At 41.7% G+C, this 72,089-nt stretch overlaps 2 protein-coding genes across 2 annotated transcripts; both read left to right on the top strand.

The window, feature by feature from the left end:
- The first annotated feature begins 2,121 nt into the window (after nucleotides 1–2,121).
- Nucleotides 2,122–12,277, top strand: ndnf (neuron-derived neurotrophic factor). Its single transcript, XM_028587582.1, has 4 exons — nucleotides 2,122–2,545; nucleotides 8,271–8,465; nucleotides 8,898–9,022; nucleotides 10,140–12,277. Exons 2-4 carry the CDS (start codon nucleotides 8,272–8,274, stop codon nucleotides 11,534–11,536), a joined length of 1,716 nt encoding a protein of 571 aa, XP_028443383.1. The 5' UTR covers nucleotides 2,122–2,545; nucleotide 8,271; the 3' UTR covers nucleotides 11,537–12,277.
- A 12,226-nt stretch (nucleotides 12,278–24,503) lies between these two features.
- prdm5 (PR domain containing 5) lies at nucleotides 24,504–64,066 on the top strand. Its single transcript, XM_028588549.1, has 16 exons — nucleotides 24,504–24,804; nucleotides 25,588–25,671; nucleotides 26,333–26,455; nucleotides 28,375–28,543; nucleotides 28,968–29,145; nucleotides 30,172–30,264; nucleotides 30,402–30,523; nucleotides 31,278–31,357; nucleotides 35,029–35,113; nucleotides 35,758–35,915; nucleotides 36,435–36,528; nucleotides 40,314–40,474; nucleotides 43,794–43,887; nucleotides 52,707–52,792; nucleotides 59,205–59,309; nucleotides 62,250–64,066. Exons 1-16 carry the CDS (start codon nucleotides 24,706–24,708, stop codon nucleotides 62,412–62,414), a joined length of 1,896 nt encoding a protein of 631 aa, XP_028444350.1. The 5' UTR covers nucleotides 24,504–24,705; the 3' UTR covers nucleotides 62,415–64,066.
- Nucleotides 64,067–72,089: the final 8,023 nt, after the last annotated feature.

The raw sequence follows: 72,089 nt of genomic DNA, 5'->3' as shown, positions 1-72,089 counted from the left end.
AGTGAAAACTTGCAAATTAGATTTTGTGTGAAAGGTTTGAATTTTACTGTAATAGAATACTTTCAATTCTCCAAAGATAACAAAAATATAGCTTTATGTAAAATGTGATGTTTGTCTACTATCAAAATGCCATTGAGCAAGGCCTATAACTCCAAGGTGTCGATAGAAAAAGAAAAGAGCAGGCTCAGTTGACGTTCGAAATGTACGCTTTGTGTGACATTTCTTCAGTAAATCTCTTAAAATTACATTTTTCTCGTCTCTGCAGAGAAGCCGAAATAGTTCAGAGGGATTAACATTACAGGAGCGTTATTCCCTTCCTCCCTCCATCTCTACTAAACTGTCCCTGGTGTGGATACATTTTCAAGAACCTGGCATGTAGCTGGGTCAGTGTGTGTGTGTGTGTGTGTGTGTGTGTGTGTGTGTGTGTGTGTGTGTGTGTGTGTGTGTGTGTGTCTGGGTTATTGTGAGTATACATGTCCCCAGAGTGGATTTGTTTTCACAGCTTGGTGGTGTGGCTAATAGCAGATTCAATTTGGCATCTATTTTAATACCAAGGATGTGAAAGTCACAGCGGCACTAATCATGATCCCAGGCATCAATAACCCCAACACACACACACACACACACACACACACACACACACACACACACACACGCGCGCGCGCACGCACATGCACCTGTGTGTAGGTTACATTTTCAAATACATCAGTAATCCCTGTCTCTATGTTATAGAGAAAACAAAAATTAAAAGGTCTATGTTATAAACTGATGTGTAATCTAACTGATGCTGAAAAGGTGTAGTTCTGTTTCCAAACTCCTTGAAACAACAGTATTCTGTGCAGTCATTTGAGCCTTAAGTGTCACATTTCTGAGTTAAACCCGTATGCAGAAATATAAAAGTAAAATCTCCCTTTCTTCCTGTCACCGAACACTACACACTGTGTTCTCCGTGGCCGTGCTGCCGCAGACGCTAGATGACGCTGTTGTACCAACCCTTTGCGCAGCTTCTCTCTCCCAGGGGCCTGCTGTCCAAAAACATCTCCTATTACTGATAATGAATGGCCAATCTCAGGCCTGTAAACGTATAGAGTTTATTTCTAAATTATTATAAATGTTTGCTACCTCTAACTTTTCATCTGTGCTCAATTGAACTTGCAGGATTTAGTTGTATGTCATTTCTCCTGCAGGAAGCTGCAACCTGCAGCCGTCCGTGCGTAAACATCTGCAGCTTCATGACATGAAAGACGGTCCTCGTGGGGAGGAAAACAGCAGGAAACGGCAGCATCCTCTAAATCTAGATTGCCTGCTCGTCAGACATACATGGACCCCCCATCAAGCCATAAATGTGGGGCAATTTAGTTCCGAGGCAGACCAATGGCTGTTATCTTGGATAAATATTTGCTTCCCTGGGCTTTAACCCAGGAAAAAGACAACAGCACTTTAAAAAGTCTCACTGGGAATTTCCCCAGCTGATCAGCGTTAGTGAAGGCCTGTTAGTGTGTGTGTGTGTGTGTGTGTGTGTCACAATTCCACTTCACTTGGCGAAAGGTTGTGTCGCCATTATTAAAGTTGCTGTACAGAGGAACAGCAGTATGACGGTGTTGCGCACGCTCAGGTATCAGGGCCCATGATAAAACTTGCCAGCACACTACAGCCCCGAGGCTTGCGTGACTTCTACAAGGCGCTACTGCCCAAAGTAATAATTTCCATGGAGCATCAGAGTAAACAGCTAGGAAATAAAAAAAATGTAAGAGGTTGGAAACCCCGCTGCCTTTAGATGTATGCTCTGGTGACATGACTGTATTGTTTTTTTATTTATTTATTTTTTATCAGCAACACTGTGCTCCTATTGTGATTTAAAGTCAAGTTATTTGACTTTGAGATTATAAACTATGAAGAATTCATGTGCTGTGTGTGTGCCAGATTTGTTCTTGTGCAGTGTGTGGTTAGAGTCTGAGGGCCAGCTAGTGAATCTGTCTGCTCCCTGTTTGTGTGTGTGTGTGTGTGTGTGTGTGTGTGTGTGTGTGTGTGTGTGTGTGTGTGTGTGTGTGTGTGTGTGTGTGAGTATGTGTGAGTGGGCTGGTTCTGTGTCTTGGAGTCTTCCTGCAGAGAGCGCAGGGAAGAAGTTCGCACCAGTTTTGCTTCCAATCCAGTGGAGGTTTCAATAGCAGCAGCGCGGCAGGGGAGGGACGCACTGCCAGCACTCAGGATACCCACTCACACACACTCTCACACACACACACACTCACACACACACACACACATACACTCCTGCCCACTAGAGACCAGTTAAATCCGCAAGAAAACTGCAAACACGCACCAGAGCAGTCGCCTAATCCGATTGATAGGCACCAACAATAGAAGTGCAAACTGAGGGAACTACTGGACACTGCAGAGGACAACTTGTGTTTTGATTTTGATTTTAAATCGCTTTAGTTGTAAAGCACTTTTTTTCTTTTTCTTTTTAATCTTGGTGATATCAGAGTGGCTTTGAGAGCAAGAAGCGCCATCCGAAAGATAACTTGGCCGTTTCATATTCTGAAAGGTAAGAAAGATTGTGTCTTTTACGCATGCTTTTGCGTCTTCGGCTTCTCGGGGAAATTATTAAATGAGGAAAAAAAACGTCCTCTTCTTTTCTTCAACTTTTCTATGGTTAGAATGTGCATGAAAGCTCTATATAAATTCAGAGCCGGACTCCCCGAGTAAAGTGGTGCCTTTGAAACGCCTGCCAGAGAGAGAAAGAGAGGGGAAGAGGTTTTGCGGTTTACAACTCCGGGAAGTTAAAAGTTTCAAACACATTTCAATCAAGCCCGAGCTTGCATGCTTTTTTAATTTTAGCTTATTTTGGTTTGGGCTGTGTATCAGAGCGCACGACACGGTGCTGACGACTGTCAAACTGATGAACTTTAGAGAAATCCTCTTGCTTTAATGCCTCCCAATGGTTCCCATGCTCCCAGGGGTGACACAGACAGCACAGCACCCAATAAGGCGATTTATCAATACGCACAGTAGTTCTAACAGCCTGCGCGCTTTTCTCTCTCCGCAAAGTGTAAAAAAAACACTGCACAATGCAATACGGATACACATTTATTGTAGATGTTTCATCGTATCGCCCTTGGGTGCTTTTACGCACCTGTAAGAGCCCCCACGGATATGAGTGGTGCGCCTAATGAGGAGCATTTTTCATATAATTGTAATTGAAATATATTCCCAACGCCTTCGGTGGTTTCTGAAGGCAGATTAATGACAGTTTAGCTCTAGTTGAGAAATGTTTTTCCTCATCCGGTCCATGTGAGAGCCGTGTTTTTCCTCCCAGTCGGTGTCTAATGAGAGACATACCCGGAGAGGGGATTTGAATAACTGTATTTAGTAGCAGGGTGAAGCCACACTGCCTCCCTTCTACTTTCTCAGGAGAATGAATCATGAACAACAACAAAAAAGTCTTAAAATGGGAAGGTCTGCGTCGCATACCGTAACTAAACCGTGATTTGCATATGAAAACTCTCCGGCTGAAAGAATTCCGCCAGTGTTGCTGTAGCCGTTTGCGTCCAGAGAAGTGACGGGCTGCGGTGTGTGTATGCCTATATACAGTCTCTGACTGTCAACATCCAAAGAGTCACTGGTGGTAGATTAAGCACGCAAGTTTTTTTATTTCCTTTTTAAATTATTCATCATATCCACACTCCCCTACTCCCAGTCCCCGGGCACATTCATTTCGCAAAGCCCCTCATTATGCTCCCTCAGATGGACACAAGCAAGAGGCAGGGCGGCTCACACATAGCTGCTGAACAGGCTTTCTGTGCTTCCCCAAGCACAACATAACGGATCATGATTGACTCATTTCCCACGACGCAGCCAGGGCCGTGCATGCGTGTGTGTGTGTGTGTGTGTGTGTGTGTGTGTGTGTGTGTGTGTGTGTATGTGTATGTGCCCTGGATGATGGGCAGTGGGTGGATGACTTTCCCATGGGGCATTTTCTCTTATAATCTTTAATCACCCTTGCAGCCACAATGCCAGCACATCAGTCAGAGCCACCACCACCAACACTCCCCCACCCCTCAATTCTATCTGAATGCTTTTTGAGGCAGAAAGCGGGCCCTGCGACCTGACCCTCTCATAGAGACATTCCAGGATGCAGTGCTAAATGCAAGCTCCAGAGATGGACTATAAAGAAGCAGGAGGGGAGGGGAGTGCGAGAAGGAAAGGAAAGGAAAGGAAAGGAAACTGGGCTCCTCTTTTCCATCATGCTATTATTGTGCCAGCTTTCGTGGTTGTGATGATGTGGATAGTTCAGAAACTCAAACTGTGAGTGATGTTGTGGATGGCGAGGAGACGGGTCCCGAGTGATGACTTAGACTTATACACAGAGTGGAGCGGAGGAATGTGATGGTTTGATCACACAAACACACACACACACACACACAGATACAGTACAAATCTACATTCTTGGATTGGAGCCTTTACCACAGTCTCTACCAATCCATTAATGAGCTGTTTAGCTGTCCAAAAGCACCAGACCTGCTTTGATTTGGCCTTCCTATAGCACAAGTCCAGGTCCTGTGTGGTTCCATCCATGGCTCCTAACCCCCTCCCCCCCCACACACACACACACACACCCACTATACTCCTCTCACTGCAATCCCCACATTGGCCCTGAAATGACAGCAGTGATGGAGCTCGCTACCGAGGACTCCACTCCATAAATCTGCCCTCAGATTTCCTTAACGAAAACACATAGAGGTTTCAGGTCCTGCGAGCCCTGCCAGGCGTCTTGTTGGGTGGAATCCGAAATGTCTCTTTATTTGTGTTGAAATTAAACTGTCTTTTATTCCCTCCCGTTCTGTTAATGAGCTCCATGTGGCAGCAGGCAGGAGGCTTATCCGTCTTGACAAGGAGCTGGAGGAAAGGAGAGAGAGAGAGAGAGAGAGAGAGAGAGAGAGACCGGTTAAACAAAGTGAGGGGAGAAAGGGGAGGTCAGGGGGAGTTTGGTGCACACATGCACGAGCATGTATGCATACACACACACACACACACACACACACATGACGGGGCTGGGATGCATGCATGTGTTCTGCTCCACTTTCATACATGAAAATAGTGTGCTTATAATCAGTGTGAGTTGATCAGGTGGAGGAAAGTTGTGGCTGAATTGTTGCATGTTTCAGTTTTTTGTTGTTGCTTTAATCACGAGTAGATTGTGAATGATTTTGCAGCTGACTGATGTCCCTGAAAATATTGGGCCCATCTGGAAGATGTAAAGACCAAGTGTGAACATTTTGTTTTGGCTTTGTACAAAATTTGCTTGTAATGACCCTAAATAAGAGTAGGGTCAAAGTGCTTATAAAAGTAATTTTAAATGAAGGGATACCATTCCTCAGATCACACAGGAAAGAAGAGGGAGGGGGCCATTTTCATGTTCTTTCTGTGTGAGAATTGAAACTGTAAATGTGTCAAAGACGGCCACGGGAAAAAAGATCATCACCATTTCCTCTATTGGTGAAAGCATTGCAATCTGTATATTTGTCCTTTTAATCCTATTACACAGATTCCACAGCTTGCCAATTAGAATATGCAGGATGTTTTCCACCCACAATGCTTAGCAAATTCCACCCAAAGTGAAACAAAAAAACTATAAATGTATAAAAAAAAACACATAAAAAAGCAACAGCAAAACAAAGTTGACACGATTGCGGCTGACCTTGCCTTAAAATTATCCCTTCCTCTAATTGTGATCATACATTCTTCCCCGTTCTAATTAAACATTAGACTTTATCTGTTCCAGATGCAGCAGATTTTTTTGGGGGATGTGTTATTTTGGTAAGGGAACTCTGTGGCATGAGAAGGTTGCAGGCCTGCATGTAAAAGCAGATCCAGCACAGCCTGTGTGTGACGTTGTTGACTCTGCGCTGGTCCATGCAACCGCAGTGACCCAACCCCGCTGCTCTAATATTCAGATGTCATCTCTCGGCAATACATACTGTGAATACAGATGGAGCGGTTCAGCGCATGTGGGAGAAGTAAAAGGTTCAGTCATAGGGTTTAATTCAGAAGTGTCACATGTGGGGAACACATTGAAGGAACACATCAAATGTGCCAACGACAGTGGTGATAAAACCCTCACTGTATGCGTGATAGCAGACATTATGTGTAATGACATCAGTGTGGGGACAGAGGGTGCCGGGGATGAGGCCCTCGCTGTGTCTGTGTGGTGTTTGGGGATGTTGGAATGAAAGACAGCTCTGAGCAGCTCTGTATGTACCACCTCAGCGCTGTCTTGAGTATTAATAGACATGTCTTTGTTCCAAGTGACACACTTCTGAAGTGGAATGAGACAAGCTGAGGTGATAAGGATCTCCACTCTCTGTGTGAGTCAAACCTCAAAGTACCACTTAGGCGGCTTTCCTTTTGCTCTCTCAAGTTTGGCGCTCCGACTGGAGGCTGGGCTCAGACAACGGCAGACACGGAGACACTGACAGGAGCTGTCAAAGGGCTTTTTACCCCTGCTTGTGTTTTTAAGATAATTCAGAAATGAAGCCATGTTTGTAGTGTGGAGGCTCGTCCAGGCCTCAGGTTTTAGGCTACTTTTTCGGCCTCTTGTTTAGGGAGGAAATGAGCGAGGAGAAAAGACGGCTGTACTGTATGCATTTACAAGTGTGAAAGAGAAAAGAGATTATTTGTCGATGAAAAGACTGTGATCAAGGGGAAGAGACAGACAAGGGAGGGTGAGCTGAGAAAGGGGGAGGGAGTGAGAGGGGTCATTAAAAGGACACCATCTCGCTTGCAGTAAATGGCAGTAAAGTATCTGGCTAATCTGCCATCATTACGCTGATTAAATCACCAGGGATTTGGCATTCCCATCAGCTGCAATCAATGAGGCAAAATCAATAGACAGGGGATACGTGAGAGGCTCTCAGCCACGGTCAGCTGCACCCTGTGCTGAGCCACCGCTCCATCTGTGGACTGCACCAATAAATATTGTTATATTAGCATCGATAAAAGTTAAATGGCATGGATTTAGGGATTTATATATTAAGCGCTTTATGAAATAGCGCGGTCCCCTGAAGTTTCTAGCCATGTCTTTTCCTTCACACGTCTGTATTTAAATCTAATCCCCCTTCCTCTCTGTGGCCATGAGCACTCATTCACTCTCCCTTTACTTTCACTCTCATAGCTTCACTCGATGTTCGTGCTGTCATCCAGTTTTAATGTGAAATGTTAATTAAGGTTAAATCTCAGACGAAAATAAGGCAAGAAAACACATTTTTACATCAAATTAAATATGTTGTGGAACCATATTAAAGCAGAACCCTATAAAAGACACCGTTATGTCTGTTGCCAAAGCTCAGTGTTGCCAAATAGAACTCACTAAGAACAGTTTTTCTGTTTTAAGCTAATGCCAGAATGAAAGGGAGGAAAAAGGAAGCAAAAAAAGCCATTTAGAACTTCCATGGTAAAAATAGCCATTTTGGTAACTGATATGAGCCACCATTATTGATTGATAATGTGCAGTAAAGAAATAGTTAGACATTTTGATAAATACGCTTATTTTGATATAAGATATGAAAAGCGGATACCACTCTCTTGTCTGTATGCTAAATATTAGCTTATCCTAACATAGCTTAAGGAATGCCAATGGGCTAACAGCTAGCCTGGCTCTGTCCAAAAGTAACAAAATCCACCTACCAGTTTTTTTTCCCTGTATCAATAAGTTATGTTTGGTTTTACTGTAAAGGAATAGTTTTACATTTTTGGAAGTGCACTTGTTAGTTTTCTTGCCAGGAGTTAGATGAGAAGACTGATACCACTGTTGAATTTGCACTTTAAATATTAAGCTTGTTACAGGAGTAGATTAGCTTAGCCTAGCATAATGGAAGACTGGAAGCAAGAGGAAACAGCTAACCGTGCTCTGTCCAAAGGTTTAAAAAACAACTGCTACCAGCACCTCTAAAACTCACAAATGAACACGTTATAGCTCTTTGTTTAATTCATACAAAAGGTAAATGTAGAAATGACAGTGTTTTTCTCAATTCTTTTAACCTTCATACAGAGCCAGGTTTGCTGTTTCCCCGTGTTTCAAGGCTTTATGCTAAGCTAAACTAGCTACTGCTTGCTGTAGCTTAATATTTACTGTACAGACAGTAAATATAATTTACTCATCTAACTCGCAGCAAGAAAACAAATACGTCGCTATGATACAACACCATGCTTCTGTTTCCAGAATGTTGCGTATCCTGTAAATGAAACAGAAATATTTTGTTTCTGTCTTTCAGAATGAGGCAGTGTAAAGGTTGGAGTGTGATGCTGCTGGCTCTGTTGGGACTGGGAGCCTTGGCCCAGAAGCTGCCCACGAGAGACGAAGGGCTCTTCCAGATGCAGATCAGAGACAAGTCGCTGTTCCATGACTCCTCGGTCATCCCGGATGGAGCGGAGATCAGTGGCTACCTGTTCAGGGACACACCCAAAAGGTAAGAGCTGCTCAGACAAACCACGACTGAATGAAATAGATAACCCAGGTGATTAAAACTGTCAACGTGTTGTTATGAGAGCAAAAAAAAAAGGAGCCAATTCCCCCTTCCGCTGCTGACTGATCCATAACAATCAGAGGAATACATTAAACTTGCTGATGGCCACTTACTGTAAATAAATAGGAAACATCAGATGTTGCTCTGTAACATGATCTATTATGTAGATGCAAAAACTAAATAATAAATGAGAAAGTCGTGTTCGTGTAATTGAGTGTCTGTCCGCTCAGACCGAGACAGACAAAGGTCAGTGGTACAGTAATATCGCTGCGTACTATAGTTTCCAACTGTCTGCGTATGCATCTACCCACCACATTATTTTGGATAACGTAATGTGATGTCAGTATCGGCCCCTTTAACCTGCTATTTTCACAGGTACTACTTTGTGGTGGAAGAAGACAACACACCCCTGTCTGTGACCGTGACACCTTGTGATGCTCCTCTGGAGTGGAAACTCATTCTGCAGGAGCTGCCAGAAGAGGCCAGTGGAGAGGGATCAGGTATAATTGACATCAGGCAGCAGTGGAAGAGGTTAATGACATGTTATGTGGAAATATCACTATCCTCCACACACAATTAACCTACGCAGTGATGTTAGGCCTTGTGTTTTGGTGGGTTTTAATTAAGTCACAGTCGTAGTGTCTAGTCCAACCACTTATGATGTCTGTCTGACTCGACCCAAGCTGATGTCTATAATTTCAAAGAAGGGCTCCACTCTAGTCAACGTACTAAATCAAAGCCATTGCATCCCTTTACTTAGTCTTCTTAAGGTAAATTCTGCCGCACTCTGTCTGTCTGTCTGTCTTCCTTCCTTTTTCCTTTCCTTCTCTCTGTCTTTTTTTTTTTTCTCTCTCTCACATTAAAACTTTCTCCATCTGGAGGGTGTCCTTTCAACACGTTGAGATCTTGCCAGATGACCAAAGCGGCGGTTTAAAGCGTAGATGTGTGATGTGAGCATATATTTGAATATCAATACATGAGCACCTGCGTGTGTGTCTGTGCTCTTGTCATGTCAAAGTCCTACTAAATGATTTATTGGGTTGTTGAAGACATGCACTTTGCCTCAAGAGAAAAGAATTCATCTCTAAGTAGAAAAATAATGTCAAACTTGGACCCAACACACGCAGTGCCATTAGTAGAAGTCTGACTCCACAAGATGTGTTAGGCCAATGGTTGAACCAGTGAACTTCTTTCCGTCTTTGCAGCTCTTTTTTGTTGTTGCTAAATGTCTCTAGTGGGAGTAGATCTTTGAGCATTAATTTTTAGTACACCACTGAGCACACTCTCTGGTTGACAAACAAAATATTATGCTTGCTACAAGGCGCCTCTTTGTAGCACAGCTTCTCCGGAAAGGCCCAGTGAATGCTGGCCTGTGATCTCTACGGGATATTTGGAGTGAAAACATGGCTGCCATGTGAGGGGCTAATCGTCTGCGAGGTTTGCTGCAGAGCTTCATCGTGACCTCACAGCATCAACATATGAAACATTTTTTAGCATGGGTGGAAATAATTTTTCATCACAGCCAAAAAAGACGGAAGAAAATATTGTTAAGGTCATGGCTACAGATTGGATACAGTGTCAAACAAAGAGCTCATCTTGTGCCTGTTTGTTTTCCAGGAGAGCCTGAACCTCTGGACCAGCAGAAACAGCAGGTGACCGTCGACGACGGGACGGAGCTCTTCACCTACAAGGGCAATGATGTGGAGGCCTATGTGGCCACCAGCACGCCCTCTGGCCTCTACCAGCTGGAACTGTTGTCCACAGAGAAAGACAGCAACTTCAAGGTGTACGCCACCACAACTCCAGAGTCTGACCAGCCCTACCCGGAACTGCCCTATGACCCGCGTGTGGATGTGACCGCACTGGGCCGTACCACTGTCACCCTGGCCTGGAAGCCAACACCAACGGGCTTTCTGATGGGCCAGCCTGTTCAGTATTGCGTAGTTATCAACAAGGAGCACAATTTCAAGAGCATGTGTGCTGCTGAAGCTAAGATGAGCGTTGATGATGCCTTCATGCTGGCTCCGAAGCCTGGCAGAGACTTTAGCCTGTTTGACTTTGCCCACTTTGGCTTTGTGCCCTCTGACAATGGTTTTGGCAAGGACCGAGGCCTCACAAGTAACAAGATCTCACGGGCGTACACAGCCAAGCCCAAAGCATCAGACATTCAAAAGGTGTGTATAGGCAATAAAAACATTTTCACTGTATCAGACCTGAAACCAGACACGCAGTATTACTTTGACGTGTTCGCTGTGAATTCTGCAAGCAACACCAGCACGGCATACGTGGGAACATTTGCCCGCACAAAAGAGGAAGCTCGCCAGAAGACAGTGGAGCTGAAGGACGGCAAAGTATCGGATGTTTTCATCAAGAGAAAGGGCAGCAAGTTCCTGCGCTTTGCTCCTGTGTCTTCCCATCAGAGGGTCACTCTGTTTGTGCACACGTGTCTGGACGCTGTGCAGGTACAAGTGAGGCGCGACGGAAAGTTGCTGCTCTCCCAGAACGTGGAGGGGGTACGGCAGTTCCAGCTGCGGGGAAAGCCAAAAGCCAAGTACCTGATCCGTTTGCGGGGCAGCAGGAAAGGGGCCTCCACTTTGAAAATGCTAGCCACCACACGACCCAGCAGCAAGCAGCCCTTCCCGTCGCTTCCGGAGGATACGCGCATCAAGGCCTTTGACAAGTTGCGCACCTGCTCCTCCGCCACTGTGGCCTGGCTGGGCACGCAGGACCGCAACAAATACTGCATTTACCGCAAGGAGGTGGCTGACAATTATGGCGAGGAGCAGCGACGCCGGGAGCAGAACCAATGCGCCGGGCCAGAGACCCGCAGGAAGTCAGAAAAGGTCCTGTGCAAGTACTTCCACAGCCCGAACCTGCAGAAAGCTGTGACTACAGAGACCATCACAGGTCTGGAGCCAGGCAAGACCTACCTGCTGGACGTTTACGTTGTGGGACACAGTGGTCACTCAGTGAAATACCAGAGCAAACTGGTGAAAACAAGGAAATACTGCTAAATGACTCTGCAAAGAATAAATCTATTATAAATATATATATTAAATAAGTTTATTTAACTCTAAGTGATATTCTACTAAGGAGTGTATACAGACTGACTACTCACACAGCGGATGGGCCTGTGGCAGTGACTGAACTGTTTGTAGAGAGAGAGAGAGATATCAACCTGTATATTTATGTTTACATTTCATTGCGGCACCTCTGGGTGGCCCATAGCGTGAGGTGCTCTGATACGAAGCTTGTCGTCTTGACATGATGTTGCCACTGGGGAGGCAGAACTTCAAAGAAGATCATATTTCATCTTGTATGTTTCTTTGTTGCTGCATGACATTTGCTTTTGTCCGTCATATTTGTGCATTACTTCAGTTTCGCATCACGTTGACCGGAGGAGATACAGTAGCTGCCCGCATTGTATAGATCTCTCACTGCATATTCACTACATGTTTTAGGAGGAATTTAAATTATTTTATACTTTTGGTCTCTCTTTTTGATTGTCTGTTTTTATTGATGACAATAATAACTGTTATGAGGAAATTCCAGTTTTATGAGGAAGTTGTCGTAGTTCAGACATTCCCTTATGTATCTCAGTCAGTGTTTGCTCTAGAGCCCATCTTGTAAATGTGTTCTGTGCTGGAGATCTGTGTTATTATCACTGTATCGCTGTGTGTGTCACATGTACAGAGTTGTCCTGCCAATATTCATGTACATAAACACTAAATATAGAACAAGTAATCCCTCTGTCACCCTGGGTGTCATGTTCTTTTGCCAAGCAGTTAACATCACAGTCATGGCTCCGAGTTGAAAGAGCACACTGCGCATTGTGTTAAGACGCAGACATCTAAATCAGGGTTTCATAAGCACAACTTGATACCCGGAGTGATTCCAAATGATGACTTGATCCCAAAAATGATTTGTGACAAGAAAAGACAGACAGAGGGGGACATATTTGCTGGAAATAACTTTCAAGACACAAGTGGTGTCCAAGCTCCACTAAAAATACATGAGCTTGTTTGCAATCCAATCAGCGTCTCGTTGACGGACATTCTCATAGATACAGTAATAAATCAGTGCATCTTAGCATATAAGTGCATTTGTTTCTCTCTGTGGAGAACTATTCCTATGTTTTGTGTTGAGGAATTTTTGAAAAAAAAAAGTCTACCTAGAACTGCTCTCACAAGAAAGTCGGAGCAGAAATGTACGGTGAAAGTTTGTTTTAGCCCAGGCCCTGTTTCACATGGTCCCCTTGTAGTCTTTGTGGTTTTTTTGTATAAAAACTTACACTTTATATGCTTCTCTCTACACTCATTTTCTGGCCACACAGGATGTTGTCGATTAGGAAATTTGCATTTCATACGTGAAATTATGTAAGATTTCAATGGGTGGAAGAACAGTTGATTTATTGATATAATCGGTGTCAAATATAACAAATCATTTTGTTTATCTTTTTTTATACGTTAAAGTGGCACTATGTAACTTTTGAGAGAAGGGATATAATATATAATCCCTTTAATTCATAAAATGAAAGCAATAAACGCACCTTTGCTCACTTGATTACTGCTACATAATTACTTGGTCTGGTTATGACTAGCAGCTTGGCTAATGTTAGCTAACGTTAGCAAACTTTATGCAAGCAAACTTTCAACAGATTTCGATGTGTAACTGACATTATTGGGTCAGCTTGCTGACTTTGTAATATTTCATTACGTGTGCTACTGCCACGCTATGCTAGCATGTCAAAGAGAAACATTTCAATAAACACAGTGGGTTTACTTCTTGTTGAGTATTTTAAGTAAGTAGTATTTTATGTTAACTTAGGAGTAATAAAGTCAGTAAACCAATTTAGTTATATCAGCTACACAGCAATATCCATCTTAAGTTTGCTAACATTAGCAACCATAAGCTACTGTTCATACCAGACCGAGTAAGACTAGCAGTAAAATCCATGAGTGTAATAAAGTGATCAATGGTGTGTTTTATTGCTTAAAGGTCCAATGTGTAGGAATTTCTCCCATCTAGCGTTGAGATCATATATTACAATCAACTCTCTCGCACCACGCAGTTCAAAGTAGGTATTACAGCTATGGTAGCTTTCACGCTTCAAAAAGCCGGTCTCTTGCTCTTTTCAATATCCTTTTTTCTTTTTCTGGGCGAAGAAGAAGACTCCTGTTCCTGAAATTTGGATTTTGAATACGTGTGGTCCTCCATGTTTCCTTCTTCAAACTTGCCGGGCCGGGAAGCTACGATACCCATTAGCAGCATTAGCAGCACCTGTGAGTTTATCATGTGACAGAGAAAATGCAAAAGGTGGAGCAGTATGTCCTGTATGTCCCTTACCGGCTAACGTATTTCAAGATGGCGCATGAATATGGAACGTTTACCCCAGGTCATGCGAATGCAAATGTAAAATTTCAAGCCATAAGGAATACTTGGAATTGATGGTGGAGGTAAATATTCATGAAAAGGACAAGTTTGTGAACGGGCAACACAGATTTTGATAATAAACAACTAAAAATGTTACACACTGGACCTTTAAGAATTGAGCTTTTCATTTGTATGAGGACAAATGAATGATTTCTTCTTCTAAAAGTTACCTAGTCTTGCTTTAAAGCAAAAAGCTACAATAATTCACTAATCAAAATAGCACATTTTAGCACGTTTTCTTTTTCAAAAAAAGAAATGAACTAACTGGCGATACTAAACAGGCCACCATCTCTAAAGCAATCTTACTGTTCCCCTACCCTCATTTAAGGGCATACACTTAAAAAAACTCAAAATTTGGGAGAATCGGGTGACTTGCAATACTATTTAACCATTAGACACAGTTAACCACAAATAAGCAAAGAGAAAAGCCAGACACACATCAGTGAACATATCTACACGTTCCAATTAACAGTAGTCTCAGGTGAATGGAAATGCTTTCTCTGTTGTGGCCAAGAAAAGCAGCTGTTGCTCTTGAATTGCCGTGTTTCCATCCTGACCCTGATTCTGGGTAGCTGCACTCCAATTCATCGCCACAACTCACTGTCAATCATGCACTCCTGGTCAGAGGAAATGCAGGGAGGCTCCACCTGGCTTCCATTAACCTGCCGTTGCCCTGGTATAATGTGGAGGAGCTTCCAGAGAGCTGTGGGAGTGTCATGGATATCCGTGTAAACCGCCACTAATATTGTTGGCCAGCCCTGCTCAAATGTTATCCTGGATGTGTGAATAAGATCTGCTGTGTGAAGTCCTTGGCGTCTTCAATGAATCTCTTGCTCTCTGGTCAACTCAAGAGGTCCAAGATGGAAAAAATGCACAGACACTTCTATTTTGCCAGCATGCTTGAGGAGATCTCCTCACAAACACTCATGCAAACATACATATACAGAGAAACCTCTATCCGAGAGCTAACCATCTGCAGGGCTGTCCATGTTTATCTTCTGCGTGGTAATGAGCGCAGGGCTTTGATGTATGACTTTTGTATACACATGTGTACATGGAGCAGGGTAAGGACTGGAGAAAGACATGTAGTGCCCGGGTAAGTGGTGGAGTAATCACAGCAGCGCACGAAAGACCTGGTTCTGATTCCTGGTTTGGATAGTTCCACTTGTCACCAGACTGGATTCAGATGGCTCTGAGCTGTCAAGCTAATGAAACAACCTCATAAAATCTCAATTAAACTGAGACTGTGGTTGACTAACTAACTAGTGTCAGAAAATCTAAGTTAGAGTTTTATACATTTTGATACAGTTTGCATAATATAAGACCTACTGTATTTTGAAAAGGCATATACAGTCTAGTCTCAGAAGATCAGCATTTTAGGATATTTGCTTATTCGCTTTCTTGCAAAGAGATGAGAAGATTGCTACTACTCTCTTTCTGTACGTACATAAGAAGCTACAGCCTACAGCTTAGCTTAGCTTAGTTTAGCATAAAGACTGAAAAGATGTGGGGACAGCTAACCGGGCTGGTGACCAACCTGCCTACCAGCATCATGTTACAGTATATTGTTCGTTTGAAACGTACAAAAACTGAAGTGAAAAATCAATTGGTTTTACAGAGTTTATATGATAGACCTTTTGCTAGACGTGTTTACGGATTTGTGAGCTTTTGAGGAGCTGGAACATGTTTGTTTGTTTTTTTTTATCTTTGGACAGGGCCATGGCTAGCTGTGGTACTGCCAGCTAATCAAAGTTGTGGCTCATGAAATATGTCATTATTTAAGATACAGTTCAACCTCAAGAAATATGCTCTCATGCTTTCTTGATGAGTGTGAGATAGGAAGACCGGTACCATATACTGTATGTCTGTAGGCTATGCTAGGAGTTAATTAGCTTAGCTTAGCATAAAGACTAAAAACAGCTAGCCTGGCTCTGTCTAAAGGTTAAAGAAAACTAGCAACCTGAACTCATTTAGTAACATATTATATCTTATCTATTACCAGCTGTGACAAAGACGCTGTTTTTTTTCAACCTTGTCAGACTCTACGTGTGTGTGTGTGTGTGTGTGTGTGTGTGTGTGTGTGTGTGTGTGTGTGTCATCCAGACAAAAACGTTGTCCTGGAGAGATCTACTGTAGTGGGAACTATCAAAGAGGTGGTTTTGAATACTTTTCTCTGTGATTCTGTCTGTCTGTGGACAGATTTTGTTAACTGTTAGCGAGAAAGCAAATAAGGGTGTTTCCCAAAATGTCCAACTATTCCTAATAACCATAACACAGCCAGTTTCATTGAAGTACTTTCTCCAACTTTTGGAGGAAATAATATCACATATGTGCTTCAAATACTTGCAACAGTTGTAATTTGTAACAGAAGTAGGACTCCCACCACCAGCGTCCCTTTACCAGGGGCTTTAGGAGTTGGCATGTGTGTGCCTGTTTGGTGTATGCGTTCGTGAATGCACTTGCTGCTCAACTTAGAGCTGAGTGACACTTTTGGACAGAGATCGTGAAAAGGGAGGAAAGTCTCGAGCAGAATCCAAACAGAGACAGACAGCAAACAAACGGACACGCCGGGAGGGCTTTGAGTCGAACTCCTATGGCAGAGAAAAGCAGTGAAACGTTGTTGTGTGTAAAGAGCTCAGTACTGAATGAAGGGCTCCTGCCATCTATGGGGTGGGTACTACTCTAGAGTTAAATTAAATGATTCAGCCTTACACTGGTGCCACTGTCTTAGAAATCTCCAAAGTAAACAGTGTGAAATGAAATTATGACTCTTTGAAATCTCCCACGCGCACACAGAGAGGGACCCCCGACTGCGAAGTATAGAAGAGTAGAGCATGATGAAAATGATTCTACTTCAACAGTTCCGGGGATAGCTCATTGTTGAGGCTCAGGTCCAGACCAGCGCTACATAGTTCTGATTGAGCAGAGGGCCAGGGAGAAATCGGAGGCTTCCTTCCAAACCCATCCTGACCAAGAGCCCATTCCCAGGAAAGGGTGGAGAGGGACCAGTGGCCCTTGGGCATTGCTCGTCTCAGCCGATCTCCATTAGGATAACTCAAGTAGTGAAAGAAATAATGACACATAATTTTCATTTAATCCTGCTGTATATTTAAATCTAAGGCCAGTGTTATTATCATACACGGATATATGAACTATCCTGTACACATGATATGTATTTGAGGATTCCTGGATTAGGATCCTGTGTGTGAGTCTATGTGTGTGTATGTATCAGGCTTGTGTGTTTGTGTATTTGTGTACTCACTGCCATCGCTCCCTCTCGCCCGAGCTGCATAGGGGTGGTCCCACTGCTCTCTTGTGCTCATGAAATCACTTCTAAGTGCCTGTAATTTCTCACGCTTCGTCAGTACTGTAATTTCAAAAGGCTCCCATTGAAGACCCTCCTTTAGTGGCGACCCGGGGTTCTCAAATGAAAACATCATTTATCCAGTGACCTCGGAGCTTCAGGAAATGGTTTGCTGGCTATTCAGCGACAGCCTTGAAATAGGGAGCTGTGGTGAAGGACTGCGGGGGTTTGTGAAACATGAAACAAAAGGTGGTCTGGCCCCTCAATCTACAGTATCAGGTTTGAGAGATTTCAGAAAAATGCACACATCCATTTGGAAAATCTTGTATGGAACCATTTGTATGTTTGCCAAACTGAGGTTTTCCTCCAGTGAAAATATTTACTTAAAAAAAGAAACTCTGAAAGTATTTATTTCAATGCAATCCTTTCCTTCACCATGTCCTAAATGTGGTTTTTGTAGTTTTTGGCCCTCAGAGACTCAACTGGCAGCCCAGCCACTGAGTGGCTCAGTTCCATGGGCACTTTCAGGTTCAAAGTCTCGGTCCGGCGGGATTTATGATCCAAATTTCTTTGTTTAGTTGAAAAAAATCTTTATCACGAGAGATTTTTAAGTCCTCAATGCATCATTGTCTGCTAGTGCTGGTTTGTCCGTGTGTAGGCTTTGTCATCACTCTATGAGACCATTCAAGGAAAGCTTCTTTCACTCATACATGCCTGCATTAGTCAGAAATGGTGAAAGACGTTTTGGAACAAAGCCTTCATGACATGTGCGCCCACTGCATTGAATAGAACGACTTTACAATGAAAGAGCTGGTGATGATTTTAGTGATTTTAAGACCTTAGTTACTGTGAGTGTGCTCCAATGCCAAAAGAGATGCCGTCTATATGTGTTTGTATGTTTTATGTAGGGAACAGACTTTATGTTTTTCAGCCATACTAGCCGCATGGCTTTATGAATGGCAAAGTTGATGGAAAATGAATGGCTGTTGGTCGCTCAGCCTTTAATTCAGACTGAAATATCTCAACAACTATTGGATGGATTGTCGTGAAATTGTGTTTGGGACATTCATGGTCCCCAGAGAATGAATCTTTCTGACTTTGATGATGTTCCAACTTTCCATCTACCGCTACCATGAGCTTGATATTGAACGAAATGTCCCAACAACTATCAGATGGATTGCCATGAAATTTTGTACAAACATTCTAGGGGGGCTGACTTAATAGTTGTTATAGATAAAAATAATACTCTATACTGAAGTCAATCCATTTTTTGCAGCAATGTCTTTGCTGCTGCTGCACATACTTATAGTATAAAAAATATACTATAAAATAGTATCATTTTGCCCTATAAGTGTCAATTAATGCCCAGTTTGTCTGTCCCCTATTGCATTCGGCCACAGTTTGTAATTTATTTATGACTTTATTTTGCATTTATTTGTTTGATATGTACTTTTTTCATGTATATTTGCTGTTTTATTTTTTTGTTTTAAAAAGGCGAGAAGGAAAATCAAGTTCTCAAACATGCATACTTAAAACATACGATAAATGTAATCTCTCTGCAATATCATCTGCCATGTCATGTTGTAAATCCAGGAGAACCTCCGTTGTGTCGACTGGCTATGCAGCGTTTTTCTGTTGTGTTTCTGTTCTGTTTTTGGCGTTTGTGTTTTTTTACACGTGTTTCGGGCCGCTGTAGCACATTTGCCCTGGTCGGCCAGACGGCCACCATATTATATTAAACTACAAAACACTTTGTATCACACAGTTAACCACAGACTTTTTCAGATTACAATCACAGTAACAAGTTCATTAATAACCAGGTCAGACTACAGGTGTACAAAGTGTGATGCCCCAATTCCCCTCAATTCCACTCTCAATCCCCCCCCACACACACACACACCACAAAAGATTGTGAATTATCTGTGCAGACCAGCACAGACTCTCCATAATCCTAAAATGGCCAAATCAGGATTATCATCTTCAGCTTGCTATCATCCTGTAATGGGGTCCGGGCATTAGCAGAAGAGTTCTTCGTGTGTGTTTCTGTGTCTTTTGTGCAGGTGTTGGGAGATCAGAGCTGGTGAGGATAACCCTGGGATCTTAGTGAAAGCTGAGTGAAAGTTACTGGGATGGAGGGTCCTCAGAGTGCATGGAGGAGAAAAGGGGTCATGACATTTAATCGTCCTGCCCCAACAGGCCAAGGCCCTGACAGCGAGGTCAGGGGGGACAGAAATGGACCAAGGAGGACATGGGTGGGGCAGACACACACAAAGACCCTCTCAGTGCAGTGATCAGGCCTGTCACCCGATAAGTCTCCCTGTAACCCTCTCCCGTGGCTTAACTCTCTGAAATACACCTGGAACATGACCCCGGGCTACTGACGTCACCATCTCAAATATAATAGTGATCTAAAGGGATTTAAAGGGTTTCGAAGCGTAAAACCTTTAAAAACAGCAGTCTGGTGAGCTGTGGTCGAATGTCACAAAGTACATTTACTCAAGTACTGTAAGTAAAAATTTAAGATACTTGTACTTTACTTGAGTCTTTTCTTTTCATGACACTGTTTATTACATTTCAGAGAGACATATTGTACTCCACATTCTCTACATTAATCTGACATTAATCTGACAGATTACTTTACAAATTAAGATTTTTGCACACAAAACATATGTAGTTGATAAAATAAGCTGTTTTATTATAAATTAAACTACCCAACAATATACAGGCCTATAAGTAAAGCTGAAATGATTAGACCATTAACCACTTAGTTGATTGATAGAACAGTGTTGATTGATTCTGGTTTCTAAAATGAGGATTTTTCGGCATTGAGTGCTACAATTTTACCTTTAATACTTTAAGTACATTTTCCAACACTTGACATACCTATACTTGAGTAACATTTTCAATGCAGTATTAGTACTTTGTTTTTTCTTTGTTAGCTGTTTTCTTTGTTCTTTATTTTGTGCAAAGTAGAGTTTGTTGTGTATGGACATGGACCTGAAATTACTTTTGTATTGGTGTCATGTAATTCTGTGTGGGATGGGCCACTTAGTGGCATGACACGAAAATAAAATATCATCATCATCATCATCATCATCAGTACTTTTACTTAAAGGACAAATCCGGTGCAAAACGAACCTAGGAGTTAATAACACGTGTACCAAGTCAACTGTTCTCTGGGATCTGTTTTTCACGCTAATCGAATGTGACCAGTTTTAGCGCAAACCGCTAATTAGCTTATAAAGCTAGTCATCGGGGCATTAAAAAGATAGTTTATAAAGACAGTACCGTTCACGTATACATGCAGTCACAACCAGTCGAACGACAAATGCCATGCTTGAGCCACGTTACTGGTTACTGGTGTCTTTATAAACTATCTTTTTAATAAACTAGCGCTATAAGCTAATTAGCGGTTTGCGCTATAACTGGTCAATTCGATTAGCATGAAAACATATCCCAGAGAACGGTCGACTCATGTGTTATTAACCCCTAGGTTCATTTTGCGCCGGAATTGTCCTTTAAGTAAAGGATCTGAATACTTCTTCCACCACTGCTGTTGAGGCTGACAAAGACACTGAAGCACACCAGCTCATTGACTCTGAGGTAAACATGTACATCATGATTCAGTCTTTGTGGTGATTGTCAACCAACGCCGGTCATCTGGACCAATCATAAAGCAGTTGTGGCGTAGAGCCACGACACAACAGGAAACATTGGCATAAACACGAGCTATAAACACAGTAAAGAGAACCGACATGACGCTGACACTGCTGATTAAAGGGGGAAGATGTTTGCTGAAGAGGTGTTCAACAACAGAATATACAAACAGTCAGTGATGAGAGATGATGCTAATCTCTCCGCTCAGGGCAAAAGTCAACAAATCAAGGTGAGTAGGGATGAAAAAAACCAAAAAAAACATAATGCAGAGGTCTGCTTGGCCGCCTGATAGTTTCAGCATTTTCACACAAGCATATCCATAAGTCACGTTTTACAGTACAGTTGAAACCACATCCACTGCTGAGCATTTCGACTAAGTGGTTTGTCAGCTAAGAAAGAAAAAAAGAGTCATCTGGTTTTACTTTGTGGACTTTTATTTCGAAATTTCAAGTTTTCCCTCTGATCTAGTTTGAGCTCCATCTTCTCGGCCTTAAAGATGAACTGTGTAAGCTTAAATAAATGAATAAACCTCAGGTAGATATTTCAAATGGTACTACTAAGTTGTAGCAGTAGTAGTGGATAAAGAAAAAGGACTAATGTGACAATAGTCATTACTGTGTAATGTGTAAATGATAATACTTAAATGCATTGACTTTAGAGTTATTAAGCAAAGGTTTAGTAAGAGGGCTTACATTATGGAAATTTGACGTCTAATTTATATGTAGCCTTGTATAACCACCAATATGTGAAGGTAGTAATTATAATCAAAATGTTACCAGTCAGGTAGGATCATACCTACCAGTCAGGTAGGTATGATCATAACTCCTGATGTGACCCTTGTGTTGTCTTCCATTCAACCATGCACTTGCCGGTTGAAAACTGAAAATCAACACTTTTTCTAACATTTTAGTCTTTTTTTCTTTTTCTTTTTTTTACATTTTTGGCACTTTTTTGATGTTTAACGCTTAATTTCACTACCATGTATAAACACCACTAACACCAACTTATTACCACTAGTTTTACACTTATTTTTGGAATTCATGGTCAATAAACCTCATTTATAGAAAATTATACCTGATTCTTGAGTTACAAAAATCGACTAATATTAAGTGAAGGATCATCACAGAGGGGTATATGTCAACGTTCAGTTGGGATACTGTTTAGAAACATTTCCATTTTTTTTCAAAAGCTAAAAAATTAAATTAAACACCCTAAAATTCAGTGAAAATGGAGATCCAATATTTTGTTGTACTTGCGAAGCCATTGTGTGGAATCATCCATGTTATTTTGGGGTAATCAAAATAAGGTAGTTAAAAAGAAACTCATATTTCTGATATAGTAATTTTGAAAATGGGTCAAATTTGACCCAAAGACAACACAAGGGTTACGTTTTTCATCCTGGAATGTTTGGTTGAGATGGTTCCTTCAGGCCAGGAGAACCATTTGTCTCAGCAGCCTTAGGTTGTTGGTAAATTGTGGTTTCTGGCCCAAAGAGCCAACTGTTTAAAGCTGAAAAGGTCAGTCAGACCACTGATCTACTGCTTGTTGGTACAGTGTGGTTATTGAATTATAGAACAGATAAATGCATGCCAAAACACACAGCCATCACAATATTCTGAGGTTTTAGAGGCTAATGGTGAATGAGGAAAATTATGGTGAGTGTTTTTTTTTCCTGAGCTATGTGAAATGCATGCATTGTCAGCGTAGTGAAGGTAATGCACCGTAGCTCCTGCAACAGTTTACGGTGTAATAACCTGCCAGTATTAAGGGATCAGAATTTGCAATGATATCAAACTGTTACATCAACTTTTTCTGTAACATATGCACTGAGAAAAAGGGCATTAGAGCTGCTGCATTTGGAAAGTTTACAGAAGGCTATGTCTTTTTCTCATACGATATATGACTGAAGAACTTTTCAAAGTAACTTTTCCTAAATACTCAGATTATTAATTTTCATATTACTGTAAAATATTCTGTGGCCCTTAAAGGAGAGTCTTTGTGGCAAAACTATTTTTAAAGGTCCCATGGCATGAACATGTCACTTTATGAGGTTTTTTACCATTAATATGCGTTCCCCCAGCCTGCCTATGGTCCCACAGTGGCTAGAAATCGTGATAGGTGTAAACCGAGCCCTGGGTATCTTGCTCTGCCTTTGAGAAAATGAAAGCTCAGATGGGCCAATCAGGAATCTTCTCCTTATGAGGTCATAAGGAGCAAGGTTACCTCCCCTTTCTCTGCTTTGCCCACCCAGAGAATTTGGCCCACCCGTGAGAGAGAGAGAGACATCATGGCTTTCAAACGAGCAAAGTGGCAGTTGGTCAAGGCCACACCCCCACCCTCCATCTTGCCCCCCCCCTCCTCAAGAGCTTAAGACACAGAAATGGCACATCCTAAGGAAAGCTCATTGTGGGACTGGCTCTAGTGGCTGTAATTCTGCACCAAGGCTGAATTTCGGGAAAGAGACTTCAGATACAGTATTAGGGGACCACTAAGGCCTATATAAAAGAGACTTCAGATACAGTATTAGGGGACCACTAAAGCCTATATAAAAGAGACTTCAGATACAGTATTAGGGGACCACTAAGGCCTATATAAAAGAGACTTCAGATACAGTATTAGGGGACCACTAAGGTCTATATAAAAGAGACTTCAGATACAGTATTAGGGGACCACTAAGGTCTATATAAAGGAGACTTCAGATACAGTATTAGGGGACCACTAAGGTCTATATAAAAGAGACTTCAGATACAGTATTAGGGGACCACTAAGGTCTATATAAAAGAGACTTCAGATACAGTATTAGGGGACCACTAAGGTCTATATAAAAGAGACTTCAGATACAGTATTAGGGGACCACTAAGGTCTATATAAAAGAGACTTCAGATACAGTATTAGGGGACCACTAAGGTCTATATAAAAGAGACTTCAGATACAGTATTAGGGGACCACTAAGGTCTATATAAAAGAGACTTCAGATACAGTATTAGGGGACCACTAAGGTCTATATAAAAGAGACTTCAGATACAGTATTAGGGGACCACTAAGGTCTATATAAAAGAGACTTCAGATACAGTATTAGGGGACCACTAAGGTCTATATAAAAGCATCCAAAGAGCACCATGTCATCGGACCTTTAATTTCTATATACTTTAACCTATTTTAAACCAATTAGTAAATGATTCAGACATAACTATTATTATTTGTTATTGTTATTATAATTATTTTTATAGGCCAACTCAATATAAATATTTCACTGAGTAATGTTCACCCACAAAATCATATCCAATAACTCAGCAGTCTCATTGACTCAGCAGTCAATGTGAATTTCCCCACTGTGAGATTAGTAAAGCATTTTAAATCTTTGAATCTTGAAAAAGTCTCAGTTGAGGGCTTTTATATCATTTATAATACTGTAGGCTACCCTATGTTAGTTACAAAGTTACTAAGATGCAGCGTGTGTGTATACACTAACGGTATGTAGTCGTACGTGTATAACTACAGTACTACTGCATCTCCAGTGCTGCTTTCATCCCGGGCATGCTGGGAGCGCAGCCTGAATGAAACACAGGCTGGAGTGTTGCGCGACAGTAAAGGTAGCTTCTGGTTACAAACTTTGGACCAATCAGGACGCCGCTTTGCGTTCCTGCTGCAGGAGCAACAGAAGTTCAACCTGGACCGCTTCACGGAGAAGAAACTATCTGCTCTAAATTCAAACTGACAATGCGTATTCACTTCCGCTGACATTCCTAATAGCCAACAAATTGTCATTGAAGGAAACATTTCCGAGTAATGACAATGTTGGGTATGTATGTGCCAGACAGATTTTCTCTGAAATCGTCCAAGGTCCAGGATGGAATCGGTCTTTACACGGCGAGGCGAGTGAAAAAGGTTTGTTGTTTCTGACTGGGGAACTTTGTAACCGAGTTTACACGCGGGAAGCGTTTTATATTTCTTTTAAAATGAATTCTAAGCGTTGTAGATAGTTTTTCTGTTCGCCTTATTCCTTATAGTCGCTGTCAAAGTCTCAGTCTAAACCCAAGGCTCCTCTGACGTGAACTGCCACGTAGCTACAGTAACTCCAGTTGTTTCTCCCGTTCACTACAATACAATGTATTCATGTCGGCAAAGAAGGTTCTCGCGGCTGTCTTGGGAGGCGACACAGTACATACTATACATTAATGTTACATTCAGGTTAAAGCGCTCAGCTTTTTACGTCATTTTGCAAAACTGCACACATTTCCCCCTGCTGCCAAATGTATAGAGAAGGCGTAATGGAGTTGTGAAATATGTCATTGGGTGAATGGGTTCATCTATCAGTAGGGATGTGTTCGCACTCGGAAGGCTATTGTTATTTAAATCGGTGGTACTGTGGTAAAGCAGGTTGAGGATGAACATGAATGCAACACGAAGAACACATTTTGACCACGCCCCCTGGAGTTTGGACTCTTCTGGGACATCAGAAGTAAAAACAAATGTCCAGTTGTGAAGGATGTACTCACATGTCACATTAAACACTAGGCTTTCCAACATTCACCCACAGTGCAAAAATCATGGTTTGGACAGTCCACTGGAGTGTATAATGTTTTAATTCATAATAATTCATTTTGGGTGACTGTCTGTTTTACAGTGGCATCGTGTTTGACGAATTGATCCCTGTGTTTTGTTTTAAAGGGAGAAAAGTTTGGCCCTTTTGCAGGTGAGAAAAAGCTGCCTGGCGAACTGGATGAAAGCTCGGACACCAGGCTTATGTGGGAGGTGAATGCACATACATTCTCATATGTTTACACCACATACGTTGTCATATTTTTACACATTCAAAGGTTTCAGAACTCAAAGGTGTGAGTGGTTGAAAGCAACATTTTGTCTCTAGAACCAAATGTGCGTTTGCTGTTTGACAGAAGGAACTAATAGGGGACTTTATGTTGTTTGTAGTTACAGTAAGATGTTCATACAGCATGTTAACACAAGCCTCACACCTGTTAAAGCTGTGTTAAATATGTAATGTGGTAATTAACAGCTCATATTGCAGTTAAGCACAACACACATCCTTTTTCATAGGACAGCTGTGGAAGAAAGACAGCTGCTTGCATTTCTGTCCAAATATGTTCTCAGTTTTTCCTGTGATAAAGAGAACATTTAATTACTTTGCAGATCAACTAACCATACTGGCTGATTTAAAGTGACTCTCATCTCATGTTGCGGGGAAGCCATTGCTGGTAACCACTGAACTAAAAGCTGTGATGTAGTTATCTGTAGCTGCCACATTGGGAGGTACCAGCCTGTGCACATGATTAAGCGTTCATATGTAAGGCCGACACACTTTGACGCACAGAAGACAAACCATGAAAATAACAAGAGAAGAAGAATCAGTTGTTTGCTTCTGACAACTCATGCACTTCTTGTACTTTATTTCCAGGTCCGTGGCAGTAAAGGAGATGTGCTGTATATTCTGGATGCTAGTAACCCACGCTATGCCAACTGGCTGCGGTTTGTCCATCAGGCGCCTTCACAAGAGCAGAAGAACTTGGCAGCCATACAGGTATATTTCCTCTCAGTGGAACATAAAGACCTACATAAAAAGACAGACTAGTGAAAGACAGACTAGAAAACAATACACATCTGTCAGGGTCGGCTATTGATTTCTTTTTGTAAACGTGGCTGTTAAGAGACCCCTAGGAGAGGTATTCTTTTACTTATACAGGTAATAAATATTGGAATTTAGTTAGATGTTTTCATATTTAAAGTCTTATGAGTGTACAGACTCTCTCCTCTCAGCCTGAAAATAACCTCCAAAGCAAGATCTGAAAAGTCACTTTGTTTCAGTAGCGCAGGATAAAAATGGAAGCCTTGTATGGTCTTTGTTCTGTGAGACTACATCCACACTAAGACGTTTTCATTTTTAAATGGTGTTTTGAAACAAAAAGGATCTCCGGACACACAGTGCGGAGTTTTAGCTCCAGTAGCGGAACAAATCTCCATCCATATTAACACGTCTGACGGCAGATATCACATGACCATTCGCATACACTGGGCATGTGCGTGCCGGTGTAAACAGGAAGCACATTGTCTGGCGTTACTCTGCGGTTGAAAACTATGGATGTATAAGTTGAAAATATAGAAAATACTTTGGAGAAAGAACACTGGCTTAAAGGAAGGTCATTTGTTTGGACTGACGACGAGGTGGACCTGTTATTGAATGGTATGTAATCCTACCTAACCGATAAGACTAGGGTGCGTCGTCATTTCCAAAGGTCTCCGTTTGTGCCCGTCCAAACTACAAAGCAACCCCGGAGTTTTTAAACCAAAACAGGGGCAGCAGTGTTTCCAAATGTCTCCGTTATAGGGGCTCGGAAACAGCCACGTAGTGTGGATGTGAGGCATAAACGTAGCAGAAGATATCCATTTTTAAAAGAAAATGTAGTAGTGTGGATGTAGATGACCACGCAAGATTACATAAATATTGAATAAGTTACAATACGATAAACAGTTGTGAGAGAGTGAACTTGCATACTACATACCCCAGCATACTGGATCTGGGAAATTTCGCCTCTTGCACTTCTGTGCAAAAGATCAAACAGATTGCTTTCTCATGATGGAAGAAAAATAGAGTTGGAATGAAGAGGAGCCAGAGCCAAGTTCCTGCCGTTAATACACCGATGCCTAAAGTGATTGGTCGTTTAAAGGTCATCATGTGTGTCAAAGCTCTGTGTTCCATCAACAGTGACATTTATTGTGTAGCTTTCCTCTTAATCATTATTTATGTATATTTAGAATCCCATAGTTAAAACAAAATGACTGTTTGATTTTATTTGCGTGACCTTTAAGGACAAGGAAGTTAATGACATTTTTAAGGGTTTGAGCTTTTGACCTGCGGCCTCAATCAGGCTTAACAGACTGTTGTCTGGGTGTAATGAGTTCAACCTTCAGCCAGTCTCAACTCAGTGTGCATTACCATAAACGGTAATACTGTAGCTGCATTTTAGCAGGAATGCTCCATTCTACTCAGGTTTGTCTGGTACCGCTTTGCCTGGGCTCCGTGGCATTGCTGTTATTGTGTGATTACTATATTATAACCAGGGCTGCACAATATGTATCGTTTTGCGACAAATCGCGACAGACACAGACACATTTTTTGAGTTAGTTGAAAGAGAGTGTCGGTAGAAAACTACACTTTCAAATGTGAATGTCATTCCTTTTTCAATGGGGCTTTTTATGTTCAATTTGTTCAGTAAAATAATGTTGGAAATGATTTTTTTTGTTATTCTAAAATTCAACAAGCAATTTGCTGTATTTGAGCAGAACACTCAAAGCAGCAGAAAGGCAGAACTGAGTACACTTTAATGTTTGTTTATTTATCGCAAATTATATCGTTATTGCGATATTCAGCAACGTCATCGCATTCCGCAAATTTTCCTCAGATCGTGCAGCTCTAATTATAAGCATGTTGTTATTTCTTAGGATGGAGAGAACATCTTTTACCTGGCTGTGGATGACATAGAGACTGACACAGAGCTCCTGATAGGCTACCTGGATAGTGACATGGAGGAAGAGGAGGAGGAAGAAGAGGAGGAGGTCATCAAAGATGACGACGATAACAGTAAAGAAGCTAGGCATCTTGTTGAAATGGGTACAGTGGAATTATGTTACCTCATTTGTAATCCTGAACTGCTAATTCATTTATCATATACTAGGGCTTTGCAATTAAGCAAAATTCATTCAGCAAAAGTATGAAGGGAAATGTCACAGTTCAAGGTTTTTTCACTGTTGATTTGTTTAACTGTTTCACAGTTTTTTAAGTTCAATAACTGCAGCATCTTTCAAAAAGACAACGAGTAATTGTGTAAATAATCGAGATTTCAATATTGACCAAAATACTTGTGATAATGATTTTTTTCCATAATCGAGCAATGCTATCATATACTTTTTCAAACAATCAAACAAAAATGGCGTATAATTGCCTGTGAGATCTTTGCTCATTGTGTGTGTGTGTGTGTGTGTGTGTGTGTGTGTGTGTGTGTGTGTGTGTGTGTGTGTGTGCCCCATCTCTACAGAGCTAATAATAAAGAAGGAGGACCACCCCTGCCTGCTGTGCGAGAGCAGCTTTCCCAGTGAGGAGATCCTGGCTGCCCACCTCCAGAGTCTGCACCAGAGGCCCAGCACAGAGGAGAAGGAGTTCAAATGCAAAAACTGTGGCAAGAAGTTCCCCATCAAACAGGCTCTCCAGCGCCAGTGGGTTCTCTTTTCCATCATTAAGCTGCTTGTGGTGTAGTTTTATTTAACGTTGAGCTGTTCAATGAATCTGCAGGTCATTAAGAAGTCTGAAAAAGGTATTAAATTAGTTAGGCAGCAGTTAAGTTTCTTTTTATTAGACGTGATGGTTCAGTTTTGAATGGTTTTCACTTTGTTGCTTCTAATACAAAAAGGCATCCATTAATTCAGAAGGAGGATGTTGCTGGTTCCACAAAACAACAAAATAAGATGAAAAATAAAAAGTCATAGTTCAACATTTTATGCTTATGTGTTTCTTGCTGAGAGTTAAGCGAGAAGTTAGATACGACTCTCATATCTGTCTGTAAGTTAGCTTAGCTTAGCTTAGTTAAGCACAAAGACTGGAAACGGGGAAACAGCAAGCATTGCTCTGTCTAACGGTAACAAAATCTGCCTATTACTGTAGCATCTCTAAAGCTCACTTATTAACTTATTAATGTTATATATTGATGGTTTTAATCCTTCCTGGACTCTTCTTGTCACCATGACACCAAGAAACATTTCAGCTCATAATCAGCCATAACAGTTTATTTGATGGATTAAAAAAATGAGATATAACATGTGAATCGGTGAGCTTTAGAGGTGCTGGTAGGCGGGGTTTTTTTACTTCAGAAAGAGCCATGCTAACTGTTGTCCCATCTCCAGTCTTAATGCTAAGCTAGGCTTACCCTCTGCTGAATGTAGCTTTATATTTAAAGTACAGAAATGAGAGTGGTATTAATCGCCTCATCTAACTCTGCAAAGAAATCACATACATTTATTTCCCATAATCTCAAACTATATATACTACTCTGCGTTTTCTTCCACTCTACAGTTGGTTTAAATTTAGGTCAAACCTGATAATCTGATAACTCCAGTAAGAATTATTCAAATGAATTTATCCTGTATATCTGCTCATGACAAATTACCTTTGTTTAGCCATCACCCCGATGTCTTTCATTTCCTATTTGGTGCCTAATTTGTTTTGTATTTTGAATCCTTCCCCAGTGTTTTGCATTGTTCTGAGTCACTGGACCCATCCGGCGACTCTAAAGCACACCAGTGCTCTATCTGCCACAACACATTCAGATCAATATCCAGGTAACATACAGTTCATTGCTGTATACAGGGAATTTACCACCTAAATAACAAGCTGTACAATGTATAATGGACACATGCCATTTACTTCCTAAGACGCACAGTTAGATAAAGTCTTCTTCTGTATCCTGTGTGTACAGTTTTGAACAGCATAAGGAGGCCTGTAAAGGAGATGCCAGGTTCATCTGTAAAGCAGAGAGCTGCGGCAAAAGATTCAAAAGCAAGGACGCTCTGAAGAAGCATAAAGGAAATGTTCACACAGGTTGGCATCTCTGTCTCTCCCTGCATGCCTCTCTGTCATTTTTTCTTCTGTCTCTAGCACACACATATTCACATGCATAGCTTGCCTACTGTATTGTCCATTTGCAGCCTCAGCACTCAAGGAACTGCAATAACAGTACTTGACCTCGATCAGTTAAAATCTCGGCAACGTTGAGGCACATCTCTAATTACTTGCGCTACATAATTGTTGACCTGTGTGTTCTGGGGCGGCTCACTCCTTTAGATAATTGGACTTCCATAGCTATTTATGATGGGATGTAGGGCAATGGGGATCTGCGCAGCCTGAATCAAGTATCAACCCGAGATTAAGACATTAATCTCAGAGGCTGATGGAGCTGAGATCTGGCCCTTTATGTTTTACCAATGTGGTTAGGACAAGGGTGTGTGTGTGTGTGTGTGTGTGTGTGTGTGTGTGTGTGTGTGTGTGTGTGTGTGTGTGTGTGTGTGTGTGTGTGTGTGTGTGTGTGTGTGTGTGTGTGTGTGTGTGTGTGTGTGTGTGTGTGTGTGGGCGAGGAAGGAAGTGGATCAGACTCGTCAGATGTGGGTCATGCGATTCAGTTGGGGATAAGGGGAGGGTCCCAAAATGGTAAAATGGTGGGATGATGAGGAAAGTTCAGTCTCCAGTAAAACTTTGTTTTTCTGTTGCTGTGCCATGCTTGTCTTTAAATAGTTTTCGTGATTGCCCACTTCTGTTATCAGTATCATTTTTCATCTAGTTTTTCTTTCCTTTATAGGGAGTGCACGTCGGAAACTCACGTGCACCATATGCAACAGAAAATGCTCCTCCTCTCTGAATCTCCAAGAACACAGAAAGGTGAGTCTCTGCAACATCTACTGTACAGCTCAAATCACCCCAGATACTTTGCTTCGGATCTGAGAGGATTTACTCAGCTTACGCAATTCTGCAGGATCCATTTTTACAGTGATGTCTCTTTTTTGCTGTACAGCTGAATCCATCACGGTCCACTTTTTCTATAACCCAGTCTAACCCCTAATCTAGCTTTCGGCTCTGCTTCCTGATCTTCTGAGTTCACTTTGTTCGGTTATTCCGGGTTATTCCCTCTCCATGTGAGGCTGTCTTTATGATCAAGTTGTTACAAATATATTCTGGGTGACAAAGTGCAGAGGTCTGGCTTCTTTTTCACTGGCTCATCCCACACGTCTCATGAAATTTAAGAGGCTCTGTTGGCAGACAATAAGGTTTTAACCTTGGCGTCAAGATTCTCCCTCTTATTGATGGATCACAGAACTGAACAGGGCTGTGTAAATACCATTCTAAAAATGTTTTTGTACAAAGAGATATCTGTGTTGGTACTGTGTATTACCACTATCAGCCTATGTTTAGTTCATGAATGCTTTTACATTTGGTGTTTAGACATCTTCAAGTGGGTTACACTTTGTTGTGCACAAAGTAGTGCATATTTATTCCACTTAAAGCAACATTAAATAAAAGAAGAGTGCAATTCACTCATACAACGCTTTCGTAAAAATGCACAGCTGTATGCGTGCATTTATTATGATTACAAAATGTTAAAAAACTAGCGAGTTGATAACTTTGATAACCCAGCCAAACATCAAGCAAGTGCAACGACACAATACATAGCAAGTCAGCCAATATTACTTATCCAGCAACAGCAAGATGGCCAGCTCGGCATCTGTCTTGCAGCCTTTTATTTTGCGAAGCTCTGGCCAACGACTAAAATCTAGTCTGAGTTTTTCTCTTGTCCCCGCAGCCTCTCGCTCAGACTCTCACTCCTTTTCTCTTCTTAGTTTTCTCTGCGTCCTCTTCGGTAGGGCTGGGTACCGTATCCAATACTTTTAAGGCACCGACCGAATTGCCTCTAAAGGATCGAGTATCGAAAAATGCCTCGTCATTCAATACCCAATTCCAACACCTAATGAGATTTACTAAGGAGTAAATCTCATCAGCGTCAGTGAGCCAATTAGCATGCAGCATGCTTCTACCAAGATCAAATAATGCTTGTGATTGGCTGTCTAACGTACACGTCGTAGAGATAGGCAAGAAAAACTTGACGTTACACAGAGACGGGGCTCACGTAGTAGGAGCTGAGAAATAAATAAAAAGATTTGTGCTGTAATGTTGTAATTTCCTTTTGTTTCCTAAAATTGGTACGAAGAAAGTATTGTTTAGGAACCTGTATCGAAGTCACGGGATTGGTATTGGTACCGGTCTCAAATATTTTTTAACGATACCCAGCCTTACTCTTCGGTCTCTTCGCCTCTCCCATGATGTCCTTAGAAGCTGCTGAACCTGGTTCCGGTTGTGGCGCTATTCCCGGCCACCATTAACCCCCCCCCCCCCCCCCACCCTCCGTTAATGTTAACAGCAGTTAGTCGTTAGCCCTACATTAGCAACAAGTAAAGCGTTCTCCGTAAAAGTCAAAGCAGAACAGTTGGAGGACATCAGAGGGAAAACCAGAAAAATATTTTCACCAAAAATATGATCCAGTTCCACCAAAATCAGTGACATAGTTGGTGGTTTGTGACTTATTGCCGTAAAGCTTGTACTGCTCTCCAAAGTTACATTACATTACAGTGCAAGGAAAGGCAATTGGTGCGCAGAGTGGTAATGATGGAGGCACCATCAAGTCAGAGTAACGATTTTGAATTTATTTTAAAGTGAAATATTTGCATAATTCTGCTTTAAACATGTAATTCCAATGCAATGAATATAATTGTATTAAATAATTATGCAGAATACAGGAGATTGGTGTAGAAATATTCAATATTCAAAGTTGCTCTTTGCTGTATTTATCGGGATTTAGAAAGAAAAAAAAAAAACAATAGTTTTTTTTTTCAATGGATTAATTGCTGTTGCTTTCTAGTTCAGATCAGGACAGCACTTTGGATGACGTTGGGCATTGGGTTATTATGCAAGTTGTCTCACAAATCGTCTTATTGGTTGCCATTTATTAACCAACATTCCTGATTAATTATCCCTGCTGGTTATTGTGAATTTTCATTTCCTCTTGTCATCATGTATCATCCAGATTAATCAACAGGCATGAATCCACCCTGTGACCTAATTCATCTTCGAGCCACCTCCAAACTCTTCAACACTTAAAGTCACCTGGAAGTTGTGACATAGTTCTGCAGTGCATCATTTAACCTACTTCACCTATGAGTCAGTATTCTCCTGTTTCAGACCTCCGGGGAATTTTAAAATAGGCGTATGTAATATTGCTATGTGGCCTCCTTATGTGTCTATGTGCCATTCCTGCTATTATATGTGGCTCATGATCAGGCCAGCTGACAGTCTTGCCTGGGCCCGGGACGAGATCTTAGATGGGTTCTTGACCACCATTTCCAGGACAATTAGGAAGAAAACAAATAAAACGCTTTTATGTAATTCAAATATTATGCTACATATTTTTTTCCACAAATAGGCCTATTTAAAAAAAAGATTTTTAATTATTCCATAATTTAATGTGGGCCCGGGACAACAGACCCGTTTGTCCCCCCCTATCGGTGGGCGTGCTCATGATAGCAGAAAAGATTTCCAATCATGCACTATTTGTACATGCACACATTGGGCCCTATCTTGCACCCGGCGCAGCACAAAACCCGACGCAAGTGTCTTTGCTAGTTTAAGACCGACGCAGTTGTCAGTCTCCCGTCCAGCGCCCGTGTCATTTAAATAACAAATGCACCTGCGCCCATCTTTGAGTCCATGGGTGTGCTGGTCTTACAGGGAGGTGTGTTCAGTTCAACCCTTTTGAACCATGCGCCCGGCGCACGGACCATTTTACTAGCAAAAGTGGATTTGGACACGGCCTAAACGCACCTGCGCCAGGCGCTTCACGCTGTGCGCTTAGATAGTTAAAATAGGGCCCATTGTCTGAACCATTGTCTGTCATAACATTAGGAGGTCTGAAAGGGAGAATATGTTTCTATAAATTTAGGTCAGCATTACATTCAATTTGACAAATTTTGTTTTCCAGTAAAACGTTTTAATAAAGTTGTTCATAATAATTGAGTCCTACTTCAACACAAAGTGTTATAATAAATATGTCACACATTGTGCTCTTATAGCTTCCATCAAAGACATTGGGGCATGAAGTATTATTCTCGCAGAGGAGCAATCAAACTTTCCATAATGACATGTTAGCTCCGAAGCAGCTTAAAGCTGCCATTATCATCATTTAGCTGAACAAGCTTTTGCAGTATCAGCTTTACAAGAGGAGCTGCTTTGCATTAGCATATGCTATTGTAGCTGTACGCCGGGGAACTATTGAATGTGCAATTATTGGAGCTATGCTCTGAAGCAGAAAAAGGATTGGAACTTTTCATCACTTTAATTGCTTTTCTGTCAGTAGACATCACTCTAATGTAAACGGACTCGATTTACTTTCTGTTGACTATCGCAGACCGTGATCCTCCAACTTTTCTGTGCTCTTTACCCTAATTTTTTTATTTAAAATTACCAGCAAGACCAAAACTTTCTCTTTTACTCTTTTGTTGTAGGTACATGAAATACTTGACTGCCACGCATGTGACAAGAAGTTCATTTCTACAAATCAGCTAAAACGTCATATGATCACACACTCAGGTAAGAAAATGGTGCCTTAAATACATCAGTCCTTAAAGAAATAGTTCAGATTCTTTAAAGTCGGGTTGTACGAGGTACTTATCCATAGTCAGTGCATTACTTACAGGAGATGGTGGTTTCAAAAAGCTGGCAGGAGTACCGGCAAGGATGCTAAGCAATGTACTGCTGTGGACGGTGGCAGCTTAATGTATTTTAGACACCTGAAAAAGGCCCACTTCAAAAAAATCAATATCTGTTTCAGTGAATGCTATATTTAGAATATTTTCAGCCCTTTTCCGACGGGGAACTGAAGCCGTTATCTATGCTCTCTTCAAAGCATCCAGACTCCTTTGACAAAAACAGTAATTTTACTTAGCAGAACACTGGAGTAGCTGGTCTACTGCTGCCTCAATCAAGGATAGTTTGTCTGTGTTAAGTGTGACTTTGGTTTTTTTAAAGGGTTATTTCGGATTCAAAAAGAGCTTAGATAACGGCTTTAGTTCCCTGTCAGAAAGGGCTGTCTGACATCAAGGTAAATATAGTGTACACTTAAACAGATATTGATTTTCTTGCTGCTGCCCTGGTCCACAGCAGTACATTACTTTTCTTCCGTGTCGGTACTCCAGTGTGTTTCTCCAAACTTCTCTTAATCTTCCAATGATTAGAGAAGCGGCCGTATACCTGTGAGATCTGCAGTCGTTCGTTCAAGCGTCTGGACCAGGTGACGGCTCATAAGATCATCCACAGCGAGGACAAACCGTACAAATGTAAGCTGTGTGGGAAAGAGTTTGCCCACCGCAACGTCTACAAGAATCACAAGAAGGTGAGCAGATGTGGTATCACACACACACATAACATTACACTGGGGTACATTGTAATTAGGCTTTCACAACAGCGGAAATTACTTTCTTGATACGATTACATGTAGCTGATTGGCGTTTGCTGAGAAGAGGCATTAATTGAAAGGCAGAGTCACTTCAAAGCTAGAATTATTAGTGAGGCTGTAATCAATCAGGGTCTCGTTGGTGGCGGGTATCTGTGGGGTCTCTGGCCTGCTCCACCCAATGAGCTCCCCCATGTTTACTTTTGGGATTGAGGTGTCATTCAGATAGATAGGTCGGGGATGGAGGGGTGGGGGGGGGGGGGGCAGAAAAACAGAAGCACTTTGAACTTAAAGCCCCTCGAGCTGCTTGTCCTCATCAAGTCAACAAACCGGCTACGGAGCCTTCTGCATGATCCTCTCACATCAATTTAAGAAGCTTCGTCAACATCCACATGGAGGCAGGCGGCGGCTCATTCTACACATTCTAAACAAGCTGACGCTGCTCTGCTCTCTCTGCAGACCCACTCCGAGGAAAGACCCTTCCAGTGTGAGGAGTGCAAAGCTCTGTTCCGCACCCCCTTCTCTCTACAGCGTCACTTACTCATCCACAACAGTAAGTATAGTAGAGTGGGAAAGCCCCTGTGTGTTGTAGGGCTGTGCAATTAATCAAAATGTCACGATTACGATTCTGGCTCCTAATGATCACAAAAACAGAGTAATCGAGGAAAACGATTATTTTGCACATTTACTTTTGCAAGTAAGATGTGTTCAAACAAGGAAAAGTACCAAGGGAAATTTCATAGCTCGAGGTGTTTTCACTGTTGGTTTGTTAACTGTTTCACTGTTTTTTTTAAGTTCAATAATTGCTTCCAAAAGTCAACGAGTAATCCTGTTAAATAAGTGTGATTTCAATATTGACCAAAATAATTGTTGGCGTCACCCCGCCCACAATGAATACATAAGTAGAGCTTCAACGATGTCTTGCAGTTGCAGCCCTACCCATATTGAAGTGCCAAGAAAGATAGTGATATTTTTTTAAATTTTACATTTCCAGTTAAAAATACCAAAACAAATCAAGTTATAATGATATTGTATGCATAACATGCAATAACTAAATGAGCCCTGTGAAATATGCAGTGGTTTTTGAGGACAAATGACCTTGGAATAGATTATTTTATCAAGCCATCTAAAAATGTTCTTCATCTTAATATCTCTTAGGAAAAAAGTTTAAAAACAAGCCTAGCGTCTAGTTTTTATGTGATAGACAGTGCTATATTTCCATCTGCCTTCAACTCATCCTTACCCCTGTGGATATTTTTCTTAATAATAGACATCATAACTCTTTTAAACATCTCACCAAGGAGACATTACAGAGTGTTCAGGTTGTCTGCTGGTCCCTGGCTGCTGTGACCCAGCAGAAACTTTCCTTCCCCAGACAGTCGAGCCTTGGCAGGATGCAGCGCTGGTCCTCCAATTGAGCCAGATAACAAAGAGATTGTAAAGCTCAAGGCATTTCCTGCCGCTGTCTCAAGAGGCAGGCCATATAATACCACGACTCGTATTCTGTATCAAGTTCTAGATAGCATGTGGGGCGGGAGGATCCAGTGTGTGATTTCACTGTAGGTAAGAGAATAGACATGCCATTGAATTATTGTGCCTGTCTCTGTGAGTTAACGTTAGTGCACATACACGTTAGCTCTCTAGCGATTGTCTCAAAATGAGAAAATGAAGCACAGATGTCGCAGCATTTTTAGGTGAAATCACATTTTTTTTCTCCAAACAAATGCAAGAACAGTTTCATATTTTTATTCTAAATGCCTTATACTTTTTTTGTCTTGGACTCTCTTTAACTGGACACACTTGTCCTAAATCGCTTGTTTCAAATTGATGAATGCCTAGTGTTCGTAAGATTTGATTATAAACGTAATCCATGCCCATAAATTTCTACCTCCATTTGTTTACGTTTCATTCACAAAAATATCACTTAATAGCAGTAAAAAGACTTTAATACTGCTGAGTCCTGCTGTCGGAAATCAGCGGACAAAAACACAGCACAATGTAACAATGCGACTCAGCGAGAAAATATTACCACAGCTGCCATCATACAAACTTGAATCATGAAATATAAAAAACAAGAAACCTCACAGCTGTCCGTGAATTGGCAAGTCAAGATTCAATTTGGACTATGTTTATTTTAGGCTTATTTTTTATTTAAGTTGATTTCTGCAACATATTTAAACCCCAAATCCATTCAGATTCTGCAGTCAGTTTTTTCCAGTTAGGACTCCTACAGCGTTCATCGTTCAGGAGTTTTTTTTTCCCACCTCCAAACAAACAAACCAGAGGATTAAAACCGGTAAAAAAAACACTGAATAAAGACGTTTTCATGTTAAAAATCTACACTGAGTTAAAAATCGGAGCGGCCAAGATCAACCAAGATCTAAAAAGTGTATTGTTAAAAAATGTGGCTTGAAACTGATCAAAAGTCAATTCATGACAACCACAACGCTTGACGCATATGTAAAAGGGATATGACGCCATTGACAGGCTACCAAATGATACAGATCGTGTCCTTGATTAAAATGTCAGATTTCTCTCGGTTTGATCATTGTTGGAAACATTTGGGATTATGTAAGTACTCAACTCAACAAACTATATAACAGGAGTCTAGTTGTTTTTAGACATTTTATTGTGTAAAATATTATCTTTCATTTATTTTATTTATAAGAACAACGCAAAGACAAGAAACATTTCTGCCAATGTGCCAGTGTTGGGCGACCAAGATGTTCTGAGACCAGAGCAGTTCAAGTCAAAGTCAAGTTTTTTATCGTTGAGAAAGGCAGACTTACTGTTACTACATGTTATTGATGTGATCTCAATGAAATTGAAAATGAAGTTAATTTTGCTTTGTATTGTCCATACTAACATGATTTAAGATTGCAATTATTTAACAAAGTTGAAGTTAAAGAGATGGGGCAGGATATAGATCTACTAGTTTGGTTGTTTGAACATAAAACTTTTTAGAACAAGCATGGGCTGAAAGAAAGACAGCTTTGTATCAATGGTTCTCTGTCTGGAAGTGAAATACCTTGTTTATTTATTTATTTATTTTTCAGTGGCTGTGGTTTTGTTTTATGTATGAAATGTTTAGTTCTAGTTGGACAATTTATGGGTTACACGATTGTGTTGTGGCTGCTGTAATATGTTTTCTTTGTTCTTTATTTTATGCAAAGTCAAGTATGTGTGGACATTGGACCAGAAGCTGTGGATAAAATTACTTCTGTTTTGGTGTCATGTAATTCCGTGTTGGATGGGCCACATATCATATCATACACAAGTCCTATCTGGATAGATCTGGACTACTGGAGTTTTGTTCGAGAAAACGAATGCGACAAGTTCTCGTTAATTATCCGTGCGAGCCACTTCAGAACAAATCTGTTAGTATGTGTTGTTCTTGCCCAAAGAAACAGGCACAGCACATTTATGTAGAGTTACGTGTCAGTTGTGGCCTTCTAGTTGTTTCAAGACCCCCAAGAACATTCCTGTGTGTATGTTAACGTATAAATCACTATCATTGCATGGTTTAATACCAGACTGAAGCCCTGCTGCAAGTAATAATGAAATCTTTATGCGTGGGTGTCGTTGACATTAATTATCATCAAGTGGATGTTTCGATTTGATTAAAAACACAATGGACCTCAGCTTTCACTGGTGTTCCAGTTTATTGAGCTGACCATCATCGGCCTTGGTAACAGGAGAATGAGCACAAGCTTATAACCACTTGCTCCCGCCAAACACACGCGCACGCACACACACACACACACACACACACACACACACACACACCAAACTACTCTGTGAAAAATTGAATGATCTCCATATAATGGAAACAACTACTCCGCAACAATAGAGGCTGTTGTATGGAGACAGAGAGCAGAGGCGTGAAGGAAAACATCAGGCTGCACTCTGTGAACAGCTGAGATTGTGCCCCAACGTACTGTCGGTGTACTGTCTGTCTGGCGTTTTAGTGCTTGTCAGTGGAATGATTAATACAATAAGGGATGTTTTTTTTTGCACTGTAGAAAAGTAAGACAGAACCATTTGACATTCAGCTGAAACATATGGCAGAGCAGTTTGCTTTACTGTTTCCCCTGGGATGTGTTACAGCTACAGATGCACAATAAAGGACGACTCCTGTTAAAAAAAAGAAAAAATTACCCAGAACCAGAGTTTTCTAAAGACTATTGTTCAGGGTTGTCCCTCTTTGTGTAACACCCCTCTTTGTATGTTCCTGCCCACACAATCGCCCCGGTGAAATTGGGTCTACTCTCGCTGTGCGTGATGACAATAGAGGAACTGCAAATGGCTCTTACAAATGTTCCTCTATGCTCGCTGCAGGTGAGAGGACATTCAAGTGTGACCATTGCGACGCCACCTTCAAGAGGAAGGACACGCTCAACGTTCACATCCAGGTGGTGCACGACGGCCATAAGAAGTATAAGTGCGACCTGTGTGAGAAGGCCTTTGTCACTCCTTCTGTCCTCAAGAGCCACAAGAAGGTGAGTGTTTGCTGGAGCCAGACGACCTCAATCACAGCCAGTGATTGCATGTCTGCCAGGGCTGTCACTTTGTCCCGAAATTGAGTTCAAGCTTCATTTATGTTGCATTTATTTGAAATGCACATAGTTCAAATGTAACGGTTAGAAAATAGCATATGAAACCTTGCAAAAAGTTGATTGATACAATTATCTTAGCACAAAAGTACATATAGTTGCTAAGAATATACTTATGCATTTTTCGTCAGATTATTCATTAGGGGTGGGGGAAATAATCCATTCACGTATGTATCATGATTTTGTATCTGTTTCCAGCAAAACAGACTGTAAGCGGAAAATGCAAAAAATCAATTTTCTAAACTTCTTTACAAATTAAATAAATGTCAGACAAACTGTATAATGTGCATTCTTCTTAGAGAACAATTACGTTTTAGAAATGTCTCATGATACATTGTCTCTGGAAGTGTATTATTCAACTTTTGTTTTTGTTAAAGAAGGAAAAAAAATCGCAATACTCAGTACTATCGAATCGCAATACTTCTAGAATCGCAATAAATGAAAATCGCAATACAAATCGAATCGGCACCCATGGATCGTGAAAGAATCGAATCGGGACAAAAGCATATCGTCAAAACCCTATTATTCATCATCAATCTTCTGCTGTAAAACTAAATTTATAGTTTTTACATAAATCAACATACGATCACACAGTTCTCATGCTGTGAAGGAAACGGAAGAAATAACAGCCCGACCATCTACTTTACTAAAGTGTGTCCATTGTTTCACATCCAGTTAGTCCTTGTCTCATGAAAGTGATGGAGCTAACTGTTGTAATATCGTGGACTGTCAAACCTGATGGGGACATCCATCTTGACCGATGCTGCCCATGAAGGCTTGGAAATCAATTCCTATGATGATTAGAAATGGCAGTTAGCCCATTAGCTCTGCAGGGTTTCAAAGCCCCAAACAGATCTCGCTGCAGATTATGAGCCCTAAATCTGACAACGTCCGGTGTGATTATGGATCAAGATTGAAACCAAACAGCGTCTTGGCACACGGCTAAAGAAAATGTCTTGGAGGTTGTCTCAGAACAGTAGGGCCAAAGACAGGCCTGTTGAACTGTCTCGCTGCTTACAGGCTTTTGGAGGCTGCTGGGAGATCTGGCCTTGATCAAAGCCAGGTTGCCGAGGAGATGACAACTTACTGGCCATGTTTACACTCGCAGAGTAACCCTGCTTTTGGCCATACTATTGTTGAGGTCTTATTTAATGTACACCTTGATACTCCGCAACTGTTTGTCTGAGTAAACTTTGGCCCCCCAAACAATCCCATATAGTTTCCACAGCCATCTTTTGTTAGTATCCAATCTAACCGTAGCTTTGTGCACCGTGTCTGATTCTGCACATATGATGGAAATCAGAAGTTACATGGAGTAAGATAAAGTGACTTTTTGAACATCATGAAAGCCAAAACATCTGATCCAGGTTTGTTAGGATCACAGTATGAGCTTACCGCCATTATTCTAACAGTTATGATGCTTTTGAGTATGATTATTTCCATTACAGATTCCTCTGCCATTTCTTTTTCATATAATCAATTAATCATTCAGTCTTTAAAATAGAAACATTGTTTAAAAAATAGTCAGAAAATGCCAAGGTGACTTTTTATTTTAAACTTTTTTGTTTTACTCAACCAACATCAGAACACAAATATGTTTGGCATTTTTGATTGAAAAATGATTGAATGAATTGATCGATTTTCAAAATAGTTCAAGATGGGACAGAACGGATGTATACCTTTGTGTCTTTATTTGTGTCACGCAGCATTTGCTGTTGCAGCACTTGCTTCTGCAAATGAACAGTAGTGCGGCCCATGTCTGGCAGAACGGGCCCGAGTTATTCGCGGAGCACTCTTGTGTTACAGTCGATGCTTTCTCCTCAGTGAGCCTGGATTTGTGTTATATGAGAGGGCGTGTGTGTCAGCATGTATGTGCATGTATTGTATGTTTTGCACATTATACAAGATAGTCTCACCTCAGTGACTCAGTCAGTGCTATTCTGGAAGAATTCAACCAATGAAAATTACAGGGTTGGATTTTGAGTAGTTACAGGCACACAAGTCAATTATATATAAAAACTTTGAATCATTACCTACAACTCCCAATAAATTCCACACTTATGATTCGGAACGTGGTGTTCCCAAGTGAAATTGCTAGCATTCCCCCCTGGCTGTCTGCCTGTGAAGGTAGAATAGCAGTGATGTTTGCTCTGTTGTACAAACAACTAACTAAATAATGCAACACTGCTCCATCTGGGACGCATGTGTTCATAAATATGTGGATTTGTTTGTGCCTGTGTGTGTGTGTATGTGAGTGTGAGCATATGAGTGTGCATGCATGTGTTTGTTAATGTGCATGCAAGTGTGTGTGTGTCTGTGTGAGCATATGAGTGTGTGTGTGTGTCTGTGTCTGTGTGTGTGTGTGTGTGGATGAAGCCTTTGTAACGAAACACCCGAGGTGTCAGAGGGACACAGTGGGTTGATGGAGGAAAGGATGGGGGCCCAGAGAGGAGGTGTTCCTGTATTGTTGTACTGCTGTTGAAACTGTCGCTCTGAGTTTGAGCCTTTCATACTCAAGATTATTCTCGGGAATTTTCTAACAGGCCAGGAGGAGGAATTCGGAGCGTATGCTTTTCAACAAGGAGAGAGAGTGAGGGGGAGGGGGTGGAGGAAAAGGTAGAGGAGGTAGTACATGCTTTCCACATGCGCTTCTTCCCTGTTTGCATGTGCAGCCCGTATGAGCGCACAGAGCTCAACGCTGTGGACTGCTGGGAGGTGAAGGGAGAGGAAGAAGAGGGAGGAGGAGGATGCATACGTGCACCCTGGCCTTTAGTCCCCCGGGCTTTAGACCCTGGCAAATCTGCATCGTCTGTGTTCTTTGATCCTGCCTTCAGGGCAGCTCAGTGGATCCACTGTCATGTGAACATGTGCATCTCCATTCCATTAGTTAGTGGTGCATTATGGGAGAAAACTACATTTAATGTATTCTTTACCCAATTACCCAAGTTTTAATCTTGTTTTTTTTTTACCAAGCAAAAATATACCAAAATCAGATTACATTTGTATGAATGGGTTGAAGACACAGTATGCCAGAGTTAAATTTTCTACTTTTGATAAGTATCTGATACGTATAATGTCCTGACATTGAATTCCAGCTATCAGTAGATCACTTTTTAATTTGTAATGTAGGAAGGATGTGAGGATGAATGTTACAAATGTTTTTCTTAACATCAGCCACATGTCTGTTTTATCATTTCGGTGCCAGACACACACGGGGGAGAAGGAGAAGATCTGCCCATACTGCGGACAAAAGTTTGCCAGCAACGGCACGCTAAGGGTCCACATCCGCAGCCATACAGGTCAGTGGCCCTCCACAGGTCAATGCTTTGTTAATCCACCTTCCATCAGCTGCCATTAACATCACCTACTACAGCCCTAATGATTAAAGGTCTGGACCCGGGATACTAAATACCAACACCTTGTATTAATTGTCATTTGCATTATGTATGATGCTCAGCTCTTACTGTACCACCTTCACACCATGCTCACCGCTCAGGTCACGACTATTCACCTAACAACGTAACATATTACACATTTTAATATTAGAAAACGGCAACATGATACAGCACTGCTTGTTCCAGTCTTCGCTTTGCCACAAAAATAGAGCCCTGGATGTTCATTAAACTGCCTTAAACTGGAAAGCCACACATTCCTGTGCGTTTCCTTACCAACAGACTGGTGTAGAGACCTGGCACGGCCACACACGCGCGCATACACACACACAGAGACACACATACACACACACACACACACACACACACACACACACACACACACACACACACACACACAATTATTGGCCTCTAAACTCAATCTTTCTTTCCCTCTCTCTTCAGTCTTACTGCTGGCTCTCCCTCCTCCAGGCTGTCTCCCTCTTTTTGTCACTCCTACTGAACTTCATCTCTTTCTCTCTCTCTCATGTTGTCTTCCCATTGTCCTGTTGTTTTTTAGGAGTTTGAAGACATCACTTTACTGTGCTTGCTCTCTTGCTTCAGACTTGCCTGCTGAAATGCACTTAAGTTCTGTGGATTTCCTATGAACCATGCCAATCCTCCTCACAGGTCTTGATCTTCTAAACTTCCTATTGAATCCAGGTAGAGTCTGTCATTAGACCCCCTAATTGGTAAATCCGTTACCTAATATAATCAGTTTTTAAATAACGCTCAGTCAGCTTCATTTACTCCATGTCTTGTGCTGAGTCCATACCACACTTAAAGAAATACTTTGCTGATTTAAATCCAGCTCTGTGTCATGGCAGTGTGGGCTGTGTGTTTAGATAAAGAGTGGTTGGCTTCCCTCCGTGGCGCCAGTGCACAGAGCTCCCTGCGGAGCAGAGCAAGTGGCGCAAGAGTGACGCGAAACGTGTCGCAGAGGTCCGCCGAAACACGTCGTTTTGAATCATCTGGTGGGTCTCGACAGACGTCTGCTCCAACGTGCACTGGAGCCACCGAGGGAAGCCAAACACCGTTCATCTAAAGACCCTGCCCAACAAAGATGACACAGAGCTGGATTAATATCGGTAAAGTATCCCTTTAAATCATATGTGTAGCCTCTTCAAACATTCCTGTCAGGTGTTGACAGGATTAGTGTGTCAAAATGTGTGTGTATATTTCAGTGCTAGCCGGACAATGGTCCTACCACACTTTGTCAACAGCGTCCTTTGTATCCGTGTGTGCGCGAGCTGCGTATGTGTGTGTTTTTATCGTACATGTGTGTGCGAAGGACAAACCAACAGAAAGAGAGAAAGTATTCCAGTGTGAGCTGCGGCCCAGTCTGATTGTATTTATATAGAATAAACAAAAGAGAGGAATGCTGGGGGAGGGGTGGGAGCCGATGGGACACCTAAAAGAAAGAAAGGAGTAAAGAGAGAAAAGACCACTCCACGAAAGCATCCAGCCGGATGACCCTTGACCCTGACTGGCTGTAAATCTGTCCCCTCATTCTATAGACTGGGATTTTTTTTGTTTGTTGCCTTTTTGTGTGGGAGGAAAAAATAAGCCTTGGTGAAAAGTGCGAGTCGTTCCCTGAGCGACAATCCAGACAAGACTCATCTTGTTCTCAAATAGAGGGAGTAATTTTGCACACATAGTTCATGTAACCCATTATGTAGATTGTGTGAGAAATGTGTAAATCATAAAACGACCTTAAGAAAAACTTTAAACACGGGTAGTTTTTTTTCTGTCAGTAATCTCTTAAAGAAGGCCACCAGCTGAGGTAAAGACCTTAAAATCAACGGCTTCTCCGGATGGCGGACAGGAGCTTGTTTGTCTTCCTGCTTCACAGGAGCAAGTCAGTGTTGATTGTTTACCTGCTAAACACAGAGGACTTTGTACGGATTACTTGGAGATTTCCTTCCCCTATCATTTTACCATGAAACACCAAAGAGCATTATGGGAGAAATGGGGAAAGTGAGAAATAGATGAAAGAGAAATTTTAAAACATCTACTTGAGAGCGTTAAGTAGCTGGCAAGACGTGTACTGTATATTTGGCTTGGATTTTGTTTCAGTTTAATTTGGTTAAAACATGGTGCTCAAACAAATTAGTTGTAGTGCCACAGAGGCAGGCTTCTTCTCAGAGAGCAGCCTTTATGAGATCACCGACAACCCATAAAATGTGAGCTGTCAAAAACTTGGACTGGATGTTGGAGACGTTGTGGAACTCAGGAGTCATGATGGATGTTTCTATCATTTTCTAAACAGTTCTTTTTGGCCCTGTGATGTGTCCTTCTCCACATCACAGCTCGGTGAGAGTCGATTTTCCCACCATGTATGCCATGATGTGGTAAATAACCATAGTGGGGTCATGAAAATTATTTGTGCCAAGGGAAATGTTGACAGAACCCAGTGCCTCTGTGTCACACTGACATCATAGGACATGTCATGTGTGGGCACAGTGATCAGTGTAAAGCCATGAGCTGTGTTACAACAAATTGGTGTGGCATTTTAACCCTCGAAAATGCTGATGTAGTGTTTATGTTGTATAATGAATCAAGCTTCAGTATTTAGACTTTTTCCACATGCACAGACAGACCAAGGTCTGCAGTGTGTTTGCACATGTTCAGTAATCAAAAAGGGAACACTTGGATACTCATAACATCATCATCAAGAACAACAAATAAAATATTTATTTCCTGTAAATTTAACAAGCAGAAACATGAGGCAGAACAAAACAAAAAGCAAACACCATACCAATGTGTCAACTTTACACAGCTGTCTGAGATGGGGTATATTTAAGCCACCATGGTTTGAAAAGCCGCACCAATTTTCACTGGGATAGTCACATATTTTTCTACAAACAAAAACATATGCCTTTACAATTATTTGAAGATATAACAACAAAAAATGTGCACATAGTGGCATTAAAGGGCCACAATTTAGTTTAGTTAACAATTTAGTTTGACAGCATTAGGTTGTTTTTTTTCTCCAGACAGAAAGCTCCCTCCTGAGACACAGAAGCAATTATACAACTTGCAACATAAAGATCTGCGCCCCTTTAATGTAACGATCAGAGAAAGAGCAACAGGCCTAAGTTCTCACAGGCCTATGCCACAGGGTATTTATTATTGTCAAATCCCATATTCTGTTATTATCGGGTTATATACAGTAGATAAAATACATACAGGCCATAGCCTGCTGTCTTGTTTTTCTCAGAGACTTAGAGAAAGGAATGGTTGGGCTAACTTTTGTATAACAGATGACAAGAAAAGTAGATCTGCCTCACTGAATGTGAAGCTTGTGTTACAGTTGTGTACAACCTGAAGCATTTTCAGTAAATACATTTCATCTAAACTTTAAAATATTTGTATAATTATACAAAAGGCCATGCCAGACAACTTTATACAAAACATTCTATGTGCATTTTCAGATGATGTGATGTGTTTTACGGTGAATTGCTGTAATAGAGATTGCTCTGAGGCCACTGTTCTTTGTGTGATTATGGGTTTCTCAGTGAGACCGAAATTGATATTAAAACAATATACAATACAATCAATATTTCTTTCCTTTTCACTAATGGAAAAGAGAAAGAGAAAATAACACCAGGACTTGTTCATGGAAAATACCATCTTTATTTTATAAACACGCACTTGCTATCCCACTAGCACCGGACAAAGGATACTAATTGTTTCGATAATGGTGTCATTTGTTATAGTAATTATACACAGCCATATTTTGATGTTTTAAAAAGCTACATATTGCAGCTTTAGGTGATCTCACGACAGAACAACTGCCCTCAAATGGACATCTGGTAGAACTCTGGAATCACTGAAGCTATTTACGCACAGATGATTTTGTTTGTGTTTACTGTGGTCATGGTTACAATCTTGAAAAGTAAAATCACTATTTACTGAATTATTGTCTCTGTGATAAATAGTGCTGCGCTATCGCAGCTTGGGTTCTTTTTTTTCGGGTGCCGTGCAGATGCTTAATTTGGATTGAAGATGGAGTTTTGAGACGCGTGTCAGGAGTTGGGATCTGCTGCATGTGCGGTAAGGCGAGTCTGTCTGATACCTTCACATGGGTGAGTTTAAGGGAATTGTTTGAGGAAGTGGAGAAATCTACCGAGACCCAGGCTATAATGGAAAGGTCAAGTGTAGAAGTTGTTGGGCGTTCTTACGGCTCATCAAAGGCGATCTCTTATCATCTCCAACACACTGATATCACATTACCTCCGTGGCCCTTGTCGGCGTGTGACACAGGGCATAAAGAAGGACAGTGGAGGGCCACTGTCTGGCTGAACTGGAGGAAGATGGGAATTAATTTTTTGACAGACAGCACTAATGTCTTTCAGACCGGAGCCCCGAAGCTACAAAGCGTTCTCCATAACAGGAACGCTGTGCGGCAGGCAAGACGACAAAGCCGGCCATCTGCTAACCAGACACACGCCCGTATGCACACATATACAACACACAAGGGGTGCCAAACGGATCGATTAGCAGACAAGGAGTGTGAGGGCCACAGCGGGGGCCGGGGGAGACACCCAGGGTCAAAGAGATGGTGTACTGTTTCAGCACATGCTAAATCAGTTACCATCTCCACACACATAAAGCCCTGGCTCAGTGCTGCAGCCACCCCTCATAATCCCCAAACAATCTGGCTCAATCTGGAGAATAAGTGGAGGGTTTCTAGTTACAGTAACACTCCGCCAAACAGACACGAAGCCTCTCGCACGAATAACAGAGACCCATGTTGCAAGAATGTTACTACTTAGGTTCCTGAGTAATATTTGTTTATTTCCTGTTTCACTAAAGAATTGAGTTGCTCATGATTCATTAAGAGCAGGTTGAACCAGTGGAAAAGCAATGACTTGAATTAAAGCAGTTTTGAGAGGGATATGTGCTCTATAAGTGATCATATTTATGAATGACCTCTTTTGGAATATATGGATAATTATCCAGATGAGGCGCACATGTCCAGAATCAGAGAGTGTATAGGTTAAGTAGGTGAATTGGTGTGCACTTATTGTGAGCCTCTGTGTTAGCAGGGTGTGGCGTATTAACTGACAATAGCCAGCTCCTGGGAGGGATGTGAGCCAAGCTACAGAAGTACACTGGCACACCGCGCTCCTTGCAATTAGCACACTAATGCCTTCCCCAGGACTCCCCAAGGCTAACGCTGGGACCTTAACCCGATACCACACATGCTACAGAAGACATAGGATTTGCTCTCCTCTTTCTCAAAACACATCTGGGATTCAGATTTTCCTGTTTGTCAACAAAACCCCCCTAGAGCTGAAATTGCGCAGAATGGGACAGAATGGCGAGCTGCCGTCTGCACATGTTTCAGTATGGGTAATCAGTGCACATCTGTCATGTTAACCCTTTCCGACACCAACGTAAGGGTTACACATTTCATTACTTTGTGTCACAGGGCCCATCATTGTGATCCGCTGAAGCCCTCTTGTGGGGGGTTTACGGTGGGTTTAGACCCCAACTTGTATGTCGTGACAGCTGTCGCAGCTTCTCTGTTAACAGACACAGGATTTGTGTATCACAAATGGTTTTGTAGTCCTTTGACAATCCAAAGTTGGAATAATAAAAATGTATGAAGTTGAAGTAGTAGTCGGACACAAATGGATAAATGAGTAAATCTGCCTAGTCTCATCTAGTCAGGGATAGAAAACAGCAAAAACATTCAAATTAACACATTTAAATTTCTTTACAGCAAAATATATTGCTGTAAAGAACAGTAGAGAAACATTCCTTCAGCACAGTTGTGTTCATAGCACTGGGAGATAATATTACTTTTCTCATATGCTCCCTAGATGGATCTTCTTTGCATTTTGAATCCCAAAGAAACACAGCTAATTAACCTTATTACTTAAAGGGGCAAAACATCTCCCCCATCAATAAAATTACTTGCTTGCCTGTTCAACAATTAGCCACTAAAGAGAGATTACTACGAAGCAGATAAGAAATGAGATTGTTGTACTGACGGAATGAACACAGATGTGTAGCTGTAGGTATCTATTTTTAGCAGAGTTTCATTAGATTGTACTGTGTACACTTGCAGGCATATATTTAAATTCAGAAAACAGTCATTTCCTATATCACGAGGAAGGGGACTTCAGAAAATGCTTTTTTAAGTTTGATTCCCTACTCTATTTTCTGAACACAGCATATTTATTTAGTTTGCTCTAGCTTCCTGATTAAGGGTATATCTATGAAATAAATTAAGCAATTATTGAACCCAGAATCTTTTCCTGTCTGAGACTTTAATCTAGTATGGTTCTATAGGTTACCTCATATCCCTTCTATAGATTAATCAGCTCTGGTGCTCCTATCTGGCCTTTGGATCGGCACAAGGTAAACAGATCCATGTGTCAGTGGACTGTTTGACTGACAGCCTGTCACTTTCTCTTTGTCATCATCGGTGGGTGCTCAGATAGGATCTGCAGGAGTTTGGCCCGACTGCTTTTGATCCAACTGGGATAAGCCACATTGCCTCTGATGTGCTCCTAAACTGTTGGCCAGTTGTAGCTCCGATAGCGAGCCATGAAGTGAAGCCAATATAAGCTTTTGCTCTGCAGTGGAAAGTCAGTGTGCAGAAATGAATGGAGTGAAAGATATCTGGTGTACCAGCAGCCAGGTCAAATCTGCGTTAAGGCTGATTTATGCTTCTGCGTTAAATCAACGCTGTACGTAGGTACGTGGAAATACTGACCCTACACCGGACCCTACCCCAGACCCTATGGCGTAGCCTGACGTGCGCCTCTCAAAAAATTTAACTACATGTCGCTGCGACGCATGTCTCTCGGCCGTGGCTTGGTAGTGTTGCGTTTCCCCCGATTCATTTCCGGGTTGTCCTTCTCCATAAACAACATGAAATCAAGGAGAGGGTTACCTTTTCCTGCTACAGATTTCCCACCGTGGTCAGAAAGAACAGAGGAGATATTTTGTTTCTCTCACTATGACTCTCTAGAGTCCTCGCTCTGAAGCAAATCACCGTCACTCTTTCACTCACTCTACCACACACTCCCCACCCATACACACATGCCGGCCGTGCTATTCTCCTAAAGAGATCGACGCGCACACCAACGCGCAAGTATAAACTTCAGGCCACTTACATAGGCTACGGCGAAAGCTCTGCGTGGAGCCTCCTCAGAACCATAAATCAGCCTTTAGAGCAGAGGAAGGGACAGGACAGAGGCAACAACACACACAATTCAACCATCTGTGAGGCAAGGCATTGTATAAATGCCCATTATTTATATTTTTTCTGTCATCTACCTCAGACTTGAAAAAGGAAGATCCCGCACTCTGCTCTTGCTCAGCATCACAATTTGATCTGATCTGATGTGATATTTTCCAATGCACCTGCGTCTAAGAATTGTTGGATATGTGATTTTTTTCTTCGTAAAGTTTTCTGTCATCTGACATTGAAAGTCTGTCTTTAAGTTGGTCATGTTGGAGAATATATACATACTGTATGTCATATTTTATATTGGTAAATGTGTGTGTGGCATACGTGAGCAAATGTACAGTGTATGTATAATAGAAAGCCTTCCCGAGTATGTCTTCCTGTTTAGAGTTGTAGTCCAGTATAGGGCTGCAACTAACGATTATTTTAATAATCGATTAATCTGTCGATTATTTTTTCGATTAATCGATGAATCTGATAAAAAAAACTAAAAAGCATTAATTTACATCAACTCAATACATACTTACATACATACTTGTTGTTTTAGTTAATAGTTGTGTAAAGGTAAGTAACCCAAAGAGCAGATACAGACAAGACACAGACAGACAGATAGACAGACAGACAGACAGACACTTGAAGCTTATTCATTAAATTATTACCATCATTGTAGTAAGTGCAAGTTAAGTTCATTTATACAACACACACAAATATATTTGTCAACAATAACTGATATGGGACAAAGCACATAATATATACATGACAACAGATAAAAAAAATGAATGGGCCAACAAAGGCGAGTGAATAAAACCATGTCTTTAGTCTTGCAAAGTATACCACCCCTGCTTTATTACTGTTATTACCGAGCTAACGCTAGCTTGTCATGCTAGTCAGCTGGATAACGAGTAAACAGCAGCACCAGAAGAGCTACTGGAGGGACGGTACGTTCCTCCCTTCAGACCGGAACAGAAGTAGGATAGTGTAGTGACTTTACCCTGCTGTTGAACTCCCTTCCTCCTCATCAAGGACTCCAACATGTTTAGGTTTTAGGTGCTGACTCATCACCGTGGTGCGCCCGTGCCATGCCGTGTCGCTTTTGCTTATCTTGCAATTAACACGTTTTTGATTTATTAAGTGTGAAATGCTCCCACACCTTGGATGACTTGGGTCGTACTGATTTCTCTGCCTCCGCCGAGTGTTTCAGAACAACGTTACGGGTCTCTCGGGTCTCTCTCCGTATTTCCTCTACCCCCTCTCTGCTCTTTTTTCTTTTCTTTCGCTCCGCTCTGCGCTCAACTACATTTTTTTTATCTCCGCGACTGAGTGGCGTAATAGTTGCGCGACACAACGAATCGATAATGAAATTCGTTGCCAACTTTTTTAATAATCAAATTTTATCGATTTTATCGATTCGTTGTTGCAGCCCTAGTCCAGTATCAGTTTCATATGTGAATGATGTTGTCTAATTGTTTTGGTTCCCTAGGTGAGCGTCCATACCAGTGCCCCTACTGTGACAAAGCGTTCAGCAAGAACGATGGCCTGAAGATGCATATCCGCACACACACTCGTGTAAGTTTTCCTCCTTTCTGTGCTCCTGTTTGGAAGAACTTTATCTTTCGGTTATTGTGTGTTTAGTGTACATTATTTTGTATTCTCCATTACAGTATTTCGAATCATAAGTACAATCATACATTTGTTAGGTAAACTTGATCTGAGGCATATTGATAGTTTGGATGTATAGAATATTTGCTCTGGTGCATCAAATCAAGAGCTCCCTAAACACTCGTAAACTGTCCAATCACAGCCATTCGTGTCCAACACACTGTGATTAGCCAATCCTTGCCTCCCAAAACACAGTAATGGATGTAGTGAAGTATTTTACAATGTAACTTATAAGTGTAACTTTTTTTTATCAAAGTGTCCTCTTAATTTTGTTACATGCCATGGTGGCATTATTATATATTTACTGAAGCAATGGCATTGTTGATGACAAAGCATCACCAAATGCACCATAGGCCTTTGGTATTTGGCCTTTGTAGGAAAAGCACAGATGTAAATAATCAGGCTGGTTCATGAACCAGTCGTACATGTAGCTAGGAAAATAAATGCATTGTCATTCGTATGTATGTATGTATTACTGTATGCACCACATTGACTGCTGCTGTATAAGAAACAGGGGTTTTAAGCAGGGGAGGGGAATTCATGTCCCAGGAGTACTACTTAAGTAGCCTGACAAGCCAGACCCACATCAAGATGTTGGGTCTGGGAACTCACCATTGATGGGGCTCAATCCAAGGGGCGGGATGAACGGTTGTCTTTCCAATTCCCTCCGCACGCAATAGGATAGCGCTACAACCAACCAGAGCAACGCTAGTTGATAGATTAAACTTTTGCCGTATCCGGTCGGCAAAACTCCGAACACATCTTCCTTTTTTAAGAATGACTTCAGTGCCGTTCTTTGTTCTTTTCTCAAAGAAAAGCTGAACTCCATGTGTTCCAGAGTCGCGGCCAAAGCCGATTCCAAAGGCCGCTGTTCTCCAGCAGCAGCCATCTTCTTTGTTTTCAAGTAGCAGGGAATCCACGTGGAACATTCGCAACTCTGTCATTATATTAAGCCCGCCTACCGACTCTATAGACAATGTGATTGGCCTGACCAAAATTTGGTTTTTCCAGCTCGCAAGCCAACAGAGAGTTGCTAGACGACCCTGGCAAATTACATTTGCTGCCACTAGGGTGCGTCTAGATTAGGGTGCGTCTAGATTTCTAGGCTACTACTTAAGGGGACCAGTGTTTGAACCCAAACCACATTTTTTTTTTATAATCTTAACTAGTGTTTGGTGCCTAAACTTAACTGTCGTTACTGCATGACAGTCAGCTTTTGTCAGCTAAACTATAGTTGCTATCACGACCGTCACCTCACGGCTCGCAGTAACCTTTTGTTGTCTCAACAACTGTAAAATGACGGCCACCGACGCGCAGCGTCACCCAGATCGTTGCTCTGATTGGTTGAAGGACTATCCAGTTGCGTCCAGAGGCATTTGAGCGGCGTCCGTTGGTGACGCCCCTTTGGAAATGAACGGTCAATGAAATTTTCCCAAACCCACTCTCAGTTACAGCTGAGAAGGGTCTGGTGTCAACCAGGCTAGTAATTTTGTAGGATATCATACATATTGTTGTGCTTAAGTTTTCGTACAATAAAGATATCATCGTTTCAGGGTCCTGATATTGTGCATGATGGCTCACTGTCACACTGTCATGGCTTACTGGGACAATTGAATTGAACAGAATAGGGCTTCCCCCTTTTAGTCTGTTAGTCAACTAATCGTTTTGGTCTTAGTCAACTAAGATTTCTCTAGTCGATTAGTCATTTTTTTATGCTTTTCATGCTGAATGACTTATTTAAAAAAAAAAAATCTGATATCTCAGATAACCACAAGATTTGAAGTGGTGCATGATTCTTTTTAGTTTTACAGGTCTGTCGATTAAATCAGCTAACTGATTAGTTGATTAAGAACTTCATTAGTCGAGGACAGCCCTAGAACAGAGCCATTATTAATATTATGAGTAACACGTTTGCTTTTCAAAGTCAAAATGCTGTGAAAAAGGCCTATTAACACTTAATTGCAAAGTTTTTAGTGTTTTACCATATTCCACAATGCAATGAGTGCAGTGAAAAGGTGTCAAGACAAAGAAAGAGAGAAAGGGATGCTCACACAGCGTCAGGTGTCCCACTGACTCAATCATTCAATCTGGGGCGCTTTGCTTCAGTTTTTCTGTCCAGCCTTCGTCTGAACTTCAGAGTGTGCGTAAAGAAATTCTCACACACCTCGCCTAGTGAAAAATGTCCTGTCTCCTCTGTGTCTAACGTAAGCGACACTCCCTACCCATTTAATTATGAGGTAAATCCCACATTTGCAGGTTCTTTGATGAGTCATCTAGTGATGCAAAAGGCAAGAGAAAATGACATACACTTTACTGCTGTTTGTTATTGACATCCGCAGTTTTACTGCTTTAGAAACTGGGAGAAACTTTCCGATGCAGACATAGGAAACATTGTTTTAATGGCCCCAACATGTAAATGCAAAGGTAGCCAGGGCTCAGGGTGGAGAAAGGAAAAGGTAGGTTTGTCCCTGGACGTCATGAGGTCATATCCTGGGTCGGGGCAGCGCTCACTTCCCAGCATCACTTGAAACGATTGAAGTTCTCTACCAAAGCGCCACTTTCCATGAGCTCTTTGTGAGCATCTGGACATGTGTTGGTGGCACTTTTGATAAATGCGACTTAATATGTATTTCATCACAGATTTCCATCATCAATTCATACAGTTATGACTGTGACATTCAGGGCCTGTCAACACTGTTCATTTCAAAGATTTGTCCTCTCTTAATGTTGTCCAGAGCACAGCGCTCTGCTGTTACCGTGTGCTGATAATGGACGTTTCCTGCCCAGGTTGACGTCCCTCGGTAGAAACAGGCAGGTATAATTTTCTAGTGAGCTGCTGATTAAACTGACTGACGTTTTGCTCCTAATGTTCCCAGATCTGCCTTTGCTCACAGCGCTCTGAAATATGGGCTGAACAGTTACAAACAGCAGAACCAGATGAAGTCACTGTCATTTGGCTGAGAGAGCTGCAGCTCACTCTTAATGTACACGACGATTTGAGATGTGTGTGTATACCACAAACCACATCGTCTGCTGACTTAAGTGGAACACATTTGATGCCGATATGAAATTCTGACATTTTGGATATTAAGAGATTTTTACAATATGGTTTTGATCTCTGATGATGGCTGTTGTATGATTACAAACGCACATTTTATGTAAAAGGTTTCATCTTTCGTTCTCACGCACGAAGGCTGTTAGCACACATGAGAGAGTTTAAAAGGTAAAACTTTTCCTTTTTTTTTTTTTTTACTTTTCCTGATTAGTGATTAAGGCAGACACATGCTAGTAGGAGAACCATTCTAAGAATTCCAATTGGGGAAATTGTTTGGTCTCTGTAAATTATAGAGTGTGGTCTAGACTTACTCTACCTGAAAAGTGTCCTAAGATAATGTCTGTTATGATTTGACACTACGGGCCCTATTTTAACGATCTAAGCGCACGGCGTGAAGCTCCTGACGCAGATGTATTTAGGGTGTGTATGAATCGACTTTTGCTAATTTGATGGTGAAAAAAAGGGTCGGTGCGCCAGGCGCCTGGTCCTAAAGGGTTGTACTTAGTGTCTTCATTAATCAGAGGTGTGTTTTGGGCATAACATGCAATAAGCCAATCAGAGATCATCTCCCATTCCCTTTAAAAGCCAGGCGCGTTTGGACCTTGGAGCATTGCTGTTGAGGAGGATTTGCACCGTAATATTTTTATTTGTAATCTTTTGCATGTTTGTGTGCTGCTGTGTGTCCCTGTGTGTGTAACAAGCATAGTGTGTGTGCATTGTGCACGAGCCTAGAAGCATTTTACTAATGCTCTGTTAAAATAACAATGAAATGCTGCGTTATTGACTTTAGACCAGGTTTTTGTTGGTCAATGGCGCGATCACCTCCCTGTAAGACCAGCACGCCCATGGGCCACAGATGGGCGGAGGTGCATTTGTTATTTAAACGACGCGGGCGCTGGACGGGAAACAACTGCGTCGGTCTTAAACTAGCAAAGACACTTGCTTTGGGCTTTGTGCTGCACCGGGTTCTAGATAAAAATTAAAAATGAAATGTGTTGTTTACAGATACAGATGTTACAATCAGAGGTAATGCTGCTGTGCTCTCAGCTAAAGGAAGAGGCTTTATGGAATGTACTTGCATGCTTCTGTATCTATACCATATCTGTATATCTATACCTGTGCGTGCCTCAGTTCTTTCTCACAAAGCAAAACCAACTTGCTAAACAGCTGCTAAAAGTTTGTCTTCATTTTGACGTAATGTCAGTCCTCTTTTTCCTTGTCGCTGTGCTTTAAAAAACTTTGTTAAACAAAGGAAACTATTTTGTTCATGCTGTGTTTCATAACGATCTGTTGACAAGGCGTGCAGAAAAATCTAAAAACTAATGTTAGCTAAACTCAAATGTCATTGTTAACACTGTCACTGACTTCACAGTAAAGGCCTACCACTGACTTCAAATTAAAATGCACTTTTATTGTGAAAGAAATTGTCTCTTTATCACCAGTGGTTTTTATGAAATACAGAAAACTGTAACCTCGGAACTCGGAAGCCGGAGCTGGGAATGACGTCACACCTGAGTTGAATGCGTTCCAGTGCTTATAACTGTATGTTACTATAGCTTTCACTACTGTTGATGCACGGAACAGCCATGTTGCATTTTGAGCTAGGGGTACTGTGAGGTTCCCATCTTGGAAATCCGACTAAAGGCAGCATGTTTCTGACTTCCGAGCACAACGGAACGCCCTATTAAGGTGGACCGGTGCTCTTTGTTGATTTCTAATTGCACCCTGAAGCCTGATAGAGTACTAAGACATCCCGTCGGCATGCTGCTTTACAAATACCCACATATTTAACTCGACACATGAGACGTGAGGCTCTTTTGGAGCAAATAAACACTCTCCATCCAAACTCCATCTTTGCATGTATATATGTGCTATTTGCTTGAGAGTGGTCAAACTCAGAGGAAAAGGCCAGGTCACAGGCCAAAGGGTGAACAGCTGCTGAAGAGTGAAGGTCACCAGGTACAGATGTTCAATGTTACCCGGGGTCATAGTGATGCATTCTGGGTACACCATATCACCTAAGTCCATCCATGTGTTTGCTGGCCTTTGAACTTTGACCCCTCATAGTTTTTTTTTTCTTAGTCATACAAGAGTGCCTCATAGAAAAATAAATGATCCTTGTTAAAGCTGAAGATTTAACTTGGAATTTGCATTACACAGATCATAACAGAATCAAGGCGGGTTTCTATCTTACACACACACACACACACACACACACACACACACACACACACACACACGCTTTTTATTTCCATCGCTCCCCTTCATTCAGTCACATGCACACAAACAGTTGCATACTTAAAGCCGTTCACACACGCACATGCAGTGAACCTGATCTTTACCTCCTTTTGTATCCTGTGTCACTGGGCACTCCTTGCCCCGCCCACATGATAGCGCCTTTCCCAGGACCCTTACTTCCTGCATTCACCCTGCTCCCATGACAACTAAGCTTTAAATGGGTAGAGCCTTTGCTATCAGCCAGACACCAAAACAGCTTCCCAAAGAGTGACAATCTCCACACTTCTTACTTCTCCTCAAGTCTTTTACAGTAGGTGTCACCACTGTTTCCCCTCATACTGTAGGACACACCTATTCTTCAAGGCAGCCGTCCACCCTGTTGAACACACACACACCCACACACACACACACACATACTTGAGATAGCTGCTTTGACTGACACCGAGACAGGCCTCCGAAAGGCGCAGAGGAAATGTTCTTTGGTAAACTGATGAGGTGTGGAGACAGAGGAGTGATATTCTACAGCCCCAGAGAGCCAGTGCTCTGATACATGTTCAAAGGGATTTTCTGTGCTGTGTTTTCCTTACTCTTTTGAGGAATCCATGTGTTTTTGATGGCCCCTTTGCTGGTCATTTCCTCCCTACTGCAGGGGCTGTACAACCTTTCATTTCATATCTTCATAAACTCACAGGGAGAACACTGGGGTGTGAAGCAAGTTAGAGGTTATCTGTGTGTGTGTGTGTGTGTGTGTGTGTGTGTGTGTGTGTGTGTGTGTGTGTGTGTGTGTACGCGTGTGTGCATGTTACAGGGATATTTCCACATCTTGTGTTTTCCACTGTGCTGTGCGTGTTTGTTTTTTTGTGTGCGTGCATGCGTGCGTGTGTGCATGCACATGTGTGTGTCATTACCCTGGTGTATGCCATATGTGACCAAACTGGGCAAGTATTGTTTTATGTATTGTTCTGCTGTACACTGACAGATCAAGTGCCATTTTTAAACTTAGTGTGTATGTGTGTGTCGCTGCAGGAAAAGCCATATAAATGCAGCGAGTGCAACAAAGCCTTTAGCCAGAAAAGAGGACTGGACGAGCACATGAGGACCCACACAGGAGAGAAACCTTTCCAATGTGATGTGAGTATCCAACTACGTCTACTTTATCTCTAATCCAACTTCTGTCTTCCCTGGATTCTTGCACGTGTTTGTCTGTGTGTACTTTAAATGTGATGGCACAAGGCCAGATGTGGGGAAGAGTTGGGGGGCTCAGTAAGAGGCAGATAGTGATCTTGCTTCTCTGGAGGGGCAGAGTGGGCTGATCTCACGTAAACACATTGAGAGGATCAGAGGGAGAAATTACCCTCTGCTTATAATACTGCAGAAGAAATAATTATTCTCAGAGACTGGGGAGGGAACATGTGACAGAAGATGTTGATGTTATTGTAGACCAGAGGTTTTCAGACTAATGCTGCGTGAGGTAAAAGAGGCAGGTGCAAACTGTTCTAAAAAAGGACAGCAAGTCAAAGTAGTTTGGCTCGCTCAACAGCACGGTCAATTAAAGTGCTTAAGCTACTTCTTCTTGGAGTCATAACTTTTTAGATTCAGAGTGACTAAAATCTTTCAGGGATATCATTGTGTCCATTGCAAAACAATGCCCATAAATCCACTTAGAAATCATTGAAAGAAAGACAACCTTGTAACTCAGAACTTGCTTTAGAATCATCATGTTTTTAAGTTTTCTTCAGAATCAAAGTAATCCAGCGATGGTTCCCATGGACATTAATCAAAACTTTGCAAACAGGAACTGATAATAACTACTTCAGCATACTGTACTTGTGCCATTTTGCTTACTAAATACAAATACAGACTTAAAAACACATTTTATACCACAGTGTCCAAATTCAGAAGCACATCCAAAGCATTATTTGAACTGTAGTACCGAAACCTGCAAGATTATACCCCAAAATAGAAGTAAGACAAATAATAACAATACTAGGAGTTACAGCGCCGTTCAATACTTCTGTTGACATTACTCAGATATTTTCTTTGTTGAAAACCTGTGGACATTCAGACAAAAATCTAATGCCTATTTGAGCTAATAAACTAAAATGTGGGAGGTGGAGTGTCAGACTTTGAAAGCCTTTGATCTAGACATCTCAGTCATGGACGATACTCTTAAATCGTAACTCTGGAGTCCAAATATCTCTTAATTCTTTGAAGAACATCAAAAAACAATCGTGTCTAATCCATCACCCAACTCTGGATTCTCAGACTCTCGTTTGAGCTTTAACACCCTAATAAGCCTTAATCCGTGGCATTGCCTCACGTTCCAAACCAAAAAATGGGCATAGAGTTGTTGTTTGAGACCACAGAATCAGTTTCCTATTCATCGTAAGTGAAGCATCAGCAGACATCCAACATTCATCTGGCTTCTTTTTCCCAGCTGGGGAAGAGACATTCTCATGTAAATAATTCTACGCTAAACTAAAAAGATAATAGAAATAACATGTGGATTTTATTTCAGAGTGGATTTTGAGTCAGACAAAAGGATTGCACAGTTCCAGGAACATTTTCCAGACAAGCTAGAGGGGCTCTATAAGCAGTGTCTGTCATAACAGCATTAAAAATGTTGTAGAAGCATCCAGTAACATCTGGGTTAGGATGAGATGAGAAGGCCCTTCTCTCATCAGCTCCTGCCACTGGTGCACTTTATAAAATGTCTAATATTTTTTTGGATCAGATTTGTTGATTGTTTGACAGATATTTGGATAGCACAGCTAGGACATGATAGCACATCAATACAAGTTACTTGTAAATGTAATGATATTTTGCTGTAGCAGTCTTTTCACTGTGACATTTATCAATTCAATTTCTCATTATTTTGGACCATTATCGTTGTTGGAAAGATAATGAATACATTTTTTTTTTTAAACGTAAAGTCAAAACTTGCTAAAGAAGTTGAATGGGGACCAACTACAATCATAAGTTCTGAGAAAGGCATGTGGTGGTGCCCAAAACTACTTGGGTGCTGCGCCTAACGGCAGAGACGCTGGCCGCGGAGCCGTCTTCATATCGGTCTGTTCACACCGGCTGCTGCAGCGACCGTTTCGGCGTCTCTATCTCTATTTCTTCCGTGAAGAAACTCATTTCAAAATAAAACACCCAGGTTTATGGTGATTTTGGAGGCTTGATTTCTCGGCCGTGTCTAGAGCGAGACAAGCGATAAGGCACACAGAGAGACAGACAGACAGACAGACAGATAGAGAGTGACACACTGCTGGCAACAAAAGCTTTTTGTCTATTTGCCTACTGCAGCCATTATTGTAGGCAAATAGACAAAAAGCAGGATCGCTTTATGAGCGGCGCAGAGAAATGTGCATCTGCTTTGAGCAGCCAGGCGCCCGATCGGGCACACATCTACGCTTTGTGGCCAGTGTGCCCCAACCGAAAGAATTATTATGGTAGGAAAACCCTGTGTACAGTTATTAACTCATAACCACTCTGGACCAAAAAATAGTTGGGAAACAGACATTTCTGAACCGACCACATCATATTATGACAGGAATCTCCTTATTTTTCACCATGATTGTGTTGAAACCAAAAATGATTCTCGCAGGCATTCTGTTTTTCTTTTGCCACAGATGTCAACTGTCTGTGAGACTTTCTGAATGTAGTCATTGCACTGAAGTTCTTCCCAGATAGAGTGAGGAGGACACATGCTGTGCCTCTTGAAGCAGTATGTTAAACTGCAGCTGCGCAGCAGCCAGTGGCGGATTATCATGATTGATAGAGGACGACGGAGTCATTTTGTACAGTGTAAAATGGCTCATTTATGATGGATGTTAAGTTGCATGCATCCCCTCTCGCTGCTGGTGGAGGAAACAAAGTCGGTCGCCAAGGTCCGCCGCGTGTGATTTACAAATCGCTCTCTGTGTCTCCAGCTGTGCCGGTGATAAACCTGAACTCTACAGAGCAGAAGAATTCGGCAAACAAGACCACGGGTTAAACAACTTAAAGTGTGTTTATTAACTTCAATTATCACTTTTAAAATCCTGTATTGTTCCGTGTGTTTTCTAGGTGTGTGACCTGTCGTTCAGCTTGAAGAAGATGCTGAGCAGGCACAAGCTTACACACAACCCGAACCGGCCAATGGCAGAGTGCCAGCTGTGCCATAAGAAGTTCACCAGGAACGACTACCTCAAAGTACACATGGAGAATGTCCACGGAGAGTCGGAGAGCTAGAGCCAATTATGGAACCGCTGGCTGACAATGATATCTGATTCCTCAGATAAAGTTCAGTCTCCCTATTCAACCAGTATGGCCTATACATACTGTATACACAGATGGAGCGATAGCAGAAATGTTGTTATTAAAGATACACACATGTAGGATATGGAAAACATTTGGGCGAGTATTTCAGAATTGAAACACAGGCTGTACATTTGTAATTTGTAAAGTTTGTCATACTGTTTAGTAGGGCTGCCCGATATGAGGAAAATATGCGATAACGTTGTTGAATATCGCAATAACGATATTACTTGCAATAAATATACAATGGATATTGTGGATGGAAATATACAAATATTAAAGTGTACCTAGTTCTGGCTTTCTGCTGCTTTCAGTATTCTGCTAAAATACAACAAATTGCTTGTTGAATTTGGAAAACCAAATGAAAAACTTTTATGAAATTATTTTATTGAACGAATTGAACATTGAACATAAAAAGCACCATTAAAAAAAGATGACAGTTACATTTAAAGTGTAGTTTTCTACTGATACTAACTCAAAAAATCTCAGTGTCTTTGGCGATATGTCGCAGCCTTTGGCGATGTGTTTATTGCGCAAGTTGATATCGCGATGACGATACAAAAACCATATATTGTGAAGCCCTACTGTTTAGGTATTGTTTGAGCTGCCTTCAGACTCGCTGTGTCTGCTCACAGAAATGTTTGTTATTTCACTTTAAGTCTGTCGGACTTCTAACCAGTGTTACTGTTCATACTGTTACAGCCTGACCTCTTCCACTGTAGCATTTACTGACCAACTGTCTGAACACATTACTGTACATCTGTGGCCAGTAGACCTTGAAGCGCACCTACCTGTACGCTTTCTACATGTTTACACCGGTTCTTTGGCGTCCAAACATGTTTAATATTTAGACTCTGTTAAGCCCCAGAGCACACTTCAAAAGCATGTTGCTCCATTTATTATTTCAAAATAAAAGTATTTAGACAGAATGTTTGAACGGGAGATGGAGAGAAGTGAAGCTCTGAAAACTGTAATTCTAACCAGCTACAAAATCTGAAACAGCTCACATGTAAGTTTTTATTTACATGATGGCGAGAGAGTATAAACATACAGTACTGTCCTCAGTCTGTCATGCTCCTATTTCAGATCTGTTGGGGCCCTCGTTTAAAAAACGATCAAGAAACCTTGCAGAGCAGAAGTTGCATGGCTTTTTAGGTATAATGGTTGGACGTACATTATTAATTTAAGATGAATGAGTTCCTCCCTTTCCCACGGCCTTTTGGTGCTTAAAGTGTGTTACTGTTTCTGCATCCCAAATTGTCTTAGGGACATGAAGACAATCCAAAGTACTGTGTGTGTTGCCTTTCTTAATGTATTGAGTATGTTTTCATATGAATGGCCCAGGGTTATTGTGCCTTACGGTATGTGTTTAAGTTCTTTGTTCATCATTGTTCAATACAGTATTTAATGTATTTCAATAGAAGTGCAATTCTCTCCTGTTTTATGTCCACACCCAGTTGCTTCCTGATGTACTGCCCCTGTGATTAATGCACATGTTCCCGCTGTTTATTCTGCATCTGTAGACTGTGAATTGTCACTTCACACTTTTGTATTTTAAAATATATAAAACCTCATCACCTACCAAACATCCATTTCCTCCGCCCGTTCTAATTATGTGTTTGTGAACTGTTGACGTTGGGGGTGGGGTTGCAAGGAAACGCTTTGAGAGTTGATTAAAAGTGTTCACTTTCTCGTTGTTAATCTAACCCCTATTCTTGGGTTGGCAGTCTGCTGGGAGCGAGGGCTAATTATGCTTTTTCTTCTCACTGAGGCCACAGTCACCACTTGCCTGATGCGTAAAGCCACACTCTAAATAGTGCCTGTGATGGTTTCTCTGTGTGGATGCGGGGAGTCTTTCTCACGTCCGTCCCCTGCAGAGGCTCTCTAGTATCTCAGGATTTATCTGTGAGAATCTCTGCAGCGGTGGAGTGAAGTGGGAGAGCTGCGAGTCTTTCTCATCTTCGCTCTGTGAAGATTGTCGAACGGGCTGCTGTTGAAACTCAATCAATCTTGCCATGCGTGGTTTTGGCTTCCTAAAAACACATAACTCCTACAGTATGTCTGTCTTCACCTCTTTGAGTGTGTGCTGTTTGTTTTAACAATTAACTAATTACTGGTGTTCATGATAGATTACATTTCAGCTCCGCTGCATAAAGAAATCAAAACCAGCATTATGTTTCCTGCGCTCCTATCAGCCTCCCTCTGCCAGCTTCCAGAGGAGCGTGGTTAGAATGACTCTCAGATCCCATGTGGCCAGGTTACCCTGCTCTCCCTCTGGAGCTCGGTTCACCGCGTGGCCGTGGAGGGCGTGGCTGCAGCCGCCCGCCCTCGCTGCCCGCTGAGCTTGTGCTGCACGCCGCCTGCTTGTTAGTGGTGAGGCCTCCAGGCCATACTGACGCACTCTCAAATACAGTAGCATTTATACTGCATCTCGTAAACAGTAGTAGTAGTAGTAGGGATTTCCAACAGTGGAATATTATTGTCTGCCACATGTCTGTCTTGTTGGACTGACAGGTCAGACTGGGTGTTGAGATATCTCTGCTTTTTTCTGTGTCTGTAACGGGGGCGATTTAAGCCTAAACAATAGTCTGTTAATCTATCGTGAGCTAAGGAGTCCTCTAGGAATATCACGGCGTCGTGAAACTAAAGCCAGAATCTAGATGCCTAGATCATACAGAAAAGAATTCGCAGTCATTTTAAGAAAATAGTGCTTGTTAGCCATTAGTCAAAATCGCATAAATCTCTCATTTTTTAAATTGATAATATTGATACTGCATTTTGGAAATGTCTGCTTTTTCACAGATAAATATCCAATTTAATTTGTAATACCTCCTCACCTTTGTAGTAACGGCCCAGTGGCTGAGCGTCACAGTAAGTTTTCTCAGAATTGTCCGTTTCTTTCTAGTTACATAATTCAGAGTTTCCCTTACCGTGATGGTCCAAAATAATGTTTAAATGCACAGTTAGCACAGTAGATTGTCGTTTAGAAAGATTGCGTTAAAAGGGTGCCAGGGACCCCTAAAGTTCTGATCCTAGAGTCGCCCCTGGTCTGTAACGATGTCCACGTCTCTGCTCTTCCATTTCTGCCGCACAACCTTTGATTTTCTCATGGGACTTTCCCAGTGACCCAGTGATCTTGTCCTCCACTTTTTGCATCCCTGCCTGCATGCGTCTCTCCCTTCCTGCTGGGTGTATCATGCCAAAGCTCCCAGTCAATGTGTTTCTAATTACATGTTTTTACTGGAAGCCCCAGTTTCCTGTGTTGCCTCCCCATTTGTGAGTGCGGCCAGACTGGGCCCTGACCAGCGTCCTCAGAGGCCAACGCCAGCCCCGCCCACTGCGCAGGAGTATCATTACCACGCCGGGGCCGGGTTTATGGCAAACCGCTGTCACGTTAGGAATGACACTGACACGCTTGTCTGACCTCTGTGTTTGGCCGGCGTTGCCGTAGCAACAGGTAGCTTTCCCCTCCACTTCCCCTGACCAGTAATGTGGAATGTGTGTGCCCGTGAAGAGTGCCATGCCGAAGAATTTTAATACGAGTGGGCAGGGTGTGTTTGGTTATTCTGGGTCACCCTTTCAGCATGATGGATGTTTCTTTAAAGCCACATTTCCATGGAAACAGACTGTGGCAAAAGCCTTGACACTGAAAACCAGCAAAAGGTCAAATGCTTGACACAAGGCCATAGGGCTTGAGCCGAAAAACTTGCCTGTCTGAGGAAAACACACACACACACACACACACACACACACACATTCTCACGATATTTCCGTCTTGCTTGCTGATTTACAAGATGGTTCTAATTTAATCTTCAGACTCCACTCCTGGCTATATCAGGTCAGGTAAACAGGGATTATTTCATTAGGAGAAGAACTATCATTACACCGCACACAGCTACTCCCAACTATACACACAGCTCAAAACGTCACTTATACACAGTCATGTAGGAGAGATAACACAAAATGCAAGCAATGTGCATGCAGTTTTCAGCCAAAAAGCTAATAAAAGCCCACTGTGCATTACCAAACAGCAGACAGACACAGTTAGCAACCAGCTGGTGAACATAGTGGAGCATTTAAGCAGCTAAAGAGCCAGATATTTCTTTCAGGAGTTGGAAGAGACTAACCTGATGCGCCAGATGGTTTGTCACACAGAACCACCTGAGAAGCCGTCATTGGAAACCGTTTGGAAAAGTGCAGTCACTTTCAGGAAATACCTGGCAGGTGATGGGATGAACCATCTGTCTATTACACCCGCCTTTGTTGTTTTTGAACGCCGCCACACACACCTAAACCACGCCAGCAGCTCCTCATCGGACGCTGATTGGTTCGGTAGGCCGGTAGTTCAGACACAAACGCGTTATTTAAAGCCTGACGAGATGGATTTTCGTGTGACGGTATCATGGTATCATGACAATCCAGCTGACTGGTAAGGTGGGGACCAGACTAGATGTTAAGATAATTATTTATCAAGGAATGGACAGAATCACTGAAATTGTCAGTTTTACAGGACTCACAGCATAAGTACAGCAAATGACTGACGAAAGCCTCCTACAACAGCTTTTTCTATGAGTAAAAATGAAGTCATAATACAAAAGGCGATGTTGTCTCCCACAAGGATTTATCTCATGAGAACCGTAGCAGTATTTTGGCTTTCTATCATGCAAACAGTTTAATATTAACAGAAACAAGAAGAGTTGTTTAGTTTTTCTAACACTAGACATAAAAGGAGAGTGAATATTGGACTTTTGGACTGTTTGCTAACAAATTTGCCAAATCCACTTCATAAGGTTTTAATAGGTCAGTGTTTTGTTCACAGCTTGTTCTTGCTAAAGTGGCCAAAAAATCAGTGAATGCTGGTTTGAATAACTATATCATGACTCAAACTATATTAAAAAAAGTCCCCTTTAGTGAAAAAAATCGAACGTCATGTTATTTTACATCAAATTGTGTTTCCCCACGTGGAAAGAGCCTGCAAAATCCAAATAGAGTATATTGATGAGGAAACAGCATGCCCTGATTGTTTAGGTTTGAAGTGCCTGCAGGAAATGGAACCGCATTTGAAGCACTGCAGCACAATGGTGCCTTGGCTCGTGAGAAAGACGCTCTACAACATACAGAGGCAAAAAGCTGGCCAGGAAACGCTCCAGAAGAATGATGGAGAATTGTCTCCTTTTCCCACTTTTGTCCTCTTTGGGGAGGTCCAACTGTGTAAGAATGGCTCAGCCTATGCCAAGTATAGCTGCTAATTCCAATAAACAAGAATGTTGACTTTTTCTAACTGTGAAGAAATGCGGGAGATGAGAGGCCCCCGCGGTGTTACAGGACATAGAGGCTCATTCTGAAAGTCTGCGGGTTCAAGACATCAGTCAGCGTGCCGGTCCACCTCTGGAGCTCTAGTGTTGCTCACTTCTGTCAGCACGTTGTTGCTGGGGGCCATCACTCCTCAGCCTCATTAGGAACTACAGCGCTGTCCTCGCTTGGTTGATGTCTCGCGTCTCTTTTTCGTGGGCCACGCATTGTAGCAACAGAACAGATACAAAAGTCATTAAAGGTTGGTCCTTTACGATGTGTGATCTAACAAAAAATGGACCACAACAGCAGCCTGCAGGGGCGGAAGAAACAAAGCTGATGTTGTGCTCAAGTTCAGCTGTCAAAGGAGAAATTCAACCTGGCAGAAAACATACAACAAAACAAGCAAATCCAATAAGATTTTGAGCTACGCCAAGGTTCAATGTGACCCACAGAGGGGAAAATGTCTATGATGAGCTGCCAGGAACCAAATTCGATCCATTCTATTTAGAAGTCTGAATATTTGAAAACGCTGTGTAAAAAGGCTTCCTCTCCTGCAACTAGACTGGTCTTTGTGTGTCTTCCCTTCACCGGATTTATCGTGAGGTGATTAGTGATGACAGAGAAGACTCAACTGGTCTAGCCAAAACATTTGTGCAAATGTGATGATAGAAGCGCCATAATTCCTCTCTATTCTCTTTGGTCACACTGCTGCTCATCCTCCCCCTCCCTGTTATTGTGTCAGCCCCCATAATATTTGGAGTTTTTTTTTTGTTTTTTTTGCGAGACCTGTGGTACGCACACGGCCCAACACAAACAGCACCAAACCGTTGGTAATAGCCGGGGTAATGACTGCATGTGCAAGAACACACACAGAGACAACACTGAGCCCAGGATTCACTCGCAAGTCAAATCACTAAAACATTAAAACACTTTGATGTCAATATGAAACAGTTGGATGAAACGAAAAGCACATTTCAATAGATGTGAAATATCCTAATATTTTTTTTTTTTTTTGTCATGTGAAATTGATGTATTTGGAACAGCAGTGAACAATCTGTGGAATTAAATTTAACTATTGACATAACATTGGCCTTATTGTCCCCCCACTCATGCTACATTTCTGTTTTGAATTTTGCACCATGTCTGAAATGGAGTCCTGTGTGAGTTTGGAGAAACCAAATACCACTGTGAGGGTCTGTTTCCTGTCAGAGAAGCAGGAGAAGCAACACTGAGATGCACACCTTTCATGTGCTGATTTAGGTTTCGGTCCAATGGACCGTTGAACACACACACACACGCGCGCACACACACACACACACACACACACACACACACACACACACACACACACACACACACACACACACACACACACACACACACACACACACACACACACACACACACACACACACACACACACACACAAGGAAGCTAACTTCATGGAGAAAGGCCTCCAGTGTCTTAGACCCTTCTGAAAAGTGTGAGGTGGGACCGGGGTTTCTGTCTGGGCCCTCTGAATTAGCCACGCTGAACCTGTTAACCCAGACCACACACACACACACACACACACATATATATATATATATATATATATATATATATATATATATATATATATATATAAGTGCGTGCACTGAATGATAATTCCCCCGCCATACAGGGACATCATGCGAGGGGAGTGACTGTTGTCAGAGCAAACAGCTGCTGTGCCAAAACCCATCTATCTTCCACAGGAAGTTATTGGTCAAACAAATGTAATGAATCTGTTGTTCTTGTCTTGTTGACCGTGACCATATCTGTCGGTAACACACACACACACACACACACACACACACACACACACACACACACGATATGCATACATTGAAAAAACAAGCTTGCATGTTTGTGTGTTCACTTTCTCTTCCTCACGCCCGTTAACAGAAACAGTCGAGTGGAAAGAGAATCAAGGCCGTGGACCTCTTACATAAAAGAAGTCTGTTCCACTCCCACGCCCATTTGGTTTCAGCGGGTAAGTAAAATAAAATGCCAAAACCCACAGAATTATTAGGCAAACTTTATTTTATGCTTGTAACTAACGTCAGCATTTTAACAGGTGTGGAGAAATAGAGTAGGGTTCAATTTTAAGGTGCTGTAGGTAGGATTAGGAAGATCCAGGACTTAGCCAAAACATTTGAACAATAACAACTTCTCAGTCCCTCCCCCTCTTTCTGCTAAAACCCAAAACGGTCTCCTAAGTCCCTCCCCCCACAAGGGAGCATGAATGCGTGTGCATGAACAGTGATTGACACGCAGTTAGACACCCTCCCCCGGCCCTGATTGGTCCATCTGAACAAGGAGAGGTGGATTTTTGCAAATCACACTACAGGCTATTACCAGATTATTTTTTAAATGACCTGCTTCATGTAGTTCTACTGGAACATTGGGTCAGTTTCAGCAAATATGACAGAAAGTTAGTTTTATAAGTCTTAACTACTGCACCTTTAATGCTGATATTAAACTCAAGTCTTCTAATTTGCTGTTTAGATTAGCTTGTTATGATGGCTGTGTTTGTCAATTAGGTTCCATTTTTATCCTGAGCAGGAGCTTTAAAAATACTGAGAACGTTTTTTGAAGTTCTATATTTTGTGTCTAACACTGGCATTGACAACACAAGAAAGGTTTATGGTTTCGTTTTTTTTTTTTTTCAGAGGATATATTTCATAAGAATCGGTTTCACATGGTTTTATAGGGCTAACAATGAACGTTAGCTTAGGCTAACATCAGGACAGAATAATTGGCTTTTTTTTTTTTTAACCAATGAAACATTACCTCAACATGACTTATCAAATCTGGAGCAAGAGAAACAGCATTTTAAATGAGGATGCATAAAGGAAAGGGAAAAAAGGCCATTAACGCAAATGACACCTCACTGCTGGGGACCATCTAATGCCTGGGGACCATGGATGCATTACATAAGCAATCTGGATATGGCACCTGTTCATCCCAGTGGTCACTTGCGGTATTGCAATGGCAGCCCAGAAGGCATTTGACAAGACACCTCGAACTGCAAACTCATTAAATTATTACTCTTTATATAAATACGTCTAGAATCTGGTTCTTATAATTAGGGCTGGGTATCATTAAAAAATATTTGATACCGCTACCGATACCAATGCTGTGACTTCGTTACTGGTTCCTGAATGATACTTTTTTCAATACCAATTTTATAATACAAAAATAAATTACAACATTACAACACAAATCTTTTTATTTATTTCTCAGCTCCCACTACGTAAGCTCCGTCTCTGTGTAACGTAGAGTTTTTCCTGCCTGTCCACGTCGTACGACGTGTAGGTTGGACAGCCAATCACAAGCATCGTTAGATCTCGGTAGAAGCATGCTGCGTGCTTATTGGCTCACTGACGCTGATGAGATTTACTCCTTAGAGATTGAAATTGGGTATTGAATGACGAGGCATTTTTCTACATGCGATACTTTTAGACCCAGCCCTACTTTTAATACATCCATCCTGGGGACCCTACTCTCTTCCCATTGGCTTGCAGATCCCAGAAGGGAGGACCCTTCTCCTAATACAGTATAAGCAGATGCTAAAGCTAAAATGGCCCCCAATTGTATCACAACTACCATCTATAGTGGTCACACCCTGCAGGTGTACTACACACACACACACACACACACACACACACACACACACACACAGAGGCAGGAGGAGAGCTCAGTGTGTCATGCTACATATCTTCTAAGAAGAAGAAAAAAGATGGCACACATGTACGACATCAGTCGATGCTCTGCCTGGCTGCCTCTGGGCTGTCATCAGAAGCAAATGATTTATGCCCTTGTTCATGTTCACTTGTTGGAGAGCTGATAAAATAAGGAAGTACAGATACCTGTCCCCCCCGAGCTGTGCTCTGTTAGACATCAGCCTTGATCCCATAACTCCAGGAGCCCAGCCCTGTCACGCTGAAGAATGAGTGAGTCTGACCCAGGTTATGAAATAGTCAGGGCCTTCAGATTCTCATAAATTACACCCTTGTTATAAATAAAATCTCATTTGCAGAGCGACACGGGGAGAAGAAGTGGTGGATTTCAAGGCAGAACACTGGAACACTGGACAGAAAATACTGCTTTTGCCTGCAGACACATTACAGTTGACTTTACAACAGTGGTGGAAAAAGTATTCAGATCCTTTACTAAAGCAAAAGTACTAATACCACACTGTAAAGTGAAAAGTCCTGTATTGAAATGTTACTTAAGTAAAAGTATGTAAGTATCATCAGGAAAATGTACTAACAAATAAAGTATTAAAAG

This window comes from Perca flavescens, chromosome 9 (genome assembly GCF_004354835.1).
Source record: "Perca flavescens isolate YP-PL-M2 chromosome 9, PFLA_1.0, whole genome shotgun sequence".
Classification (NCBI taxonomy): domain Eukaryota; kingdom Metazoa; phylum Chordata; class Actinopteri; order Perciformes; family Percidae; genus Perca; species Perca flavescens.
The sequence above is the reverse complement of the archived record's forward strand: the minus strand, read 5'-3'. Positions and strand labels throughout refer to the sequence as shown.

What these genes read in the sequence shown, in the direction of transcription:
- ndnf (XM_028587582.1), top strand. Translation starts at nt 8,272, where the DNA reads ATGAGGCAGTGTAAAGGTTGGAGTGTGATGCTGCTGGCTCTGTTGGGA. An exon ending in TTCAGGGACACACCCAAAAG is followed by an intron (nt 8,466 to 8,897) that starts GTAAGAGCTGCT and finishes CTATTTTCACAG; the next exon opens with GTACTACTTTGTGGTGGAAG. An exon ending in GGCCAGTGGAGAGGGATCAG is followed by an intron (nt 9,023 to 10,139) that starts GTATAATTGACA and finishes TTTGTTTTCCAG; the next exon opens with GAGAGCCTGAACCTCTGGAC.
- prdm5 (XM_028588549.1), top strand. Translation starts at nt 24,706, where the DNA reads ATGACAATGTTGGGTATGTATGTGCCAGACAGATTTTCTCTGAAATCG. An exon ending in ATCTCCAAGAACACAGAAAG is followed by an intron (nt 31,358 to 35,028) that starts GTGAGTCTCTGC and finishes CTTTTGTTGTAG; the next exon opens with GTACATGAAATACTTGACTG. An exon ending in AGAAACCTTTCCAATGTGAT is followed by an intron (nt 59,310 to 62,249) that starts GTGAGTATCCAA and finishes TGTGTTTTCTAG; the next exon opens with GTGTGTGACCTGTCGTTCAG.